Source organism: Neopsephotus bourkii, unplaced genomic scaffold, assembly GCF_033783945.1.
Source record: "Neopsephotus bourkii isolate Nb327-2 ecotype Australia unplaced genomic scaffold, CSIRO-AGI_Nbou_v1 NB_1189, whole genome shotgun sequence".
Classification (NCBI taxonomy): Eukaryota; Metazoa; Chordata; class Aves; order Psittaciformes; family Psittacidae; genus Neopsephotus; species Neopsephotus bourkii.
Genome location: NW_026901674.1, coordinates 2126909 through 2187856, shown reverse-complemented (window position 1 = coordinate 2187856; position 60948 = coordinate 2126909). Strand labels below are relative to the sequence as shown.

The following is a 60948-nucleotide window of genomic DNA, read 5'->3' as shown; positions in this document are numbered from 1 at the left end:
GGTACTTCAGATTGCCTTTCCCGTAATTCCTGAAGTGGAGAAGAGAGTTCAACACCCCCCTTTATCCCCTCGCGCTGGCAAGAGTATGTTACCAGTCTTCCTACCACTCTTAAATCGGGTTTGTGGTGCTAAACAACCAACTTTAACAGCAGCTTTGGTGCTAAACACGCACTTTAACAGCTCCGCGCAGCAACGGGCAGGGTCCCTTTGCCCCTAAAGGACGAGGCGGCGGGAGGAGATGGTGGATTATAGCCGGGGCTGGAGCCGCTAACGGGGGGTACGGGGGTGTTAAGGCCTGGAGGGGGGTGCTCTGGCCGGGGGGGGCCGTACCCACCGCCGCCGCTCCGCCCCACGGGCCGCGCCGCCCCTCTCGCCGCCGCTTAAAGCCGCCGTCCCGGGGCGCCGCGCTCACCGCCCCTCGCCGCCCGCCGCCGTCCCGCCGCGATGCCGCTGCGGGGCTGGAGCCTGCTGCTGCCGCCGCTGCTGCTGCTGCTGCTGGCGGGGCCGCTGCCCCCCGCCGCCGCCGCGCCGCCGGCCGCCTGCCCCGAGCGCTGCGATCGGTCTCGCTGCCCGCCGCTGCCCGCCTCCTGCCCCGGCGGAGCGGTGCTGGACGGCTGCGGCTGCTGCCGCGTCTGCGGCGCGGAGGAGGGCGAGCCCTGCGGCGGCGGTGGCGGCGGCCCGCCCTGCGGTGAGGGGCTCCAGTGCGTGGTGCCGCCCGGCGCCGGTGTCCCCGCCTCGGCCACCGTGCGCAAGCGGGCGGCGGCCGGGCGCTGCCTGTGCTCCAGCACCGAGCCCGTCTGCGGTAGCGATGCTGTTACCTACGCCAGCCAGTGCCAGCTGCGGGCCGCCAGCCGCCGCGCAGAGAGCCTTCGGCAGCCGCCCATCATCGCCATCCAGCGCGGAGCATGCGGGCAGGGTAAGGGCAGAGCGGGGGCTGAAGGGACGGGACACTGCGGTGGGGCTTCGGCCCCATCGTTCTCTGTTCCCTCCGCCCGGACTGGGGCTCCTGGCTGGACCAGGGAGGAGAGGGGCCAAGGAAAGGGCTGGCTCCAGCCTGGTGCTCCGGTTCAGTGAGAAAGTAGAGCGGGAATGCAGCGCTGGGCTTCGTCTGCCAAGTGTCAGGGAAAAAGGAAAACAGCCCTATATCCAACTTTAAACATCTCCGCCCGGCCCCGTCCCTCCGCCTGCAGAAGGGATGCTGCCGGGCTGGAACATGAGGGAAGCTGGTTGCAAACCCGCAGAAGCCGGTGCGGGACTACAAGAAATGTGGAAGAAATTCCTAATTGCGGTCCCGCCCGGGCGCTGTGTCCCGGAGAAATGCCGTGGGAAGTAAAGCCGGGAGTGCCACCGCTCTGAAAAGCGGATCAATGATCAGATGTCGGCAGAGCAGGATCTTTTTAGCGGATGCTCTTGGTTATTATTACTGATAAGGTAGCTAAAGAGGGGGATGCTTGTAGCTGAACAACTTGCTATGCTGACCCTGGGGTGGGCTTTTAGTTTTGTCTTTGGAGGATCGAGAAGTGACAACCCACCTGGTAGGATTTATGTGACAGCATTCCTATTATTTAGTTGTTATTTTAGCCGAATTGGATGTAACTGAGAGCCGCGGGATGGACGCGGGTTGTTTGTAAACTGCATCAGGACACGTTGCTGGGTTATGAAACTGGCTGTGCAGATGCAGCTGATGGAGTCTCCCAGTGAAGTGTTCAGGCTTGTAGAGATGAGGAGTGCAGGATGTGACACGTGAAGGCAAAACCTTCCTCTGGGATCAACAGGGGATGATCTTTACAAGATGCAATCCATAATCAAGGCTGGCTTAAACCGTATAAACTGTGGCTGCACACTGCCTCCAAGCCACTCAGTTCAGGGGGTAATATGTGAAAATTAGCATGAATTCCACCTTTATTTATTGATTTACTTCTGGTAAGTTAATGCTGTTCCACTGAGGGTTGATTCTTTGGGGTAGGTTGTACCATTTCTGCATTTCTTTCTTTAAAAACAAGTCATTTCCCAGGTTTATCCATCATCTCCCCCAGCAGAAGAATATTCTGATGTATAGTGACTATACATTCAGCTTGCTGATCCTCCAGTACAGATTAAACTTAGAGCTCTGGTATTGATACAATTGATTTCTTGTACCACTGGTTTCCCCCTCGGTTTGAAAGCTGCGTTGTGCTCCATGGAACAGCGCTGGCATTTACTGACACTGGAGACAATTCAAGCTTTCACGCTACAATTTCCTGATCTCCAGTATAATATAATGCCTTGTGAGTTTTATTCTCAATTCATGAAACCAATGTTGTTTTCTTGGTCTGTTCTGCTGAATGCTTGCAGAATTCAGGCTGTGTTGGAGCTGGAGGTAACACGGGCCTCTGAGTTGTATGGACAGTGTGCAGGCTGCACATAGACCTTGTATAGGAAAACAGCCTGGAGAAGAGAAGGCTCCTGAAGGGGAGACCTTAGAGCAGCTCCAGTGCCTAAAGGGGCTGCAGGAAACCTGGAGAGGGGCTTGGGACAAGGGCCTGTAGGGACAGGCCAAGGGGAATGGCTTGAACCTGCCCGAGGGGAGACTGAGCTGAGCTCTTAGGCAGAAGCTCTTCCCTGTGAGGGTGCTGAGGCGCTGGCACAGGGTGCCCAGAGAAGCTGTGGCTGCCCCATCCCTGGCAGTGTTCAAGGCCAGGTTGGACACAGGGGCTTGGAGCAAGCTGCTCTAGTGGAAGGTGTCCCTGCCCGTGGCAGGGGTTGGAACTGGATGAGCTTTAAGGTCCTTTCCACCCAAACCAGTGATTCTATGTTTTTTGCATAGGAATACATCCCCCTTACGCACACAGACCCAAAACAGCCTTCTCCTGCCTCTCCTGCATCCTCTCATAAACTTGACCAGCATTTGAAAAGATGCACTGAGAAACCCCAAGGTACCAGATCAGCCCAGCAGTGGACTTTAGTAGATGAAAACTGAGAAAGACAAAAAGTTTTACTTTATTTTATGCAATTTCCAGAATATTGAACTTGACCAGCTTCTAAAGCAATGTGAAACTTAGCAACAACAAAAGTGCTTTCCAAACACTTTCCCTCATCTCCCTGGACCACTGCGGTGTGTTCACCAAGTTATTTATATAGATATGTTCCTATGGAAGCATAGAAATACTTTAACAAAGATAACTCCATCTCTAGGTAACAAAAACACTCCTGAAAATGAACTCAGAATGAAAGGCAAAATTAACAACTGTAAGGAGCCACACACAAGGCGATGGCTTTTCAAACAGTGGTTCAGTGCACCCCAGGGAATGGCGCTTTACAGCCTCTCTATTTCTTTTTGCTCTAAGTTCTTTATATATGAAAAAAGCTTTGCTTGCAGGAACGTTTGCTGTGGTCTAGGAATAAACACGTGCTGCTGGTCAGCTTCTCCAGCACCTTCCTTTTGCACCTAGTGATATAGAAAATGAGCATCACTCCAGCCAGAGGTGCAATGGGACAGAACTGTTGTCTGGATGTACACATGGTGTGTATCTGCTGCAGTGGGTTTTTCATAGAACCCTATAATGGTTTGTGTTGGAAAGGACCTTAAAGCTCATCCAGTTCCAACCCCTGCCACAGACAGGGACCCCTTCCACTAGAGCAGCTTGCTCCAAGCCCCTGTGTCCAACCTGGCCTTGAACACTGCCAGGGATGGGGCAGCCACAGCTTCTCTGGGCACCCTGTGCCAGCGCCTCAACACCCTCATACTAAGGAATGGCAATCATGGGTCTTAAAATAAGCCAAGACAAATTTCACAAGCCTCAGCCCTAAGCACTGCTGAGGGGATGGGTGCAGTTGGGGGGCACCGAGGTGCTGAGCAGGTCTCCTGCACTGTGGGGATGTGCTGTGGGGTGCGGGATCAGCCTGCAGCTTGCTCTGAGAGCAAAGTACAGAATGGGCAAACCAGGCTCCATATGCAGAAGCTCCACCCATGCATGGGGATCCTCCATCCCTGGTGGTGTTCAGGGACGGGCTGGACAGAGGCTTGGGTGCCATGGTTTAGTGTGAGGTGTCCCTGCCCATGGCAGGGGGTTGGAACTGGATGATCTTAAGGTCCTTTCCAACCCTAACTATTCTGTGATGCTAAGCTCCTGTGCCAGCACGGAGAGATGGGAAAGCATCAGTTAAATCAGGACATGCTTCAATTGAATTAGTATGGAATGGGAGGAGAGCTGAAGCGTGTTCCCCTCTGCTGAAGTCAGATGAGGCAAGTGATGGGCAGGGTGGCCAACAGACCTCTTCCATTAGTGCTGCAGCTTTCACAAATCTCCTTCACTTTCCATGAAGGACATGAGAGATGTCGGTAGAAGGCATTCAGATCTGCAGCACGGTGTGTGTTGGTGCATGGAAAGGAGGTGAATGTCCTCTGAGCATAAACCACATCAGTGTAAAGCCCATCCCACACGCAGGAGTGAGGTCAGTGCAACGAGACCTCAATATTCACTGTGCTGAGGCTCAGCGTGATGGGAGGATGTTTTCTTTTTCTTCTGCAAATACGGTTTTGTTGCTCTTAATTCCCTCCTGCTGACCAAGGGATGAAGGCTTGGGATGTTCAACGCACAACTTAAACCAGTGCTCCTTCCCCTCCTCACTTCTCCCAGCAAACGCTGGCAGGCGTTTTAGGACAGTGTGCCCTTCTCTGCATGCTGTGCTCTTCACACTGTAAAACACAAACTGACCTGGATCTGTCCTTTGACCAGGCGAAGGAGGAGGAAGTTCCTCGTGGTTACTCTCAGTTCCTAACTTTCTTCTGCCCCTTTCTTTTGAACCAGGTTTTTATGGTTTCCTATTTTTATTGGGTTTCCTATGTCTGATGTGGTCTCCCAGTACCCTCAGCAGCCCTCAGCGTGTTCGCATCTGCCACAGGCGCTTCTTGCTTCCCTGCTGCATGCGTGCTCACACCATGATGTCCTCTCTGCTTTAGATTAAACGGTTCATTACTGCTTCCTTTGGGGGAAGATGGAGGTGAGTTTAGGGGTAACTCCATTCTAGAAAGGTGTGTATCGCTGACAGGCACAAACCTTACTATTTCCCTTCCCATTACATTATCATTTTATAGTTCCAGAGATAGGGGGGAGGAGAAAAATGCCATAATTCAAACTCAGTTTCTTGCGAAGTGGCTGCCTTTCTATTTTGAAATGCACCCAAACTTCATCCAAGTGACTGCGTGTCATTATTTGATAGAAGAGAAGGACCTCCCCAGTCAATAAATCATTTGTCATTAATGAAGCCCTTTACAACTAGCATAAGAATGCGATCCATGCAGCAGAGGATGGGAAAGAGCAGTAGATGGACCTGCCTGAATTCCTTGGCTGGCACGCAGGCAGGGCTAACGGGCTGGCAGTGCTAAGCTGTGCAGGAATGACTAATCAGGGCAGGAAGAGAAACTCAGCTGAGAAACCTGGGAAGGCCAGGAACAAAGCCAGGTATTTATCGGGAGGAAAGCTGATATTGTTGTTATGAACTCGGCTCTCAGCTGCTTCCCAAATGATAACGACGGGCCTATGATGGTTAGCGCTGTGGAAATACGGTGGGAGAGCACTGCAGGTGGCTTGGCACGTGTGGAGTCTATTGGAAACAACCTGGGAGGAGCGGGTGGTGAGGAACTGATGCACAAATGAGTGTTTCAAGTCTTCTTTAGCTGCCTTCACCTCCCTCGGATGTTGTGTTTGGGTGGTCTGAAAGTCATTCCCTTTGGATTTTCCTCAGTCTCTTTTGGAGCAGCAGGAGGAGGGGAGGGAAGGAAGAGACAGCTGAAGGCAATGGAAATAAATAGCAACATATTTCCAGAAGAGAACCAATTCCCAAGTGTGGGATTAAAAAGCTTTTCCAAAGCCAACTATCCAGCTCTGAGAGGAGGGAGCTGTAAGAAGTGGTTTGTCTGAAGCAGCTCACCTTTTCCCCTCTCCACATCTAGGTTTCCTTCCCGGGGAGCCAGCAGTCATTCCGTAGTCTTTAGACTTCAAACAGTCAGGTCAGTAAATACAGATTTGGAACAAGGAGAGATTCGATCCTTTCATCTTCTGGGCTTTGAAATGTAAAGGGTACCTGTGGACTGGACAAGGGATACTTAAAGCCGTGAGTAAGCAGCAGGAGCCTTATTAAGCAGAGTTCAGATGTGATGGAGCAGTTAAAGGAAAGGTTTTGCCATCCAAGAAATGGGAGAAGCTGGAAAATATTTTTCAGACGTGGATTTGTGTGTGCTTGGAGCGGAGGAAAGCAGCTTTGGAAATAGAAATGGGGTGCTGGGGAGCTTAACTTTTGTTGCAAACAGGGTCATTCCTCACTCCCATAAACTGCTGGGGCCTCTAGGATGCCGGGCTGGACTTGGCAGTAAGTCAGTCCTACAGCATTTGTAACTGGGCCCATGTGAGTATCTAGTATTATTCTGGAGGCTGTATTCAGGATGTAGAAAGAAAGACAGACTTTATTTTGCCTTCTGGATACAGGTCCTTGTGATTCCCAGATGGGTTCAGAGAGAATACAACTGAAAAATAAATCTCAACTGCCCTATATTGAAAGGCAGTAAAAGAATTCATTGGTCTTGTACTAACTGATGATGCTGACCTCCTACCTGTAGGTACAGGAGACTTGTATCTTCAACTTGTAAGACAGGACACAGGCAACTGGTTATTTTATTTCAAGGTTTAATGAATTGAGAAGATCTTGGCTGCCACATTTTAGTGACTGGAGATGAATTGGGCGACTCGATAGGTTGGAATTTCTGGGTTAATATCAGATACGCTGGTGCCCTGATAAGACAAAGCACGAGGCTGGAAGCCAGCTGGGTTGCGCAATGCATTGTGAGTGATCTGCCAGGAGCTTGTTGCTGGAGACAAGAATGTGTGCATGAGCATGGACACGCATTGCAACAGAACTTGTGTGTGTGTGATGTGTGAGGAGATCCGTTAGCTTTTATTGCACAGTAACTGCAGCCTGGCGCCAGGACGGTAGCTGGTCCTGTTGGTGCAAGCGGTGGTGAGTTAATGGCACCAGTGCTAGGGCAGTGGCATTGCTATGCTACTTTCTGTTCCTAGTTAACCAAACGGTGTTCTTACATCTGTCATTTTCCCCCATCAGATTCTATCAGGGTTTCTCAGTCGTTCCATTTCCCTGCCTGTTTTTGATGAGGTGGGAAAGAGGGACAAGCAGTGCATGCTCCTATATCCAGATTTGCTGATGAAGATGTCCTGCCCCATCCCTGGCAGTGCTCAAAGCCAGGTTGGATGGGGCTTGGAGCAACCTGCTCTAGTGGAAGGTGTCCCTGCCTGTGGCAGAGGGTTGCAACTTTAAGGTCTTTTCCAATACAAACCATTCTATGGCTCTATGAAATATGAGTGAGGCAGAGCTGCAGTGATTATAATTCAAAATCACTTTTGTGTTTCTCATAGCAATTGGATTTGTATGTATTTTTATTGACAAACGAGTGATGGATATAACAATGCATACTGCATGTAGTAACCATGCATGGAAGTTATCCAAGTGGCCTCAAATCTGAAGTAGTTTCTTCAGCAGAGCATTAGCAGAAGCTCACAATATTTTATCCGGCGGCCGATGTCGTTACCCCACGTTACAGATAGTGAATCTAGGGCAGAGGAAGATAAAGAGCTTTGCTCAAGGTCAGCCAGTTAAGCCAGTAGCAGAGCTGAGAGCAAACTGAGCCGTGGAGGCCCTGCTCGTTTCTCTGTCCCTTGCCAGCATTGCTGCTCCATTTTCCATGACTTTTCTTTTCCATTACTCTATTTCTTGAACTTGCAGCCTGCAGTTTTGGCTCTGTCTGCAAACAGCATCGATGATCTGTCAATCCGCATCTGCGGAAAGTCATTCTGGAGAGGGAAAGAAGTGGGAGGACCTGAGCACTGATGAGGAAGAGAAACCCAAACAACTCTCTCCCCTCCCACCATCCCTCCCTCAAAATAAACACAACCCCCCCAGTAATCTCATACTTCAACCTTTGTGGTGGGAAAGGGATGATTCATACCTTTTTCCAGGGCAACGTATGCGCTGTTTGGCATTGTCTGCCCATTGTGTATCAGAGGTCTGCATGTAGACCTCTATCTATAGAGGCTAAGCCTTGTTTTCATTTGTATCCAGCCAGTAAAAGTGGGCAAGCAGAAACCACTTACAAATAAAAGACAACAAATACTCAGATCTGTAAAATAAAGCAGAATGGATGTGTGGATAAAAAAAGCACTATGTAAATGTTTATAGGGAGCTGTGAATATAGCAATTAGAACTCTAAATAGGATAGAAATATGCATATTTGAGAGGGTGAAATAGAAACCTGCACTTCTTATAACCTTTCAGGAGAAACTATACATGCAGGGGAGCAGGGCCCTGTGATAGTGGCTGTGTCACCAGTGGCAGTGCCGCCCCCTTTCTGTAGCTCTCAAAATAGGATGGCAGAAGTGCTGTCTGCATTCCTCCAGGTTCGTTTCCCCACCACTTACTGATTTCTAATGTCTGCATTAAATCTGCACTGTCTTAAGAGTGGTTCTTTAGGGCAGATGTAGAAAATACCTCCAGATGCAGAGCGATTTGTTCAATATGTAGATATTGAGGGGTTTGTGAGGTGGTTACAGTGGGTTTATGTATTGTACAATTGTGAAGCCCTAGACTAGGAGGGCTGTGTATGTTTTACTACTGTTTTGAGGGGTTTAGATAGATTTGATCCTTCTGTGTATTATCACTGGTCACTGCCACAGCAGTGGTGAAATCAGTGCCTTCTCCAGCTGCAGAGGAGCAGCATCTTCAGAGGCTTTTTTTAGCCTTGCATCTGAAGAGGCTTTTTTTAGGTTTCTTCTTAGAGAAAAAGAATGTTTAAAAAGCATGCAAACAAGAACTTGTTTTTATTCCCTGGTGCCTGCATAGCAGGGTTCCTGGAAGTTGAAACTAAATCTCTCTTAAGCAGGGATTTCTTCTAAAGATGCAGCGGGAAAGTTTCTCACATACTTAAAATGAGACCTTAATGGTTTTATAACGTTAAGAGGAGTTTTCAAGATCAGGCAGCTGCTGGATACAAGTAGGATATAGGAATCACCACGTTGTTGTTACTTAATAGGCATTTGGAGGTTGTTTTGCTGGTTCCCTGCCTGTGATGAGTGGAGCTGGGAGGCAGCGCAGGGTGATGACCCGACTTGGAAGGGACGTAAACTGAGCAGGGCTGGAAAAAGGAGAGGAGAAATTATTCCTGACTCATCTGTTGTATTTTCAGCCTTCAGCAGAGCAGAGAGTACGACGTTTGCTCTAACGGCTTTAACCTGTTGACTGAAATCCTCTTTTCATCTGTCTGCAGGAAATCAGGCAGACTCTTTTCCACAACTACCTGACTTACATTTCTTAGTGTTTCCAGTTTAGACAGGACTACTGGTAACGATGGTTTGGAGCTCAGCACTCTTTACCCGTGTCCTGAATTGCTCTTCACCCTTTTCTTTTGGTCCCTGAGCATCCTCCTGCATCCTGCCTTCCCCCCTCATGCTCCAGACAGACCAGTCTGCTGGCGTGGCCATTCGTAGCCATGCATCTCTGTCACAGGGCTGCTGGCTCGCAATTAATTTGTCATCTCCTCCGATGAGCCCGGGCTCAGCATTGCATTAATATGGCAATGGTGCTGCGGGAACAGCGTGTTCCACCTCGCAGGGCTGCGTTCCTCCGGCCCCGGGCTCCAGGGCTGGCTGTTTATGCACGGGTTGGTTTCCTCCCACCTCACCGCTGGTGTTTACAGAAGGAATGGCAGTTTCCTGTTGTGTTAGATGGAGCTGTCGCTCCACTCTGGATTCCTGCCCTCCCTGCTTATGCTTGAATTGCTTTTGAGCCTCATCAGCTTGCAAGTCTGTTGCGTTCTCTCACTACTGCTGTAATGGTGAGACTTTATTTGCAGGGCAGCCGATGCACTTGGTTTGTAGAAGCATTTCTGGCATTTCTGAGAGGCTTTATGGACATATTTTTTTCCCTGTGAGGTTCTGCAGGGGTTGCTGAAGCCCGAGACTATTCCTGTGAGATGGAATAGGGATTATGCTCATTTTAAAGATAAATCTAAGTATTCTAATTTCTTTGCACAAGTTGCATAGAGAGTGAGTAACAGTTTACACCGAGATGCACATGTCCTGAGTGTGCCTCCTTCTGCAGAGCATTTTGACTATTTGACTTCTATCTAGCAATTCAGTATCACAGTATCACAGTATGTTAGAGATTGGAAGGGACCTCAAAAGATCACCTAGTCCAATCCCCCTGCCGGAGCAGGAACACCTAGATAAGGTTACACAGGAACGTGTCCAGGTGGGTCTTGAATGTCTCCAGAGAAGGAGATTCCACAACCTCCCTGGGCAGCCTGTTCCAGTGTTCCGTCACCCTCACTGAGAAGAAGTTTCTTCTCAGGTTTAAGTGGAACCTTAGTGGTTTGAGTTGCAGCAGAAGATGCTGTGTATCTGATTCATTTACTGCTTATTCTGCTTTATAGACAAGAAGTGAGAAAAGTTCCTGTATGGCTAAAAGTTAAAGTTTCAATCTGAAGTTACATAGGAACGTGCTGCAAGAAAGCTGCAGGCACACTGCCCCTGACCGATTTCAGGGGCAAGAAAACCTTGAATTACATTGGGTCTGGATATCGAAGGGATCTGTTTCATACCGAGAATGAAGCTGGATCAAAGAGGCTGCATCAAAGTTCTCTGAAGGCTCTGTGCCTTACAATTTACTTATCTTCAGATCCTTCTTTTTGGTTGTTTCTTTGTTTTATAAATGCAGAAGAGCTGTATATGCATTGTGCTGTTCATGTAGCCTGGTCATTCTTGTTACAATTGTCTGCTTTTGCCTATTCATACATTTGCTTCTTCCATAACTTACCCTCTTAAATGCTGATCAGGGTAAGCATTAATTTGTGGCTAGGATGGGAATAGAGTGCACACTGAGACCAAGCGATCCTGTGCATCACAGCAGCCTCTGCACCACCAGCAAGAGCATCCAGCAGCTGGTGGGCTTTGCCTACACCTTCACACCCTATTCCCTCAAAATGAGTAAAATCAGCTTTTGTTCTTGAGAAGATCAACTAAAACGTGCAATTTATTCTCCTTCATTTTTGTGCTCAAACATGCTATGTGAGTGAGCACACACTGGTCTGAAAACTGTTTTGGGTCACCATCAGTTTGAGAGCTGTGCTGTTCTACCAGCTCCATGCAGATTCCTGGTTCTGTTTAACTTGGCAGCTTGTTTCTGTTTGTTTAAAATCAATGACTAAAATTAATGGTTTCAGGCTTTGGGATTAGCAGGGAAAATGCTGATTTCAAAGCCTGTTGCTTGCAAGATCTTTGTTGCATGTGACCTGGTTAAAAGTCATCAAGAAAGAGCTGAGCATCTAAATATGATGATGAAGAAAATGGACTTTACTTTCCCTTTCCAAGTTTACCTATGTGCCAGAAAGTGATTTTACTTCAAATCCTCACTTTAATCTGGCAGTGGTTCTTGCTGCAGGAAGTGTTTTAAGTGAATACCAGGTTTGGGCACTTTACTATTGGGAAGAATAAAATGCTTGGAATCTCCCCTTTATTTAGTGCTAAGAAAATATTTTTGCTTTGGGGAATGTCATAGTAATATGGATTTTCTCCTAAGAAATCTGTGAAGCATCTTGAGTTTCTCCTTGGATTATACAGGGAAAAAATGATTTAATACTGCGATTATTAGCAAGGTGCTGTGGTATAGACCTCTCAAAAGTCTCTCCATCACTCCAAAAGTTGCTCTATGATACGTAGAAGGTTGTTTCTTACTTTCTTGGTGTTTTCATTACATAATATCCTTTTTTTGGTGTATTACACAATTTCTCCTTGAATAGGAGGGGGAATATTTAGGCTTGCAGCTTAATTCTTTAAAAACAGTAGGTTCTGGAAATGTTCTGTGATTCCCATACATCACTTTTTCCTTGTGTCTCTCCAGGGGAGCTTGCTGATACCACCATTTTGAGGGTGAACTAAGCACTTTTGCTGGAGTTTTTGTTTCCATAGCAGCGTCAGAGGTTTAACGTTTTCCTATAGGACATGGATGGGAGTTTGTGCAAACCCCAGCGGTTGGAGTTTTATTTGGGAAGGTGGAAGTTCTCCAAGTAAAACTTTGCAGTCTTGCGGTTTGTGTTCCTAGTCACTGGTTCTGTCAGACCAGAGGTTTCGTGAGTACTTAAACCCTTCTGGCTTCAGTCTGCAGAGAATCCCAAGCCCAAGATGTTCTTTCAGGCCTGGGGATGTGTACATGAATATAACGTTAGGCAAACAGCGAGTACAGGAGGAAGGAATCATCTGCTTTGGACAAGGGCCTGTAGGGACAGGCCAAGGGGAATGGCTTGAACCTGCCCGAGGGGAGACTGAGCTGAGCTCTTAGGCAGAAGCTCTTCCCTGTGAGGGTGCTGAGGCGCTGGCACAGGGTGCCCAGAGAAGCTGTGGCTGCCCCATCCCTGGCAGTGTTCAAGGCCAGGTTGGACACAGGGGCTTGGAGCAAGCTGCTCTAGTGGAAGGGGTCCCTGCCCGTGGCAGGGGTTGGAACTGGATGAGCTTTAAGGTCCCTTCCAACACAAACCAGTCTGGGGTTCTACAATTTTCAGCTATCTGAGCAGCTTAGTTAGCCCATAAACATTAGCAGGTTGTGGTGCCTCCACTTGTACTCTGTGTTACTGGGCAAGGATTCCATAGACACACTTCTGATCATTGTAGAGTTAATGGGAAGAGATAGATTAACCATAGATCCCTGGCCTCAAGCCCTGTTTTCCTTCATTGATGTTAGCAGACCATGCGAGTCCTCCTGGAAGGACAGGGCCATTGCACTTTTCATAATGATGAACCTGGAGAAGGTGTTGCACCCTCACTGCAATTTGCATAATAATTTGCATAGAACTCTTTAGCAGTTATAAGCTTACAAATAGTGATAGTTGCTGTTGCCTATGATTAATGTTCTATGGGAAGTTGAGGGGGATGAAAGTTTCTTGCTGCTTGTAAAGAAATGGAAAGCTTGATTTCAGACTGAATCCGAGCTTTTTGACTTAGGACACGATGGTATCTGCTGTGGTCACACCAAGGGAGGGAGAGACTTGCTGGTGATTGCTGGGGTGTGCCTGTTTTCCCCCCTCTCTGTATCGAAGATAAAAAGACCCATTGAATAAGATAATTGTGTTGGTTTTAGCTTCAGACACTGGAAAGGAGACATGGGAATGCTGGGAATGTCTTAGCACTGGGTGCAGTTGGGAAACCGAGGAGACTGGGCAGTGACCCAAGCTGGTCCAGATGGATGGGAGCAGAACTACTTCAAGAGGGGGAAAATACATGAAAACTAGATGGGGAAAAAATCCATTTCTGACCGAGAAGCTCATGAGAGGTGGACCTACACTGAGGGAATACCTTCCAGAGCAGCACAACTGAAGGGGCGAGGTTACTTTCATGAGATTCCTATCTCCAAAGCATCTTTCCAGTCTAGCTGAAAATATTACCAAAAGCAGCATGTCTGAGCCCTAAGCATTAAAGCATCACTTTGAGTAATGACCTAATCAGAGCCCAGATCTTAATTTGCTTTTTGGCTCTTCTTCATGAAACCAAATTATTTGAGCTGTTTACAGCTGGCTGTGCTTTTTACCATGGCTTGGTATTCCTGTCTTGCCTCCTAGCAGTTTGTTTACTGATATTAGCCCTATTCATGCCAGCTGGCAGAGATTTTCCTTTTCATTCAAGGTCTGACAGCCAGCACACCTTTGAAGTCCTTGCGGAATTAGTTGCCTTGGGAATTTTTCATGCTGTAACCTATTTAGGGGGGGGTTTAAAGTCTGTTCTTGGTCATTAACTGAATTCACAACACCCATCTTTATAATGTTATTAACAAAGGTTTCTTAACCATGCTCATGGGCATTTAGGGCATTGTGCAGTAGTTCAATAAAAAGCAGTACAAAACACAATCACAGCATATAAATAGAAATAGGAACAGTCTGTAAAGATGTGAACATCAGAGCTGGAGGGCATTTAGGAACTAGAGCTTTATTTAAACCCACCTCTCAAGGATTTAAATGCAAAAAAACAAACAGAAACCGCCATAAAAAACTCCAGCCTTAAACACAACCCCCCAAATATAATGAAAAGACTTTACTAGGAACTCAGCTTCCAAAGGGTGGAAAGGAAAAGGGCCAGAAAAGTGGGGAGACGTTATTCTCCTTAGTTGAACACTGGTTATACCAAAGAAGCAGTTTGGAACTGAGAAAACTGCATTTTTGGGATCAGTTTTGGTATGGAATTAAAGAGCTGGCCACATGCTTGTGGAGTACCTGTTAGTCAGGATGGATGTTGTTAGATGTACGTATGAGAATATACAGGCAGTGGGGATTAAATAGTCAAACCCATATCAGCAATCGAACCTTAAAGCTACAGCTTTTCTGTTGCTTAATAGTCAAGCACAGTCCACTAAATCACTGTAGAGTCCCCAGCTCTTTAAACCTGAAAACTTGGAGGGTGTTACATGGTATTCATTCCACTCTTCAAACTCTATTGTCCAAAAGACCCTGAACTATGAGTATGGCTGGAAAACGTGTTTTAGGAAAGCAGAAGTTCTGAATTTCACTGCTGTCTTCTACAGTGGCTGGTGATGGCTGGAAACTACCGTATGGTGGTTGAGGGATGAACATCTGCTCAGATCTGGTTTGTATTATTGGTGATTTTATGGCATTTTACGCTTCCGTGTAGTAACCTGTGCCTACTGGTGGTTCAGATCTAAGATAGTGGTTGCTTGTAGTAAAGTGCTCCTCTCAGCTCCCAAATACATAGCTCAGTAATCCCAAAGAGCAAGTAGCTAAGGTGAACATTAAGTATATATGTAATGGGAAAATGGCATGCCTGCACTCATGACCATTCTGGTCTTGAGTCTTTTTTGCCCCATGATACTTAGTGATAGAAGAACTCAGCATATTAATACCTTTACTATAGCCTTCAGGTTTAATGCTGTCACATGAGGGTAAAGACCAGTTGCTAGGAATGTTTTGTGTGTTAGCATTCATCAATGAATTCATCTGAATGGTACTTTGACTTCTGTTTATTTGCTGAAAAAAAGGTATGTTTTCCATTTAAATGGGCAGTTGTTCAAGAGCTGTTGCAAAACGGTGTTACACAATGCAAGAATTCCTGATACATAAGCAACAGGCAGGCGTGGCGAGCTGTTGTAAGCTTTTTTAGGTCAGTATGCCATGAATCAGGATTTATTATCTAACTCTTTTCAGAGTATGAAATTTTGACCTTTTCACTGTGTGGCTTAGTTTGGGACTGCACAAGGAGAAGGGGGTTATACATGAAGCACCGGTGCCTCTGAAATCTTGGTGTTTGGAGCTTCCATTTCCAAGTGAAGGCAGCTCTCAGAGCTGAAGTGTTAGTAGTTTCACCACGTACAGCTTAGGCATCCTTTCTCTTCTTGAATAGCTACATGTAAAAAAAGATTGAAGGCATTAAAAAAAGCTGTGTGTTTTCTTGCAGTTCCCTCATCCATGGGAGCTCTCTTTTCCAAGGTCAGGATGTGACCTTTGGATGCCTACAGCTGAGGAGAAAATTGAGGTGAAATCATTTCATAAGAGGAGATCAAAAAGCATATTGATGGATACAGTAGTGCCCTGTGGCGTTTTATCCCAGCATTGTGTTAATCCAATCTGATAATCTGTTAAAGCTCCTGTTCAATGGAAGTGATTAATTCCAAACTGCAGTTCTCATTCTACTACCAGTTTTCCAAAACACTCATGTGGTAGTTGTCAGCTTTATAGTGATGATGCAGGTACATTTAATACTGAATGTTGCTAATAAAGGGAACATAAATCCTTTAGTAAATCGATATTTTTCAGTCAGCAAGTCCTTATGCCTTTTGTGGATAAAAGGGCAACAGCTTGTGTGTAAATCAGAGAAAGCATAGAATGCTTTTGAAGAAGACAGTAGGTGAGGACACAAGATCCCTGATTGACGTTCCTGCTTTATAAAGCAGATTAACATCTCTGAACTCTGATCTGAAACTGAATAGCAGATTATGTGGTTACTGCCGTGGCTGCTGTTCATGACTGATCCCATTTGAAAGCCCTTGAGATGCTTCATAGGGTATAAACGGGGAAACAATATGTTCTTTGAGCGATCAGTGTTTGGGTTGAGCATCCACCCCTCTCATGAGGGCAATGCCAAGTCACCTGAAACCAGTGTCTGGTTAGTGTTACAAGCAGCAATGTTTTGTTCCCAAATCAGCCCTCTGAAACTGCTGCCGTGGGTTTTTGCCTCTAGTATGTACTTGAAAATGTGCAGTTTTCCACTCTGGTTTTCAGCTAATGAAGGTCATTCAAGTATCGGGATGACTTTTAGGATAGTCCTGTGTATCTACAATACTGCAGATAAACCGTCCTGTTACACCATCACTTAGAGCCATCCACAAGCTGCTTACTGCTTTAATCTCTGGGTGGATTTAGAAGCCAAATGGCCAGGGTGGATGGGAGCAGCACAGCACATTCATACTCATCTGAAAGTCAATTACAGATTTGCTTGTGCTTTTATAATGCGAGATGGATGCATCAGATAAAACGGTGAAAACAAAGGGTGTTCCTTGCCTCTAGGGAAATACAGAATAACTCTTTGGGGTGTTTCAGTTGGTTAGTTGCTCTCCATTTACAAATAAAATTGTTTTGCCCCCAAACTGCTTGAGAAAGTGAAGCTGTGTCAGAGTTGCAAGTTTTTTCCCAGAGATTTAATGGATTTTTAGGCATCTGATGATGCAGGCGGGTTTTCTGTCATCCACAATAGGAGTTTGGTATCCCCTTGCTTTTGCAAAATCCCCCTGACCTCTCTGGAATACTCAGTGACCATGAGCTTTTGTGTTACAGCACTGCCCAGGAATGCAGAGCTTTGTGGTCCCATTGTTTTTGTGTGCCTATCTGATTGTAGCCTTGAGGGTGGTTCAGTAACTTCAAAGTAGGTGGGATTGGCTCTTCTATGGAGTTGATGGACCACAGGTGATTATCAGTGGAAAGGATGCCTTGGGTATGGTTGTGTAGAGCATGTGTAATGTGCATGTATGTTTGGGTACCAGGCAGAGGCTGGTGATTCAAGCCACAGGGGGACACCAGTGGGAAGGCAGCGCAAGCCTCATACCCAGGTTACACTTGAGCCCCAGGAGCTGCTGTAGGTTTACATGGGGTTAGAACTTTGTTGTCCTCTGCATTCAGAAGCCAGTAAGAATGAGTATTTTGGCAGGGGAACAGAGCCCATTTGTTTAGCTTGTATGGTCTTCTCAGATTAAACAGCCCATCCAGAAAAGAGGTGAGAGCAGAAAAGGGGACATCTGAGTACAAAATCTCGTTCACAAAGGAAGAGCAGCACGGACGTGGACTAAATACTGCACTCCTCCAGTGTCCCATATCCAAGGCCAGGCTGGACAGAGCTTGGAGCAACTTGCTCTAATAGGGGGTGTCCCTGTCCATGGCGGGGGTTGGAACTGGATGAGCTTTAAGGTCCCTTCCAACACAAACCAGTCTGGGGTTCTATGATGCACGGGAGCCACTAACAGTGCAGTGTGCTGAACCAGGGTCTGCAACTACAGCCTCATAGCCCAGTTATGTGCACATGAAACAAGAAGGTTTCATAGATCCCTTTGTCCTAATGATAAAGCACACAGCTTCTTCTTGTGCAAAGAGGCAGAAGGGAAATCTGTGGGCAAGGGTTATACTGCAGATGACTTTTAAGGAGGAAAAAGATACTGACTTGGAGCTTTTTTTAATTCAGGTGTTTTGCAATGACCCTTCCCTTGTCGCTTGGAGTGCTCATGACGTGTCTTCTGTTTCTATTTCAGGCCAAGAACACCCTAATAGCCTGCGGCACAAATACAACTTTATTGCAGATGTGGTGGAGAAGATAGCTCCTGCTGTGGTTCACATTGAATTGTTTCGCAAGTAAACAAGATGCCCCGTTCTGACATTTGTGTTCTTGAAAACAACTGCCAGCATGCCAGAAATGTTGATTGATGCTGTGTACTAGCAAAGAGGGGGTTTGGGGATGATAAATATTTGTCATGCTTAAGAATTAAAGATAACTTAAGAGTCCTGCCAGTACAAAAATTAGTTCAGCTAATGCATGCACGTTATCTTCTTAATGATAGCAAGTAACAGCAGATACCCTAAGGCATTAAAAACCACCAAACTCTTTTGGGCTGTGTGTTTTTTAGTGATTTGTGATCTTTCAGGTTTTGCAGCGATAAACATTTGTTTCCCATGTCTTTTAGACTTCCTTATTCAAAGAGGGAGATTCCTGTTGCCAGCGGTTCAGGGTTCATCGTCTCGGAAGACGGGCTGATAGTGACAAACGCCCACGTCGTCACCAACAAAAACCGGGTGAAGGTGGAGCTGAAGAACGGTGAAACTTATGAAGCTAAAATTAAAGATGTTGATGAAAAAGCTGACATTGCACTAATTAAAATAGATTCTCAGGTGAGTTGTTAAGGCGAGACTCATTGCATTCCTCTTCATTTAGTATCCTCTGTTCCAAAACTTGCTATTTTTCATGTTCGAAGGAAAGGCTGGTAGTTCAGTGGTCTGGGTTATAGAGAATATCTGAGCTAGGTGGAGACATGTTTTTAAACACCACGTCTGTGGTTGGCAGTGGTTAATTTTATCACCTCTCGGTATAGTGCAAGCAAGTATGTAGTGCTTCTGCATGTATCCTCAAAATAAAAACCAGCAGCATAATTTGCTGGCTGCTTTACACCACCTATTTGCTAATATAACTTTCCCTTTGGTAAGAAATGGGTGTGTTCCCTTGTTTCTGATAGAGGGACGTGCCTTGTGCTTCTATACTGAAGTCACAAATTGCTTTTAGAGGATGCGTTTGTCCCTCTGAAGGGCTGTACCACACTGATGTAGATAGTAAAATGGAAAATATCTTAGGAAGAGTCTTGGACATGCAGATTGAAGCCATTGGAAAGATGCTCTTAGACTGTAGGTGGTTTTCTGAACAATCTCCCATCTGTAGTCTACCCCCATCTCAAGCATACAGTTGTCAGCATTATTCTGCCTGCTGCAACAGCAGAAGAGCTGTCATGCAGTTCTGCACATTCGACAGCATAGTGGAAGTGGAATACTGTGTTGAAATACTGTGTGATGCAGATGCAATTAGACGCATGTGATTACTTGGGGTGCTGCTCATATTGATTTCCCTTGTTTGGACTGTTAGTTAATTTAATGGGAAAGAACGGTTCATTTGAAACACATGACTCAAAAATGTGTAGATCTTGCAGTGTTGTTTTAGTTCAGGCCTATTCCCCAGCGAGGTCAAAAGTGTTTGTGCCAGAGTTCATGACTAAATCAGACGTCGAATGCAGAACTCTTGGATCACCCAAGATATGAAGCGCTCCTCCTGCTCTCTTGCCACCTTTGTCATTTAAAAGCACTTTCGTCTTGTTTAAAAGCTTCTTAACAGCAACATGGCAGAAAACCTTCACAATACCCAGAGTAGTTTTTGCCATGCTGTGTTTTCCTGTTTTCCTGAGGTGTAAACTATTTACGCATCTATCAATCACTTATTTTCTCATTTTTATATTAAAATAAGCAAAAGTAGATCTGCAGTAACAAAGGGATGAGAACTGGCAGCATTGGGAGGGGTTGAAGGGCAGCTGGAAAAGTGATTCTAACATTGGAAGCACAACATGGTAGGGAAAGTAGAAATGGTGGTGAGAAGACTTCAAGCAATAGGAGGGTGAGTTTCAGAGAAGAGAGAAGCTGGTGAGTCAAAGAGAGAAGATGTTGAACTGATGTGACAGATTATTTTGAGGCCTTATGAAGAGAGCAGACAGAAAGTTTTATGTTATTTGAAACCCTAAAGAAATGGCTCCAAAAGTTCCCTGGTAAACTGCTTACGGGAAGGGAGAACCTGGAAAACTGGCAGCAGCTTGGAAAGAAGGGAATGCAGCCAGATGAGCTGCCTGTAGTGGAAACCACTGTTAAACAGGGCTGGGATTGGTGTTTCTTGTTAGGACTTGCAAGATGGCAGATGCTCTGCTTTTTAAAGTGCCTGCTGTGTAATTAAGTTGTAGTCATCTTCTCCCATCGGTTGAATTTTGAATGTAGTTGTGACCCTGTTTTGCCAGCAGCACATCAGCATTGCAACCTATTTCATTTATATACATTTGCAAGATCTTTAAGGTAGGAAACGTTAGAGGTATCTAGAGCCAAATCTGCTACAGTTTTCTTTTTGGGGAGGGACTGACCTGTTAATATTCAGTTGTCTATGAGAAAAAGGGCTGGTTTTAATGCAGCTTTGGAAAGTGTCTCAGTGCCTGGAGGCTGAGCTCCCAGCCTTCCTCTCCTAATGCTAGCTTAGTGCATCCATCTGGGTACAGGAGATGAAATATCATGTCTCTGCTCTAAATTAGGTAGAATATGGATATAAACTTGGGTCTGACGTACCCTTGCTAAATGTCTTGTCAGTTGTAGAACCTTGTTTGTTCTTCCCCCATGGCCTTTGCCTATTGCATTTCAGGATAATTCTGAGAAGACATGGGGAATACTTCTTGTATTTCTTGTTTTTTCCTGGGATGGGAGACCAGTTTTCCAGCTGGCTTTAGTGATGTGGCATTGGGAAATCCCAATCCAAGGTGAGGCCTGAACCACCTCTATGTACAGGACGGATGATGCTTTCTTTACTCTTGGAGAATTAGAAACACAACGTTTTTGAGTTAAAGAATTAGAAACACAACATTTTAAGTGTTCACAAAAAGTTAAAGTGGAAACCTGGCTCAGAAGCTGATTTTCAGACTGAACTTTGATGGAATGTTTGTCTGTATCCATTCCAGTTCAGTGTTTGAGCCTTCCTTTTTGTACTGAAATGCCTTCTATCATTCAGATGGATAAAGTGTCTCTTTAACATCACATAGGTGATAATTGGTTGAAGTTGAAATGTATTTGATGACTGAAGAAGTCAATGTGATGGTACAAATAACCCTTTAAATGTCTGGATATGACGTGGGAACTATCCTTAAGAATTTTTCTGAAGTTAGAGGTGAAATTGTTCCTTTTGCATGAATTATTTAAAGGTGACATCAAAGATGCAGAACTTTGGGGAGGGGGGTTGTGTTTCTGTGTGGCATGCTAAGGCAGGATCTGAAGGGTAAAGAATGCCTTTGTGGTTAGGAACAGAACTGGGCTTGAAGCATGAGTTTAGGCTGTGAGCTGGTATTCCTAAAACTGCTAAGTTTTTTTCAGCAGCCTGCATATTGTGTTTCGTTTACAGTGTGAACAACTGGCGAAAGACATTACTAGAACTAATTTGGCTTTGCTGAGTGCAGTAGGATATGAAAGAGGATGGTAAAATGTGGGCACCAGTGAGGATGAACTGTCTCCCTGTTCACGGTAAAGGTGAAATTCTTTACCATGAAAAAACATTTTGCAGTCAATGAGGAACAGAAATTTTGGGATTGTTATTCTAATCCTAAAACGTGCTAATTTTTGCAGTCTATAAAAGAAGGCAGCTGTGTTTCTTGTGTCTGTCATAGCACACAGCAGTTTGTGAAAGTGGGAAGTAAGGCTGGAGTTAAGTGCGGTAAATGCAGATGCGATATAACCATCCTTCCAACTGCAGACAGCTTGGAGGAGACAGCAGTACTAGAAAGAAACAGTGCAGCTGCAGACAGCTTGGATATGAACATGCAAAACTTATAAATCTTGCTAGGAAAACTGGGGCTTTGGCAGCATAGGCAGAGGCTGGTGAAATAACCCATCCTGTGCGACACACGTGATGCTGCAGTGAGCGTGAAACCCATCAGGAACATTGCACAACACTCCCAAGAAGCAGATGCTCTTGAGCTGGCAGAGCTGGATTGTGAAATTCGTCTCAGCACAAATAACTACCTTGTTAAATGAGGATGTGTGGTACAGCTGCTGAGAACAGTAGACACCAGGAGGAGGAAAGGAAGTTTTAGGGTGGTTTAGTGGACAATGTCAGGATTAACAGAGGGCAGAATTAAGAGAGAGCCCTGTGCCCTCACTGAGATCAAAGCTGGAAGCCAAAATGAGTGGGAGGTAAAGATGGCTTTTGCCTGGAGACCCTGTTCACCTCTGGAAATTGGACTCTGCCTGCAGAATTGGTCTCTGTGGCAAGTGCCTATGGTTTGGCAGTGACAGTGCAGAAGTGGGGAGCACCATAAATGCCTTCATTTTGGGGTGTATTGCCTTCCTAAGTGCTTAAAAACAGCCATGAGACACTTGCTACCAACTGCTATAGCATGTACACCAGGGGAGACATGGCAGGGTCTGAAGATTTTTGTTCCTCAATGTGACCAGTCGCTGCCTTCTGTATCCCAGGCAGGATTTGGCCTCTACGTGGTACAGCAGTAGTGAGTTTGTGAACGATCTCTAACCTGTGGTAGTGTCTCAGCCCTTTTGCTTAAGGCTTTTCCTCCATCTTACTAACAACCACTTAGTTTGACGCTTAAATCAACAAGACTTTCTGCCCTCATTCCTTCAGTGGTTTCATGAGGCAATGCAGCGTCTGTATCTTTGTGGTCTGAGGGGATTTGCTTTCTGTGTGTGTACAAGCTGGAGGAAGCAGCAAAGCAAACTTCCCTGTTTGTGTATCAATATTTTAATAGCCCACACTTTGAAAGAACAAACTCCTTGAGCACCAGATGTCCGTGGCTTTTCTAAAATGCTATTTCACTTTGAAATCTGTCGCTGGATGTTACATTGCTTCCTCTCGAGAGCCTGAGGAAGCCCACATATTGCTTCCAGAAGTCTTCAGGACCCATAGAAGTGAAATAGCTCATAGGAAGCTTGGATGTTAACTCATATGAGTTTAAGCAGTGATTTCCTGCCATCTTCAGCTCCTAGTAGCCCTTGCTGCAGGGACGATGCACGGGTCCAGCTTCCCGCAGCAAAACTCACATACCTCTGGGGTGGGTCTGCCAGCAGCAGGGTGCTTTATTCCATTTTATATAGGGGAGAGCAGCAATATCTTGGCAGGTGGCTGAAATCCTGGTGACACAGCAAAACACGCTTCATCCTCCGTCCTATTTTTTTCTGCAGGCTTCCCATGCTCCATATTTAGATAAGGAGACTCAGTTTTGTTTTTCTAACTATAGATGAAATACTTTTGGAGGCTTGTAATGCATTCAGCTCGGGCTTTTCATTTTCTTTGGCCTTTTGTCAAGCAGTTTTAAGATTGTGGGTGATACTCCCCATTTTTATATATGCTCATGGGCCTGTGTTTTGATTGTGCCATGACATTGAATAGTTTCATTAATGAGAACAGAAGTGCGGTTCCCAGAGAAGCCCTGTGTTTTGCCAGAGTCCCTTACAGCTGCATTAGTATACTCTACAGGCATCCGTTTCTCTTCCACCTAAAAATAAAAAGCACGAGGGAGCTCTGTTGCTGTGTAACACAAATCAAGCTCGGGACATTTGTCTCCTCTCCATCGGCTGCTTGAACTGCAAACTGCTTCCTGCAGATTCGTGCTCTTCCTTCCACAAACGAAGGAGATTACAGAGCAGAGAAGGGATTTGCTCACGTTCAGTGCCAACATGGAGACAGAGTCGCTTATTTCGTGGATATAGAAATTCCAAGTGAAACAACCCCTGGTTATGGCCGTCTGTCTCTTGGGTTTTATTTCTCTGTGGCACTGACCCTGCCTGGTGGTAGTCATGTGCTGCCTCTTCTTTTAGTTTCAGAGCTCATTTGTCCCGGCTCTGCTTCTTTTACCTGGCTCAGCCTGTATTGCTAATATACCTCAGGGGAACATCTGGCTCCTGGCTGATGATGCTGTTGTTCTATCCTTGTTCTAATCTCCTGTACCACAATAGCTGAGTCTTATTGTTGAATGGAGCCGTTTCTTGTGGTGCTGTGCAGCTCTCCATTTTCGTGGGAGTGATGTTTATGCAGGGCTGGAGTCAAATCCGTATATAAAAATGTCTGAAGCCCTTTGGGATGAGAAAGGCTTAAAATATTAACACTAATTAATGGCTCCTTCTCTGGCTGGGTGTAAACAGTGAGTCATGTGCCACTTATGGTTTTGCATGTTTGGTCCTATTTCTGTGTCCCTGCAGAATGCCTGCTTGCAGATTTGTTTTATTGAGTAAACACAGATCCCAGCAGAGCCCCGAGGCTGCATCAAATGAAAAACGGAGGGCTAGGAAGGATGTTATGTGTTGCCCAAGGTCATGCAGTGAGTCACTGGGAAAGCTGGGTTGAGGTGCTGGGTGTTTCTGGCTGCCTGTTTGCTGTGCTGCAAGGCATGCTCATTTGCCTGGGATTTTAATTAACTGCTGTGGCAAATCTATAGTTAACCCAAGAGAATCACGAGTTGTAAGGGTAGCTGTGTCATCCTGATGAGCTGTGAGAACTGAAGAGTGCCCGTTTATTAAGCATGGTTATTAAGAGCCCTAAATCCCAAGCACTTAAACTTGGTTTACAAGGGTTGCCTCAACATCCTCGACAACAGCTTGACAGTGGAAGGGTGTGAGGGCACAGAGTGTGCATCTGATGTGATTCTGGTTACAACACTGCTCTAAATGCTTGCCTCGCATTTCCAGCACTCCTCCTGTGGCCTGCAGGACATACATCACACTTGATCGCTTGGTGCCTGGGGTTTCGCTTACGTTTATATTGCTTTCACTACAAAACCACCTCCCCAATGTAAATAAAGGGGGGTTTTGATAGTGAAAAGTTTAAATCTGAGCATGGCAATGTTATTTCTAAGGGTTTTTTTAGAAAGAAACCCCCCAAATGTAAAGCCACTACAATGCATATATTTATTATAACTAATTCTTCATAGCCTTTACTTGCGGAGGCACTGATAAGAGTTTATTAACATGCAGCGCTGTTAGTGTGCTCTGCACCACAGAGCAAAATCAGAAGGAATAGAGAGTACGTTTTCCATAGCTATGTTTCAAAATATGTACAGAACAAGGCAATGTTTGCAGTGATGTTTTGTTCCTAGCAAAGGAAAGGTTAGCCAGCCTCTTTCCAGAAGGCACATTGAATCACACGGATGACCCACAGCCAATCCATGCAGCGCTACACTTTGAAGCCTCGCTAGTATAGGCACAGGCTTGAAAACGCAGCACAATCAAAAGTAATTGTATTAGTCAGAGATTGTTCATGTATTTTCTTTCTGCTGCCAGATGCAGTTTTGGCTTCGTGACTGTTAGTGTAGCTCAAGAACGGCATAAAAAGTCTTTAACTTTGTACATAACCGGTCTTCTTTTTTCTATTAATTAAAAAAATAAGATTTCTGGTTTCTTTTACTTGCCCATGTTTCATTTGCTGATAAATGTCCTCTTTCTCTGTAAAGTATCCCTTTTCAGTGCACTGGGCTACAAGCAAAAGACAGTTTTGTAGTGTGTGTTGGAGGGGTTTTTGTTATAAGGAAAATCAGTGCCAAAAAGAGATGCTGCTCTCGACCAACAACATCTTGAAAACACGTGCTACGTAAGCCTAAGAGCATCTGGTGAGCGAAGGAAGGGCCAGGGTGCTCCCTCAATCCAAACAATACCCATATGGGGCTGTTTGTGTTGCATATACTGCGTGCTTCCCAGCACAGCTAATCGGAGCTGCCTGTTTCCCGCTGTACTGAAGAGGTCCCTTGGAGTCAGGGCTGTGGTCCGAGATGATGAACCACTCCGCAGTGATGCCTTGGGATGTTGCTGCTGCAAATAAGATGGGGAAACTGGGTAATGCTGCTGAATCCTCCCCAGAGTTAAACCACAGCCTTTTGGGTTTATCTAAGGCTATGGCACCAACAGGGGCCATGGGTAATCATTATTTAATATCAGGGCATTGCTGGTTGTGAAAACTTTCCTCTGAAAGAGCATTAGAAAGGGAAATGTTTTTCTCTTTACTCTGCTGCCTGTTCTGTTGCTCCTCCAACTGATTCTGTTTAACAAGCACTTGGCTTAATTATTTTCTTGCTGTCTGGAGACTGAAAGATAAGTTTCCATAGAGCATCTTGTCCTGTCTGGGGTTTGGCAATGAGTTTTATTGAAACGATCTGTTCATCTAAGTAAAATTTTGCTGGTGCAATTGTGGCGAAATTGAATAAAGGATACACAGGACCAGGCTTGTTAAATATTAAAAGCAGAACTTCTGTATTTGCAGCAGCATATGGCCGATGCCATTAGTTTTTACTTTCTACTTTGCAGGTATTGTTTATCTATCTGTCTCCTAGGATATTTGAAATAGAGTTGTAGGTGAAAAATACAAAATTATGGGTATTTGGGTTAGTTTATATTAGTGGATTTTTGTACCTAAGGGTCATTTATCAACACAGGCTTTCAAAACTGCTAGTGACAAAAGCCAGCTAAAGAGCTACTTCTTGGTTTCCTATTTAAACATACAATATTCTCCCTTTTTGCCCAAATTCAGTAATGACTCAGCTTCTGTTAACTGCTGAAATTAAATTATAACTTGGCAATCTATGCAAATAATCAGGGCATACCACATGCTGCCTTGTTTCTTTTCTGCGTGCGTCTGCACTATATAGCTTTATGATCCATCAAGTATAGGTACATAAATCTGTGTGCCTTGGAACATGTATGGGATGAATAAAGCACCTTTACAAGTTTTCCAGGAGGAATGGATTACAAGGCATTAAGCCAATTTGTGCCTCCGCTTTAGGTACAGAGCTCAAGAAATACCTCAAAGGTACTCTGGTTTTTAATATAGTAACTCCTTGAAAATTGGTTTAAGTTAATCTCTAGGTATTGACTCCCCTGCATCTAGAACCACTGTTCTATTGTGAAAGTTTATACCAAAGCCTTTTTCTTTTTGTGGCTGGGTTTGTTGAGCAAACGAAGGAATTTTCTAAGTGGGGGATGTGTGAAGGAAAGCTCGATAAAGGTTAGGTTTGCTAAGCAAAACATGCATCCCTTCAGACTTCTGATTTTGCATTCAGTAACCTTCTAATCCTCCAAATCCTTAACCTGAAACCTGAATTTGTACATGTAGAGGTCCATTGATGCTAATAGAAATAGTCTAGTGACATGATTAAGTATAGAATGGTTTATATAGTGGTTTGTGTTGGAAGGGACCTTAACGTTCACCCAGTTCCAACCCCTGCCATGGGCAGGGACCCCTTCCACTAGAGCAGTTTGCTCCAAGCCCCTGAGTCCAACCTGGCCTTGAACATTGCCAGGGATGGGGCAGCCACAGCTTCTCTGGGCACCCTGTGCCAGCACCTCAGCACCCTCACTGTAAATATGTAGTTAAATACCTGGGGAGGGTCAGGATCATTGGCAGATTAAAAAATGTGTTGCATCACTGAAAGGGTAAAGACTTTAAAAATGCAAAGGAAAGGAGGAATGCTGCTCAATGTTTTACACACAGGTGGTAAAGAAAGGCAAAGTATTTATTTCAAGTATGATCTGTTTCAGAACACCCTTCTCTATTTACTTGGTGAGTAGGAGGCCTTAAGAGCTTCCCAGCTGTTTTCTTATTGCTGCAGGGGGAGTTACTGGTCCAGCTGGAATCATCTGTTATCCAGCCAGTTCAGTTCCTGTGCAGATACAACACATCTTGTCGCAACCACATGCGGTTCCCTTGATCCATTGCATTGAGTGAGGTTGTGTGGATCCAACCTTCCCTTCCTTCTTGATGCTGGATTTTAAGAATGCTTTGTGCCATAATGGGAATGTCTTCAGTAACATGATATTTAATATGATTAGAGATAAGATCTTGAAAGTAAAGTATATTGGTATTCCTTACTGTCAGAATAGAAAAATCCCATAAAGTCTTTAAATCAGTGTATGTAGGAGGCAATATAATTGTTTAGAAGAGATACTGTATTGAAAACAAAGTAAGATGAAACATTAACTGGTGTCTTATGAGAATATAAAATGCTTTTAACTACACATATACATGTTTGATACACTTGAAAGCCTGTTGCTTTCATGACTGTAGTGCTCACTCTCAATATTACTTTTATTTCAGCAGCTGTTGGCTAATCATTTCAAGAAGCTGTTGGAAAGAGCTCATTCATAGTGTCCTCAAATGCTTGCTTTGAACAGCAGGGAGGAACTATTCCTTTGGTGTGTTAACTGGTTTTGATTTAATGGGTACCTGTTGTGGAAAAAGTACCGCAGCGCAAAGAGCCCACTCATTGGAGGAGAAACTTGTTGAGATGTTTCTGTCCCAAGCCACATGAAATATTCAAAGAAGGCAGAACAAGCAAAGTCTCCAAGAGATAAAAGCCTCTCTCTTTTTCTCTGCCCCGTTGATGCATTCATGCTTCCGTAGTTTGTTCTCGCTGTGTAGTAGTGTCTTAACATATGAATTTTTCTTGTTTCTTCTTTTGCTACTCTCACTTTAATTTGATGTTTATTTGTAGGGTAAATTGCCAGTTCTTCTGCTCGGTCAATCTGCAGACTTGAGGCCAGGCGAATTTGTGGTGGCGATTGGAAGTCCGTTTTCCCTGCAGAACACAGTGACAACAGGGATTGTCAGTACTACGCAACGTGGAGGGAAGGAGCTGGGGCTCCGCAACTCCGATATGGACTACATTCAGACAGATGCCATTATCAACGTGCGTCCTGCTTTGAGCCTTATCCCCTCCAGCTCTTATATTTCTTGAGCAGTTTGAAAATCTCAGCAGTGATACAGTTCTTAAGAGCAGTGAGGGTAGCTGGCCTTCCTTTCATCCTTGTAAATACGGACATCTGCACTCCAGCAGCACTTGATGGTTGTTTGAAAACCCCCAAGGAACCACACTAAGTACAATATCTGCCTTCACTTCAAAATTCTTACAAGGCAGGATGCATTTTCCCTGGCAAATAAGTGTCTTTTCAAAATCCATCGTGTTTGCTAAAACAGAAGCCAAGCTTAGTTTAAGGATGCAAGCTTGTTTCTGCATTCAGGCAAAACAATGGGTTTTGTACTTCTGCTGTTGGCCTTGTAAGAAATCTTCTCTAACAGCTCCCAGAGCTGTCCTAAAATCTTCTGAAGTTGCTAGTGTGGTACTGTTAAAACAAAAGAAAAACCTTGGCTTTCTTAACTTTGGCAGGAGAAGAAGGACTAAGCATTTGCAAAGCTCAGCTAAAAGGGGTGATGTTAAGTGTAGTTAGTGGGTTTGGATGTTGGACTCTTCTGTTGCACAGATTTAATAGACAAGGAAAAAAATGCTACAGAAACATTTCAGAAATCTCTTTAGTGTTTTGCTTGCCATAAGTGAAGAGGTAGATACTAAAACATGTTCTTGCATTGTGTTTATTTTCAGTATGGGAACTCCGGAGGACCCCTAGTAAATCTGGTAAGAGTTTCTTTATGTTTGCTGAGTATCAAGCTTATTACTTTTTAGTTTAAAAACAAAACTAAGAACCCCACTCAAACCAACAAACAAACAAAGCCCCACACCAGAATCGTGATTCAGAGCTTTATATCTGGCTGACTACACAAAGTTCACATGGCTCTTACTAATCACTGCTCTGTGTTCATGTTGGCGAGTCCCGAAATGTGCTTGGATTACAATATTTAAGGTCTTTGCAGTTTGCATAGTTTTGAGCAAGTGTAATGCCCAACTTTTTTTTGCCACATGCCTTGCAAAAAGTTAGAAGCACATTTTAAAATGGAGGTGTTTGCCCTCACTGTGTACCATGCAACTGACAGTACTGGGGGGTTTTTATACTGCAACTCAGCATAATGTTTCAAAACCCCCTTTATTTTGAATCACACTGAGGGGGTTGTATTTATCAGGATATTAGGGTTTATTTACTGCTGTTGTACAACATAGTTAGCACTGACCTCCAGCAACTGTGGATAAGCCCCAGAGAGAACAACTGAAGCAAGTTACAAAACCTAACCGCTGTGTGAAGTCTCTCAGATGAAGCACATGGGGTCAAAGGGAGGCAAGGCAGTGGTCCTCGATGAGGGACAGCACAAACTGGAAGGAGGTAGCCACAGTTTCTGCCTTGGAGATTTGGCATCTTTTTCTCCCCAACTCAAAGTACAGTTTCAGCACTAGTAACCTCTTAAAGAACTGCAGTTGGATAGCTTTTATCTGGGGTATACGAGGGAGGGAAGCCGCTGAGATTTCAAAAGAGTTTGAATCAGCAGCTGAGAGCAGAATGTTTGATCTGAAACTCTCTCTTGGAGCCACAGTACCGGGAAAAGCTTTTGATTTTGGTGAACTGTCATTTATATTATTATGCAATATCTGCTCAGAACTGCTTGGTGCTGTGCTTCGTGAGGTGCCTGCTGAAATAAACAGACAAAAATTGGCTGAGAATATGCCGCTTGTCTGCTGGAAGCAGGAGAGCTGCCCAGCTCTGGTCCCTCTTCTGCTAGAAGATGAATATCCCCATCAGCTTTAAATATTGTGGAATAGTTTTTTATCAATACGCTCAAAAAATTAGATTTAAAGAAGTCATTTAGCAACTTGAAAACCCAGCTACAGAGTGTGTTGCGTGTCTGTGGTTGTTTGGGAGAAAACACCCATTTCTCTTTGAGCTGTTTCACGTTTGCTAATAGCAGTTTCTTCGTTCTCCAGGATGGTGAAGTTATTGGAATTAACACGTTAAAAGTTACAGCAGGGATCTCGTTTGCTATCCCATCGGATAAAATCAAAAAGTTCCTAACTGAATCCCATGACAGACAAGCTAAAGGTACTGTACTTCACTGCTCTGAAAGAGTTGTGAAGTACATTTCTGAATGTACTTCAAAAGACTAAGTAAGTACTTCAAAAGTACGAGTAGTTGACAAAAACCCATTTTTCCTTTCTGTAGGAAAAGCTATAACCAAAAAGAAATACATTGGCATACGAATGATGTCTCTAACTCCTAGGTAAGTAAAGGTGGTGGTTCCTCACCTTCCCGAAGTGCATGCATTTGGATCAAGCTCTTGGATGTGCAGAAACAAGGAGGTTTGAACCAGCAGCGTGTGCCCCTGTATGTGCTGGTGACAACTCACAGCCAGTTTTTGCTCTTTTTCATCTGCTACATGGTGGAACTCTCCTGTAGACTCTTGTACTGAGCCAGCTTTTAAGCAACACCTTGGCTTTTTCTTTCCCTTAACGCTTCAGAAGAGACTAGGTAGTGATTGTTGGTGTGTCCTGGGGCTCTGTTACTGTTGTATGTTTTCAAGAATCGCAGCAGCTATGTACATATTTCCGGTACTATAAAATCATGTTCATTAAATTATTCACTTAATACAAAATGAAGCTTTTGTGTGGACTTCCTTACTCATTCCCAAACCAGAAAAGACTCATGAGTAGGTGTTAGTACATCCTGTAGAAATAACCAGAAGTTTTCCCATGGGCAGAATCACAGGTATAACAAAGCATTGAAACCTGAAGGGGGTTTTTAGATGTTCAGGATCTGGTAATTCCAAAGACGAAGTTTTGAAATGTTTTACTTATGATCCTCTGTATGTATTGAAACAATTTCAATTACTAGAAATAGGCATTAAAAACTGTATGTGTGCAAAAAAAAAAGTGTAATAATTCTTTGAAACACTTGTAAGGGTTAAAATGAATTGGGAAGTGTCACATCAACATGTGTAAAATACCTCAGCTAGTGAATGTTAAGTGACTTAACTAAGCAAAAATGCCTGCTTATTTTTTTTCCTATCTTGTCAAAATGTTTTTGTTGCTGTTTCTTCATTTTCCAGCAAAGCTAGAGAGCTGAAGGATCGCCATAAAGACTTTCCTGATGTTGTCTCTGGGGCCTATGTTATTGAAGTAATTCCAGAAACACCAGCTGAAGCGTAAGTTGAAGTCTTTTTTTCTGAAAACCACTGCCACTGACTTAAGGGGGTCATGATAGGGAATGTTCTCTGCTTAACTGGCTATCTTCATCATGCTAAATTAACACAGTTGTGACCATCTGATTGCTATTAGCTTGTCTGTTGGAAATCAGTTTGTGGTTTTAGGCCGGTCCCTGATGGGCAATATTGGGAACATATCAGGAGCTCTGTCAGCGTTCCCAACCAAAAGGGCAAGGATTCAGTGGGCGTGGAAACTTCGTCCTCATTTTTTCTCAGTGACTGCATCCAAGACATCTGTTGTACCGATGCCAGTGCTGAATAAAGACGTTTGCTTGTGCATGCTCCCCGCGGCCCTGCTGCTCCCTCGTGCAGGAGGGTGAGGGAGAAGCTTTGTGACCACCTAGTGAAGATGTGTCCAATTCAGCCCAAGCACTTCAGTGCTGGACAAACTCAGCATCTCTCCTGGCTTTCCCCCATCAGGGATGAAATCCTCTCTTAGGCTGGAGATGCTGTTCTATGTGAGAGCTTTTTCAGGAGCCGTGTTACTGGGAAGAGCTTTTGGTTTTGGGTGACTGATCTTTTTCTTCATGTTACTCAGTGTTTGCTTAGAAGCTCACATGCTGGTTGGTACCACACTTCATGAGATGCCTGGCTGATGTACAGGAGACATTATAACAGTCTTCTAATACCTAAAGGAAGCTGACAAGAAATCTGGAGAGGGACTTTTTATAAGAGCAGGTGGTCATAGGACAAGGGGTGATGGGTTCAAACTTAGACAGGGAGATTTAGGTTAGATATAAGGAAGAAGTTCTTCCCTGTGAGGGTGCTGAGGCGCTGGCACAGGGTGCCCAGAGAAGCTGTGGCTGCCCCATCCCTGGCAGTGTTCAAGGGCAGGTTGGACACAGGGGCTTGGAGCAAGCTGCTTTAGTGGAAGGTGTCCCTGCCCGTGGCAGGGGTTGGAACTGGGTGAGCTTTAAGGTCCCTTCCAACCCAAACCATTCTATGATTCTATGTGGTCTGTGGTCACCAGCAGTGGTAGTCTGGCTCCTGCTGGAGACACTTTCAAAGTTTGCTTGATATGAAACCGCTGAATAATCCTAGGTAGGAAATGGGAAAATTTGTTCATTTTCTGAAACTGCAGGTCATTTAAGACGAGAGTAAATCTTCATGGCAGCAAAGGCCTATGTAGCACCAAAGGCATGTAGGCAGAAAGCTACTTGGAGCAGGCATGTGTTATCTCTTAGAGAGACTATAAGGAGTAGATGATCTTAAAGTTCTTTCCAATCCTACCTATTCTACAGTTCTATGGTTGGATGATGTCTCCTTATTGTAGTTTGGATGTCACTGTAAGATATGTAGCTTTAGCTAATGTGGTCTCTGAATTATTGCTGTGCTTTGTAGATGATCCCTCTTGTCAGCAGTGTTCATGCAGAATACTGGCGTATGTCTGTAATGTGACATTAAACTGCAGTTCGTGTAGAAATAATGTGGCTGCTCCAGCATGGGACTGAACTGACTGCCCTGGCAAGAAGGTCCAATCTGAAGCTGCAGAGAAATTGTTATAGGAATGCAAATAACAACAGAGAGTGGGAGAAGGATATTAGAGAGGTAGAAGAAATGTGAGGCACTGCAGCCTCGTAACTTGGGAGGCAAACTCAAATCAGAATGCAATTAAAACGCAGCCCATGTTTGCTCTGTCTCCCCCACTCCTAGTCCTTTTGCCAATGGGTTTGCCATTTGCCCTCCAATGCCTATTGTGTAGACATGCTGGTAGGGGACCAGAACAGTTCTGCAGTGCCCTGTCCTGGGTATGAATTGGATATAGAGACTGCATGAGAGACTGAGATAATCTGGAATGGTTTCTCCAATGAACATGTTTTAAGCCATGTCTTCAGTAGGCAACCGGATTTGTTGCAAACATTGGCCAAAGCATCCTGCTTGCAGGAGACACTCATGTAAGGCGTCTTCTGTGGGCGGAAGAGGCTGATGACTGCTCTGTGGTTTTGTGAAGAAGGATTATATTGAAAGGTTGAATCATGTCTGATCTGGTTACTTGGTTAATATTTCCACAACTTGGAGCCAGATCATTGTGCAAGATTGGGCAAGACACTGTGGTTGATGGTATTCCTCACCATCCTGATTCTTGGTACCAGCAGCAATCTCAGCCAGCTCAGGGAGAGAGACAGCCCTGGACAGAGGAGCCTTGCGGTGCTGGCTCCAGTTCTGGCCTATCTGATGTCCCCAACATAGAAGGGCATCGAGCTGTTGGATTCACAGGAGGGCTATGAGGATGATCAAGGGCTGAAGCACCTCCCTTCTGAAGCCAGGCTGAGAAAATTGGGGCTGCTCAGCCTGGAGAAGAGAAGGCTGCGTGGAGACCTCATAGCAGCTTCCAGTGTTTAAAGGGGCTGACAAAGATTTGGAGAGGGTCTCTTCATCGGGGACTGTAGTGATAGGGTAAGAGGTAATGGGTTCAAACTTGAACAGAGGGGATTTAGGTTACATCTTAGGCAGAAGTTCTTCCTGTGAGGGTGCTGGCACAGGGTGCCCAGAGAAGCTGTAGCCACAGGTTCTGCCCCATCCCTGGCAGTGTTCAAGGCCAGGTTGGACACAGGGGCTTGGAGCAAGCTGCTCTAGTGGAAGGTGTCCCTGCCTGTGGCAGGGGTTGGAACTGGATGAGCTTTAAGGTCCCTTCCAACCCAAACCATTCTGTGATTATATGTCTTGCTTTAAGTTGGAGAAGGTTTTAGTTTTCATATGCTGCTGAGATCAAGAGAAAGGATTCTGAGGGCTATGGACAAGGAAGAGGAAGGACACACATGCTTTTTGGTGACGGGGTTAGATTGCTGTGTGTGTTTTTCTGCTCAGGTTTTACTGGCAAATCACCTGATCTTTGTGTTTTGGTTAGGTATGGAGAACAGTATGGATCTGGGACTAGAATTCCTCATGTGTTAACACATAGTGCCACTCAGATTGTATACATGAATAAGCCTGGGAAATTTCCCCTCTAACATGAGTGCCTGGTCACAATTATTTTACGAAGGAAATACGCCTCCATCCTGTACCAAATCAGCATCTAGGTTCCTTATTGCAGAATTATTGCGCTATTTGCAATAGTGAATTCCCTTAAAGACAGTGAAATATGGGATTCACCAAACTTGTACCTCCATCCGATTTCTGAGGTTTCTGTATCGTGTTGTAATCACCACCACTTCATAAATTCCAATTGCTTTTTGCATGCCTGCTGCGTCCCTGTGCAACTGCCTTTGGGTGGCAAATAGGAAAAACACAGCAATCTTGGGTTTTAAGCACTGTTGTAATGACAATGAGATGGCAATTAGAATAACACACTGCTGCTTTGTGTTTTCAGTGGTGGCCTGAAGGACAACGATGTGATTATAAGCATCAATGGACAGTCGATAAGTTCAGCCAGTGATGTCAGTGACATTATTAAAAAGGACAGTACGCTGAACATGGTCGTACGCAGGGGCAACGAAGATGTTATGTTAACAGTAGTTCCCGAAGAAATCGATCCCTAACCAGAAACATGAGCTGGATTTCATGTTTTCTTTTTAACAGCATTGGACTGCTTATATTCTCTCTGTGCTGGTACAGGAAACATTAGACTTCTGACCAACATTCTGCTTCTTCAGTGGATTAGTATTGGCCAACAGAGTAACTTCTAATAGGTGTAAGGTGCAAAATCAGTGTAATTTCACGTACTCCAGACGATAATGTTTTCCTTCTGTATTATGTATGCAATGTATTCTTTGCTGGCTGTTACATTCCCCGCTTAACAGATCGACGTTTGCTTCCCTGTGTTGAATAGATTTACCGTTACTTCCGCTCAGATTTAAACAAAACCCACGCACACAATGTGTGGTGTGGTATTCAGGTATTTATCAGGTTAGCTGTGTTTTAACTGGAAATGCCATTCTAAAGGAGTAGTTGGTTGAAAAAGAAACACAAATGGGGGGGGGGGGGAAGAACTTTATTTTATAAACACGAAGAAATCCCAACTGAAATAACTTCTTGAGGATCCCATGCAGGACTTTAATACTATGATATTTTCTTAGTGTTATTAAAAGAATTCAACAGAACCTTTTGTGAGTGATTCGTTTTCCTTCTCATTGGGGAGTGTTTTTCTTTGAACAGCACATCTGCCTGGAAAAGAATGTCCTGATGGTCTCCTTGTTATCATCATAAACCAAAACACTTGTTTTTCACTATGTGCTTGTATTTGTGCTCTTGTGCATCTGCTTTTCCTACCATGGCTGGCTCGAATTTGTCATGTTAGCTATTGCTGATTGCCTGTCTTCCAGATGCTAATACATTTTCCTTGTTGTTTTCATTACTACTTCACCAGTGCCTAAAATCTGTTTCTCCTCAATAGAAATCATCATATTGTAGATCACAGATCCAGTACCACTCTAGTTCAGGTATTAGGACATTTGTAAGCAGTGTAGATCTGGCCTTAAGCTCTTTCAAACAGGCTGTTTAATACACAGTCTCTTGCGTGCTTATGTGTGTATAGTGGGACCTGGTTTTGGCTAAGATATTGAGCATTTTTCTAACAGAGAGACTAATCTTTATACGTGTATTTATGGATGCCCTTGAAGCTTGGCTAGTGAATGGGATTGTCTCACTGTGAAGGAGAACAATCAACTAAATTTAATTACAGTGTAATTACTTGTTTGGTAAACAATAGGCTGCACAGCCTTTCCTTGCCTCTGTTGAAATATCTATCTCAGACAATAAATCCAAGGGCTACAGACAAGTTCTGGTGACTGTCATTCCTAAATGTGCTGCTCTTCTGGAAACAGCTTCTTAGTAGAACTCTTCCACTGGGTAGCTGGCACTTCACGGTTTACAAAGAAAGGGCTGCATTCCACATAATTACAGCAAGAATTCCTCTAGACCTGGATCCCTGACAGTGCTCCTTCTCCCTTCAGCTGTATTTCAGTTCTGTTTCAGCCAGCTTACCCCAACCTAGGAGCTCTTTGTCCCCAGGCACCAGCGCCTGCCCTTACTCGCCTGGATCACTACAAACTTACCCAGCCATACAGTGTATTGACACTTGACATGACTGAACACCTCATTACTGATTTACTTGTTCCGCTGCTGTGGTAAATCACACACATCTGGGAATCTGCCAAGGTGACACAGTGCCAAGCACTGGAGGTCTGCAGTACTGTTGAGCATGAAAGATGCAAAGTAGAAATGATCTTGCCGAGGTGCTTTGTAGCGTATTTACACTGCAGGTTCATCTTGCTGATGTTGATGCATGTTTGAGCTTCCTGTTGAAGCAGGATTATGTTCTGCAGCCCTGTGTAGTGCACAGTGAGGTGACATACAGCTCTCAGCAAAAGTGAATTGAAATCACCTTCTTCGCTACTGCACCTAACCCACGTAGCAAAAATCAAGCATTCCCAAAGCCAGAAAATTGTGTTTAAAACAGAAGTCATTATTCATCTGCCTTTTTATTTCAAAACAATTGTTTCATAATTTGCAAAGAGAGTTGATTCGCTTTGTTCTTTGTTGTTGTGGTCTCTTAATATGCAAACCCATTAACTTTTCTCCTTTGTTTCTAGCTAGCTACTTTGGGCTTACTGATGATGGCCTTGCAGTGACAGCTAGCACAGCACATCTTTATGCCTCTGATTTATGTAGAAGCTACTGTGAAGCATAAATACCTCAGGACAATAGCTCAGGATTTGCGTGTGCAGTAGGAGCATGACTTCTGTAAATGGTTTTTTCTGCACCATTGGGATTAGTGAAATATGTGACCAGCTTTCTAGCCCGTAGCTCCATCTAGTGGGATGTGAGATGCTCTCTTATTGCACCCATTTTCCATCATCTGTTTAAAAGTGTTTTTTCTGATTTATGTTTTATTTATAATTAATTTCCTTGCATCAGCTATCCATAACCCCATGTATATCCTGAAGAATGTTTAGCATTAACTCTTCTAATATCCAGCCACTTTTATAGCTACCCGTGTTGGAACTAGATGATCATAAGGTCCTTTCCAACCCTATTATATGAGTCTGTGTTGCAATCAAAACTGTCTCTGAATTATTTCTTTAAGCATTTAAAACAAGATTAGTGATAAGCAGAGAAACAGAAGCAAAGTTTGTCATTAATATAATGAATTTGGATTCGTATTTTTAATGTATTATCGAGTTACAGATCTGGACTGGGTTTTGTTCTTTGCTACTTCAGTTCTTTCCAAAGTGCAATTGAAAATACTTTGTACAGAAAAGCTTTGGCACAGTTCATATAAATATCAGTTTCCTGGAAATTTTAGCAAGTGTTGGACGTTAAATCAGGGAAACTGGACATTCTGGCTTGATTGCCAGTATTTTGGAATGTCTGAAATGGAAACTGGAGTCGCTGCGTGTGTGATGCCGAGTAGATGGCTACGTGTGGCTACACTCAGAGGTAGTTTTGCAAAGCCAGTTCATTTATTCCATGAAGGAAATGTCTCAAGCTGTAAAACAAATGATCATGACTAACAATTGTCTGGTCTCTGTGGCTTATGTGCCAAGCAGTAAGGTCCTCTGGTTTCAATAGCAGAGGACTTTTTTCTTTCCTTCCCTCCCCATAACCCTTTTCTATTTGTGTTAAGGAAGCTGAGGATGTTTGAAAACTACACCTTTCCAAATTACAGTGAGACACACATTGAGCAGGGCATTAGATTATGTACATGTTCTTCTTGTAGAGCAGAAAAGTACTGTGGAGGTGATTAAATCTGCAGTAGCAAATGTCCAGGGGAATAGTGGTGATCAAGAAGTTAGTAGCCACCAACCCAGAGCAGTGAATGGGGAGTGCCACTGAGTATGTATTTGCATGCAATGGTAGGTTGTCACTGCCATTCTTACAGTAAGAATAAATACATAAATATTCATTTGAAGTTCTGGGAATCTCCTTGATTGAGTTATTGTAGAGATAATTCCCACTGTCCCTAGATTCCTTTATTATTTCCCACTGTTTCTTCCACCTAGAAAGCACAGGTTCTGAGCAATCTGGTCTAGTGGAAGGTCTTTGCAGGGGGGCTGGACTAGATGACCTTTGAAGGTCCCTTCCACCCCACATTATTCTATGATTCTATGCTCCTTTACTCTGTTTTCCCCCCTTCCCCTTGCTCCAAGTCCCTCCCCATTATTGCCTGTCAATGAGAGCAAACCAAAATTACACGCAGAGCTGATGTTAAGTCACACTGTGAAGTTCAGTGTCAGCGAGCTGTTGTGAGGCTTTCTTCACACACCAAGAGGCAGAATTGTCTCAGAGATAGGAAAGAGCCAGGCAAAGAAGAGATAGCTGAAGCTCTGCCTCATCTTGCTCTACCCTTGACTTTAGGATGAAAACCTGAGCTTGGCAACCTCCCATCCAGCATCTGATGAAGTTACCTGGAGGTAATGGGATCAGTAGTGTCACTCAAAACATGAAGGCCATTCTCCTTCTTGACTGTATAGAAATGCATAGCAGAAAGCTTTGCTGATATCTGCATTCTTATTGTGTGTACTCTCTACATCTATACCTCCTGTGCTGTGTGTCCAGTTGTGATGCTCAGATGCCTGATGCGCACCCCATATATTTTGTTCCCTGCAACCCCCAAACTCCATCCCTTCTGCAAGAGTCAGGGCTAGACCCACTGGTCTTCAGGATTTCATCCAGTTTAGCCTCTTTGTACTGTTACTCTGTGAATATGCAGTAACTTCATTTGTTAAGTGGTTTGTTTAGTAGTCATGGTACTGCAGTACTTGTCCCCATAAACTCCCTAAGGAAGTGGATGATAATTAGGAATTGATTAGGGAGAAAATGAGTCAAAGCTAAAGATAGGAGTCAAATGTACTGCATTTGGTAAGGAATTAACATTAGTAGCTTGGAAGTACTGCATAACGTGCTGGACAGGAAAATGAAATCTTTCTTTCTGTCCATTCCCTTTTTGTTCTGTGCTTATGCAGAGAGCACAGTGATTTTCAGGAAGTTTGCACTGTCAATGTCCGAGGGACAGTCTCAGTGGACTGTGCTATAGCTGTGCACTGCTGCTGGAATGTGATCTGTCAGGGGTGTGAGAAGAAATAGATTTTCTATTCAAAGGCTCATGTACAAACACATGGAACTACTCTCCCTGAATAATTAAAGCTGTTTGTCCATCTTACTATACAGGCAGCCTGCTCTCCCTTCTTTTCCTCCATTCCATTCCTGTCATCATTTTAACTCACATTCACTGTTTTTCTTCTTAGAGTTATACCTTTAACTGCTGTTAATCCAAACAGGCTGATCATAGCACTGAATCTCTTCCTGCACTTTGCAGTGCTATGTGCTCCCATGCTTTCATTTGAAGCACCATAGCGTGCAGAGCTTAAGCACCATTGCTTTGGACGAATTCATCCCATCATCTTTGGAACTCCAAGGCAATCTAACCTTGCCAACTCACATCTTTTACAGGTTATGACTCTCTTGCAGCACTTTTTCTGTATCATCCTGCTTGCTGCTCTTGAGTTCCTAGGGCAGATGGCACATAGGGGGTTGCCACATTTCATAGACTTACAGGATCCCAGACTGATTTGTGTTGGAAGAGACCTTAAAGCTCATCCAGCTCCAACCCCTGCCACGGGCAGGGACCCCTTCCACTGGAACAGCTTGCTCCAAGCCCCTGTGTCCAACCTGGCCTTGAGCACTTCCAGGGATGGGGCAGCCACAGCTTCTCTGGGCACCCTGTGCCAGCGCCTCAGCACCCTCACAGGGAAGAGCTTCTGCCTAAGAGCTCAGCTCAGTCTCCCCTCTGGCAGGTTCAAGCCATTCCCTGGCTTTTATTTCTTTGTTCTGTTCACTTGTTATGGCTGCTCCCAGTGAAAGCACAGCCTTCCTTCCCCTTCAAAATGAAGCTAATGGTGCACATTACCACTCTGCAGAGGAACTTATGGCTGTGAGATGTTATTGACTGATAAAGCTGTGATTTAGGCTGTGTCTGCCCTCTTTCCCAGAGCCCCCTAAAGCTGAGAGAAGAGCAGCAGCGCACGGGGCTGAAATCGGAATTGCCAAGAGCCTCTGGTCAGGTAAGTCCACGAGGGGGCGAATTGAAGCTAAAAACTCAGCACCATCCTCTCTGGAACCTGCGCACACCCTGTCCGGAGTCAACCACTAGAGCACTGTCTGCTGGTGCTGCGTATGGCGGTGGTGAGTGGGGTAACCTCGCAGGAGGACGGGGATGCAGGGGGGGAAGCAGGTGTCCATGGAAGCCTGAACTTAGCGTCTGCTCAGAAAGAACAGCTGAAAGTTGTCCTCGTAACAGAGCTGATCCCAGTTTTCCAAGAAACTGGGCAGATCTGGCAATGAAAGAGTAGATTTCTTTTGTCTGCATCAGGGCTAAGTTCATGTGTCTGGCAAGGAAGCAGATTCTACAGTCTGGGCTGGAAAACTGGAGGGTTTCAGGGTGCTATGGCTGGTTTAAAAGCCACTACAGCTTTGCTCTTCAGGAAAAACCCCAAACCTGCAAGTCAACCAGAAACAGGCAAATAAAACACTAAAGAATCTCTCATTGTCACTCTGGTGCAAAACAAACCTGTAATAAAACACACCTCTAACTGACTGGAGAATAAGAGTACATTTCCCCACACATGAATCAGAAAGCGCAGCCAGAGACAGCATCTTACTTGAGAAGAAGGGTGCTACAGGTGCCAAGGGAGGCTGAGAGGTGAAGTGCATTTGAATTGCTGAGTGCAGCTGTGGCAGCACAATCACAGTGTTGCTCATCCCCCTGATGAGATGGGGCTTGTGAAAGTCAGGCACAGGGTTAGCAGTCATCTGTGGCTGAGGGAGTGCACCCCTCATCGTTATCATCAGTAAAACATGGTCAGAGAATGTTACGTTTACTGCTCAACTCTACATAACTCCCATATTAAATTACATACAATATAGTAAGATACATATATATTAAATAAAAATAAATTATAATATAATATTATTACAATAAATATACTACCCATATTACTGAAATAACATGTTTTCTACTAGGAGAGTTAACTTTATTGGAAGTCTGTCTTGGGTACTTCTACAGGCTGTCTGTGCTGATTGAACTGGTCTTTTGTAGCTCTGACTCCCTCTTTTCTCAGCTGTTTCACTCACAAATTAGGGCAACACATAAAATCCCATATTAGAAAGCCTTTATACACAACAGGCTTTCCATTGCAGATGTACCATGCACTTGTTGGCCATCAGGTGAACCAAAGATTGAACAAGGCAGTATGTACTTTCTTATCTGTGACACACAAGACTTGCTTAAACAGAGAACAAAGTGGTAGAAGTTTTGTTGCTAAAATGGAAAGGATTTATTCTAGTTATCTCAATCTAGATGTCATGATATCCAGATGTTAATGTAGGGAAATCTTTATGTAACTCCCATATAACAGTCAAATAACTAATACTTATTTTATGTAATTGTAAATCTTGTTAATTAGAATCAACCATTAATTTTTATGTTCAAATATGCTGATTTCCTGTGCAAACCCTTTAGGTCAAAGTTGCATCCCCATGCTAATATTATGTTAACTATGTTATAATATATAACTACTACTAAAACTTGACACTTGCACTCATTACAGGAAAGCAATTCCAGCACCCTACCAAACATTTACACTTATCAGAATGATGAACCTTTTGAACAAGAATGAAGTCTTTTGGATGAGACTTCTGGATATCAGGATGCCTACATTAAAACTTGGTTTATGGAAATACATTTCTTAAGCCTGTTTTCTTTGCCTGCATTTCTCCCAGGCAACAAGAACTCAGAAGGGCTAATAGTCTTTCTAAAATGAGCTGATGTCCAAGTCAAGCTTATATAGGTTCTTCTATGGGAGTGGGCATTGCTCACAAAGGCAACGAGATGTACAGTCTGGGGTGGGCTTTGCAGGAGTCAGACTGACTTCATTTTATAAAACCACATCATATTATGACTTTCATTTTTTTCCTTTTTATGTTTATTCTATGGGAGATCTTGAAGGGAAACTTGGAGAAGGTGCCCCATTGTTGTGGGTGTCACTGGAAGTGAAGTGGTTCAGCATGATGCTGGCCAGATGGCTGGTTCAGTGAGTGGGGTGGCACCACCCTTGAGCTCTCCTGGGACTCAGTCCTATTGGAAGGGTCAGGCAGGGCTTGATGTTGGTAAGGAACATGGTTTTCTGGGAGGATTTTGCCTCTTAAGTTTTGCTTGGTGCCCTGTTATTGTGATATGCTGTCAGCATTGTTTCTATGTAATAGTGTAGTTCCATAGAATGGTACAGTACGGCTGTAGTTCTCACCACCGCTGTCCTGCAGGGAATCTGGTTGGGAGCTGCTTTAGGGCATTTTCTGTTTCTGAATCAGACCCTTGCCAAAGCAAGGGAAATTGTGCTTTCAGGAGGGTCTGCTTCAGCAAAGAAATACAGTCAATTTATTTAAAACAATAGCCACAGAAAATTCTTTCCAGACACTGCAGTGACTCTCAAGAACAAGGAAATGGCACAGAAACCTAAGGCAAAGTGCCTTAATCTGATCCCGTATCTCCAATAGAAGGTCAGTGCAGGAGCAAAGAGGGCTGGGGCTGCCTCTGTGGAGAGCATCAGTGTCAGGCTGCAGCTGTGGCCAGTGGCTGGAGCCTGCATTTAGATGTTTCTAGTCATCCCTAACTTTGGTAAGCACTTGGGCTTGGAGGGCTTCCAGGGTACAGCCTTAAATGTCTGAATTTCTGGCATTTGGGGTTGGAAGTCAGTATTGACTGAGAATATTGCCCTGAGTACTCACTAGGTTGGAGGGCACTTGGCAAATACCATGTGATATTTTGGCAGACACATTACAACAACGAAGAAGGGCAAGGGTGGTGAGGCGCTGGCAGAGGGTGCCCAGAGAAGCTGTGGCTGCCCCATCCCTGGCAGTGTTCAAGGCCAGGTTGGACACAGGGGCTTGGAGCAAGCTGCTCTAGTGGAAGGTGTCCCTGCCCTTGGCAGGGGTTGGAGCTGGATGAGCTTTAAGGTCTCTTCCAATGCAAACCAGTCTAGGATTCGATGAAATCAATTTGTGTTCGTGCTGTGTGGGAACTGCAAGCCATCCTGTTCCTACTATATGGGTAATTAAAGAAGAAGAAGAATTGCTGATAGTGCAGCTGGGTCTTGAATAAGTCAGGGAGTATTTGGGTGCAAGGTTGGGATGGGAAGCAGCCTGGGGAGTGATTGTTGATAGAATGGAATTTATAGTGACTGAAAACAGTCACTGGGAATGATGTAGTTGCTGTTTGCCTTCATGGCTCAGACCCATATCTGTATGCCATATATTGCCGTGCTTGAGTGATCAAAGTAGAACTAGTTGTGAAAGCAGTGAGTGTGTGTGTGCACGTTTAGCCTCTTTCTTTACAGATGCTGCAGTGCTGGTCAAACAGTTGTTCACTTCAGAAAGCATATTTTTGTGGGGTTTTTTTATTTCTTTAAATGTATTCATGGACACAGTCTCTCTCCTTTCTAATAGAAATGTCCTTGGCTTTGACATTTCCTCTGGCTATGGGCGTATTTATTTTGCCAGGATGGCAGAAATGTTTGATGCAATTACAACTGATACTGGGAAAAGGAGGCACAACTGCAACATGACCAGCCCAGATAAATTCATGGAACTCTAAATTCAAAGCTACATGGAATGGATTGTTTAGGAAGTTGACCAAACCATATAGGCGAAAGTATGTGTTAATAATACAGAGCACTGTTAGTTTCTTACCCACAGCATAAACAATGTGGGAGGAGTGTCAATATTTGTTTAAAAGCAGTGTTAAACTTTATTTAATGACAAAACACTTTGTCATTTTCAGGGGAAAAGCAATTCATGGCAGGTTGTGAACTTTAGCACCAGCTTTGGGTTTGGAGTGCTTGGTTGAAGGAAAACATAAGCTGTGATATCTGTCAAACTCTTCTGGTTATCCTGAAGTTTATGGTAACTTTTTAACTTTGCAGTGGGATTTTATGGGATTGTGGTTTAATGGCTCATTCTACTAATTATTGTCCTTTCTGTGTTCAGCAAACAATAAGATTGTTTCAGATCCACCCTCCTTCTGCAAGCCACTGCTTGCCTTTTTCAACTTGCTGTTTTGTTGGTATTAGATCAAGTCTGTTCAACAGGCATAAGGCAGAATTCAAGGGAGAACTTGGATGGATGGATGGATGGATGGATGGATGGATGGATGGATGGATGGATGATGGATGCTGAACTGCCCTTCCTACCTCTTGCTGGCATCAGTTGCCACCAACCTTGGACACACTTAAATTTTGTTACTGGGACTCAAACACTTAGCACATGCCCCAAAGGTCTGAAATAGTGGGTAACATCAGTGAGTGACTTCTCTGCTGCTGGTAGGTTGCAATCAAGTGAAGTCTTTCATCAGTTCTGTTCTAGCCATGCATGGGCTCTCAAAAGTCTATAGTGAACAGAGCCAGTTCTTCACTGTTCCAAGCAAACAGAGCTTAGGAAGACTTTTACAATGAGGGTGGTAAAACACGGGCACAGGCTGCCCAGAGAGGTGGTGGATGTCCCATTCCTATAGACATTTGAGGCCAGGCTGGATGTCGTTCTGAAGATGACAGAGCAGCAGTGACAAACTGCTACAGACTGATCAGAGTGCCCCATCCCCCTTATTCCCCCTTGCACTGCTCAGGGAGGCGGAGCTAGCAAGAGCTGGGAATGAAGGAATGAAGTTAAGCCTGGGAAAAAAGGGAGAGTGTTATTTTGATTTATCTTTGTTTCTCACTGTCCAAGTTTATTTTAATTGGCAATAGATCAGATTATTTTTCTCCAAGTTGAATCTGTTTTCCCTGTTTGACAAGAAGTGATTTTCCTGTCCTTATCATGACCCATGAGCTTTTTCACCTTATATTCTCCCCCTGCTCTGTTGAGGAGGAGGAATGAGAGAGGGGCTGGGTGGGTGTCTTACAGCCAGCCAAGGTCAATCCACCACACTTTTATTCTTATCCAAGGTCAGAGATGGGCTCCAGGCAGTGAATGCCAGTTCTCAAATGGTATAGCCATGCTGTGGTGCTTCCAATTGCAACTTCCTGGAGGACCTGGGTTAACCAGTGACCCTAATCTTTGGAGCTGTCACACATGTTCTTCTTTTCCATTCAGATTTTAAGTGCTTTTTTTTGAGTTTTCAATGTTTTTAGTCTGATTTTGCTTTTCTTTTGTCCCTCCAGGTATGCAACAGCTGCCCCAAACTGTTTGCTAAGCCACATCACTTACTTCCTCCAAATAACCACTTCCTCTATCTGCTAGCAAGACCATGAGAAGACTGCCCATGTTTACAGAATCAATGAACTATTTGCACATATAACAAACTAATCCTTTCTTTTTCCCCATTCCCTCTATGGTGTTTGTGCTTCCTTTCTCCTTTTGATCTTCTTTTGACTCCCTTCTGCTGTTGTGTTTGGGTGCTGGCTGTTCTGGGCCAGGACAGTTGTGCTGCATGGTCCATGAGACACAAGAAACCTGTCTCCAAGTTCCTGAGAAGCAATATGTTTACCAATCAGTAACGAATCCAAATCCATGTAAAGCTAGCAGCAGGAACAAGCGGTATGTCAAATTGTTGTCTACTGGAAGTCTTTTGCACAGTTTGTCTAGGAAAAGGATGCAGAATTCTTAGAATAACGAAGCCTCTTGGCCAAACTTGAAGATAACCCTGCTCTAAACTGGGGGTTGGACCAGATGGCCTCCAGAGGCCCCTTCCAAGCTAAATGTTTCTGCAAATCTGCAGGTTTATATCCTGTTCAAACATTGCTAAGTTTAACAGTGCTGTGCAAATGCGGGTTCTTGCATCCACTAAACCCCAACCATGACCTGAGATAGTTTCTCTTTGTAAAAATCCACTGTAGGGTCCCATGATTTACCTGTTATCTGAAATACGTTGTAAATACAAGTGGAAGGAGGAGGACTGTGTCAAGGGACCTGTAACGTTATGAAGAGCTTCAGAAATGGAGAATTTGGGATGGATTTTCCCTTATTTTCTGTTCTTCCCTCTATGGCCAAGCTTGCATTCCTCGTTCTCTGAGGTTTGTGCAGTTTAACAACGATCAGTGTATGACCACTGACTCTGCTGGAGTTTGTGACAAAAGCCAAAAGATTACTTTGGTGGTTTGGGAGTTACAGTAGATGACTTGTAGAACTTAAACATACTGTCAGAATCTTGTTACCCTGGTGAAGAGGTAGCACATTGAAGGATGCACAGAGGACCAAAAAAGATGGCTGTACTTACCTTCTACTGCACGTTTTTGCAACATCTATTAGGGCAGAGATACTCCTAAAGCAGTCTAGGGGAATTCAGGGCAACTCAGCAGGACAGGCCAAGGGGAATGGCTTGAACCTGCCAGAGGAGACTGAGATGAGCTCTTAGGCAGAAGCTCTTCCCTGTGAGGGTGCTGAGGCGCTGGCACAGGGTGCCCAGAGAAGCTGTGGCTGCCCCATCCCTGGCAGTGCTCAAGGCCAGGTTGGACACAGGGGCTTGGAGCAAGCTGCTCTAGTGGAAGGTGTCCCTGCCTGTGGCAGGGGTTGGAGCTGGATGAGCTGTAAGGTCCTTTCCAACCCAAACAATTCTGTGATTCTATGACAGTAAGTTATGTGTGATATTTTTCTCAGTCCCTGAAATGGCACCTTCACAACAAGGACTGGGGACATGATGGTTATCTCCAAGGATGCCCTCCCAGCAGCTGATTGCTATGTCTCCTTGAGGGACTCCAGGCCAGTCAGAAGGGTCTCCATAAGCCCCTCGATTGTTTCTGACCATGTTCTTATCCATCCACATGTGCAGTTGCAGAAATAAAGGCTCTGCTACACAGACTACATGTCTGAGCACCTTTGGCTCAGATACCTCTCAAACCCAAGAAAGGGACATGTTATATTAGTGGTAGCATCAGAACTTCATGGCTGAAAGAGCGACAGGATGGAAAAACAGTAGCAAGCACTCTGAACTTTACCTTCCCCGAGGAAGGATGTCAGGTGGTGTCTTCTTGTAGAATCAGGAAGCTATAAATGTTGGGTAATAAATCAAACACAGTCGTGGAATTTAGGGAAGTAAGAGCAGTGAGGGAGCATGTTTGGTATTGACTTACTGAAGGGACAGATTGAGCTGCTGAGCTACACCCTTCAGCGTCTCTGCCTATAAATTGTTGTGCCCTCCTGTATGAGCAGCTCCAAGAAGATGGCTGCTATCATGATCTTCTCTTGGATGGTAATGATATGCCTTCAAATTCAGGTGGATGCAGGTAAAGAGTCTCACTTCTGATCACCTTCATGGCTATATTTTACATCAAGCTAATATTGAGATTTAAGGGTAAAAGAGGATTTCCCAGCACAGCTTATCTCTGTCAAAAACCATGAGCTAGTCAAACCCACGAGCTAAGCCAATCAAGCATTATAGCCATTAATTCAAAATCTTTTCTTGAAACTGCTTAATGCATTTAAATTATTGTTCTCACTATTTTTTTGTGAAGCGCCTGGTAAAGGGAATTCAAATCAATGTAGTGTAAAGCCAATGATCTAATATTCTGATTCTTTGTGTTGGCATAATGGATGTAAAGACTAATCTCTATTTTCTGGATGAAATGCATGCCTATGTTGAAGTGTGAAGTGCTCTTTGAACCATGTCTTTTGTATTTAATGATGTTGTTAGGGCTAACACATTGGTGTTTAACAAAAGAGTGCCTTAGATTAAACAAAGTATGGCACATATCCCTGTTCCCTTTATTATTGTCATTATTAGAATGTAATAGGAATTACTGTAATTTTATATTATTCTATTTTCCCATAGTCTAATTCCTAGCCAGGGAATGGATAAAGATTAAAAGTATTTGCCATTGCTGTCGTCTTTCCATCCGTTCCTATTTCAGATGTAAAGTTCTGAAATGAACTTCACTTGGACTAATGAACCAAATCAAATGACTAAAAGAAACAACTATTCAGGGCTTTTTCCAGGCTCAGGTTTTTGATGGTCTTGTTATTTACTCCCCCCATAAACATTTCATGTGCAATTAGTGATATTGAAAACTACGGTGGAATGTTAATATTGAGCTGGAAGATACTGTTTAGCCCTTTCGTTTCCATCTAATTAATCTGGATTTAAAGCCTTGCGTGCATGAGGAGCAGTGTGGTGGGATGTGTCAGAAAGTGGTCAGAAAACTGCCTTTTCTGAAGGACAGTCCCCCAGTTAAAGTGGACTTGTACCATAGAATCCCGGCCTGGTTTGGGCTGGAATGGACCTTAAAGCTCACCCAGTTCCAACCCCTGCCACAGGCAGGGACCCCTTCCACTGGAGCAGCTTGCTCCAAGCCCCTGTGTCCAACCTGGGCTTGAACACTGCCAGGGATGGGGCAGCCACAGCTTCTCTGGGCACCCTGTGCCAGCGCCTCAGCACCCTCACAGGGAAGAGCTTCTGCCTAAGAGCTCATCTCAGTCTCCCCTCTTAACAGTGCATGCTCCCTGCCAAAGGACACCTACATCCTTCTGAAATACAGTGTTCAATATCCTGCTTCAACAAGGGCCTGGAATTGTCTGAATGTAGCTGAGCTGGAATGAGGCAATTCCTTAAAACCCTTTGCATAATCCTGTGATGACATTTGGAGAGTTATCAGCCCTGGTGCAGAAAGCTAATGGTGGTCTACACACGGTCCTTCTGCCAGGGTTTGAATAACCCCACAAAGCCTTATCTCAGAAAACCTAAATCTCTAGGGTTTAGATGAGATCGCCTTTCTTGGCCTGCCAGAACCCTGTCCCATGGGACAGCTTCAATCTGTTGGTGCCACCTGGAGGGCTCTCCATCAAGTGTCCTGTGCAGGACACTTAGCAGGGAAAACCCTTCTTTGACCCGGAGTCTGTGTCACCAGCTGTGGTCAGCAGCATGGTATGGAGGAAATAAGCGGTGTTGGAAGGTGAGGGGAACAAGAGTAGCCTACATGTGGTGGGAATGTGAGCAAAACCTGTCACAGGTAGCTTTTGGAGACCCCCTGTCTGCAGCTGTGTAGAATGAAGGAAGACAATGGGATGTGCAGATCCTGTCACTGGCTTTGCTCTGACCATCTCCCCAGATAGCTTTCTGTCATCTTCATCTCTGTTAAGAGCTTTGGGTAACTGTTGTTCTTGGTATGGAAAAAGGGAGGAGGAGGCAGCTGTTCACAGCCTATTCACATGTAAGAAGTAAAGCCATCAATTTCTGATCAGATCAGGTAAAACCATCAAGATACACTGCTCAAAGCAAACAGAGAGGGACTCTTCTCACTTCAAGGGCACCTGAACCTCTCTGGGTCAGCTGCAGGTTTTGGTGCGTTCACAAGGATCTTTGATGATTAATAGAGGAGAAAAGCTGCTGAGGTTTACTAAAATAGAAAGAAACCTGGATCTGAAGTTTGTCAGCTGCAAATTGCTATGAGCTGAGACAGCGTTTGAGGAAGTTTCCAATCATATTTGCCTTATTGACTTCCCCATATGGCATCATGTGTGGTTTTTATTCTTCTCCAGCAGAAACCACAAGCGCAGCACCACCAACAATCCCAACAACACTTGAGACCACTACTTGTAAGTAGAATTTATCATGTTTTTACTTTATATGATAGTGATAGCTTTATATTGTTGCTATTATATTCATTCTTGGGAAGAAATCCATATGATTAAAAAGCTCATGTTTTTCTTCATACTGGTACTGATGTGAATACAAAATTATTTGGGAGTTGGGATTTCAGGGGTGGCTTTGCCTGCATCCTTGCTAGAAAGAAAATTATCTTCTGTTGCTTATGCCCTTCACTGGGGACTTAACTTGACTCACTGGGGAAAAGGTAAAGCACATTGATGGTTCCCAAAGGATTTGTCCTAATTTCCTTGTTCTCTATGTGGTTTTCCTCTGCTTCTTTTCCTCCACAGATGCAGTCATAGTTGACGGTGAGTCTGTCTGCCAGGGCCTTCATCATGACCCCAGGCATGGGGATGTACACCCCTACTGCTGAGCCAGCCTCCCTGTCACCCACTATGACCCCCTGAGAAGGTGCTGCTGGCTCTGAGCTGTGCTGTTGGGTGTTGGGGGGCAGCCATGCCCAGGGAGGATGTGGGAGCCTCCTGTCCAACCAATATCACTGCCTGGAACCAGAGCACTGCTGTCCTGACCAAGGGTTTTCTGTCTCCCAAAGAGGTGTTCCTGCAGCTGACTGATGGGCCCAACAGATGTGCAGGCAACGTGGAAGTCTTCTACCTTGAAAGCTGGGGTGAAGTGTGTGGGTACCTGTGGGACATGGAAGAAGCCAAGGTGGTGTGCAGGCAGCTTGGCTGTGGCTCACCTCTTAGTGTGATGGTGTATTTCCCTTCCTACTTGTACCAGTACCTGATGACGGAGGTGGATTGTGAAGGCTCTGAAGACTATCTGTGGCACTGCCCTTTCAGGGAATCCTACTCTGTTACCATGGGGCAGCTTCTGTCATGTGGGTTTATGCTTTTTGATGGCTAAAGAAAACCCATCTGGAGTTCATGTGAGGCTGAGCAAAGTCTGGCCAGATCTTACTCCGTGCTCTGCAGGGTGACAGTGGGTCATGGGTCCATGTTCCTACACAGGGGCATGCGTTTTAGACAGAGCACCATACCTGTGCTTGCAGACTGTGCCTGGGAGATCTGGGATTCAGGTAACAGCTCACACTGTGAGCAGGATGCGAGGGGTGGGGTGGTTTTGAGCCAGGCCGCTCTCCCCACCGGTCCCTCTGTAGCTCTCCATGAGTAAATAGCATGTGCTATAGCAGGGTCTGTTGTGACAGGATAAGTGGTGAGGGGTTTAAACTAAAAGAGGGAGATTCAGGCTGGATGTGAGGAAAAATTTCTTGCACTGAGAGCAGCAAAACACTGGCACAGGTCGCCCAGAAAGGTGGTGGATGCTCCATCCCTGGAGACATTCAAGGCCAGGCTGGATGTGGTTCTGGGCAACCTGACCTAGTTGAAGCTGTCCCTGCTCTTTGCAGGGGGTTGGACTGGATGAGCTTTAAAGGTCCCTTCCAACCCAAACTATTGCATGATTCTACGTGCTCTGAGGGGAACCAAGGGGCCTGAGTGCCTCACACCCTCTGGTTTTCTCCTTCCAGACTCAGGACTAACAGTGCCTCCAACAACAGGTAACCAGAAATTTTTGCCTACATACATCTTCTCCTTTGGGTACTCTGCCTCTGGGATGCTCTATCTCTGTCAGAGCACAAGACCCCAATGTGAGCTGCACTTGCAGACCTTGGGTAAAGTCCACGATGCTCAAGGAGATGTGGCATCACTTTGTTGTTTCTGAATGGCACTGGGGGGGTAGTTACTATATGCTGTCCATGGAGTTTGCCTGTGTGGTGGTTTGTATCCCAGTGCCTTATGACCATCAGCTACTGCATGGGTTAGACTACAGATTGTTTCTCTTCTCTGCTAGCCTTGTCGTTCTTTGCAGCCTCATCCTTTCAATAGACTTAACTTTCTGCTCAAACTGCAAATGTCTGTGCTGCTAACAAGCTGTTCTTGCTGGAGCTTGGGCATGGGAGTCTCTGTTGTTGTGTTTCGGGGTTGTCTTCCTTTACTTTGAATGGGATTTCATGAGGAGCATTTATTTTCCTCTAGCATCAACAGCTACGGTGATCCTGGCAACAATGACCACAAGTTGTAAGTTGAATTTTCCCCCCTTTACATGCTATGTTTAATGCAGGCATGAAATGTGACTTTCTAACTTTGTCACCCTCCTCTCCTTGGGATGTCCTTTGGAGGTTCCTGTTGAGATCTATTTGTATGTGAACTGTGGGGCTTGGGTTTCATTGTCCTGGGGTTCCCCTTGGAGAGGGGTGATTCCCAGCAGGATGTTCTTTTGGGGCAAAATGATGCTCACTTCCCTGCTGATGTCCCTCTGCAGTACAGGGTAATGCTAGCTCGACTCCCCATGTGTTGGGGACCACATTTAGATCCGGAGGGGTTAAGGGGTCTGATTATCTCCCGCCTCAGGTGTCCTATTGGTTGGCCAAGCCCAACTGATGGGGGTTACTGATCATGATGAGCACAAGCTGTGCTCTGGGCTGGGGGGACACAGGGATGAAGCTTTGGGGTGCAGCTGGGAGATATGGTCTCTTTGCAAAGGGCCATGTCCTTCTCTGATGGCTACTGGAGATGGGATTTCAAGAGCTCTCTGCCCATCCCCAGGCTCTGCTCCTCTCCACATGGCCTGGCTCCTGCGGTGGCTTCCTTCAGGAACTGTCCAGCTTAATCCAGAGCCCGAACTACCCCGACTCCTACTGTGCAGTTCCTTGACAACTACTCATATTCTGCTAGTGCAGGCACTGAAGATCAGAATTATAAAAGCTATTCAGTGTGTGTTTAGCATCTCCTGATCTGCATTCAGATGATATATGAACCTCATACAAAGACCACTGAGCTGGTAGAAGTCACTGCCTCTAAGTTTTAGACTTACAGATTCTGCATAGGCACATTCCAAAAACAACCTTAAATAAAGTGCACATCTATTTTTCTTCTGATTTTTTTTCTCTGCAGAATATAATTCTTGTGGTGGCTTGCTTTCTTCTCCATCTGGTACATTAGAGTCCATTTTACCCCAGAAATTATCCCAACAATGCCAACTGTGTTTGGGTAATAGAAGCAAAGAACAATTTCCGTGTCACACTCTCATTTAGAGATGTTCAGTAAGTAAAAATCTATTATTTGGGAAGATGAATGTATGGGACTGACACCTTGGATTTAGTAAGCGCAGAGCTGCTTGATTTAAAGGGATTTTTTCAAAGGTTTTAGTTCATCTGAGGTGAAAAATGTATTCCTTTTTGTTTATTTGGTCAACAGTGTGTCTGGCATCTAATGAGACAGAAACTGAGGGCTGTAATTTCTGTTCCAAAGATTTGATAGTCATAGTAGATAGTAAAAAGTACTCTTTTGCTGCAAACTCTTAATTTGGGTTAAAAAGATTTAAAAATATATATAATAATGAAAAAGAATTATATAACTAAATACCCACATTTCCTCCTCAGGATGGAAGGGGGCAGATGCCTGTCTGACTACGTGGAAGTCTACGATGGGGCACTCAATACTTCTCCTCTCCTTGGGAAATTTTGTTCTGGGTCTTTTCGCACATACACATCTTCCTCGAACATCCTGACTGTCCAATTTCACAGTAACTCTCGATACACATACAGAGGGTTTCAGGCTGACTATTATTCCACTCCAGCAGATCAGAGCACTAGTAAGTTCATGTTTAAAGCTTCTCAACTCTTTGCTAATTCACCAAGCGTTAACCTCGTTGTACGACTTCAATAAATTACCCATTCTGTATTACTTTAAGCTAGAACTGGAACATTTCATAGAGATGCAAATGTATGATTTGGATTCTGAACTCCTTCTGCAATATCAGCTGCTTCTGCAAAAGATATTGTTTATTTAACCTTTTTTTGGTCTCTTCAGTGAGCTTGTAACATATTTTCCTTGCTATCTCCTAGCACTGCTGTGTTTGCCAGACTACATGCGTGTAGCTGTGAGCAGATATTACCTTCAGTTACACGGCTACTCTGCTTGGAATCTCACCTTGAAGGACCCCTATTGCAAACCCAACATCACATCAAACTGTTATATTTGATACCATACGCTCGCTGTGGCACAGTGAGAGAGGTGAGGCTTCAAACGTTCCAACGAAGTGTGCAAATATGATGTGTGTAAAAATTCAAACCAAAGAATACACTCTGCAAACTGGCACAAATTGAAAGCTATGCTGGGCTCTGCAGGGGCTGGAAGTGTCCTGGTGATTATGGGTTGCCTCTCCTGAGGGATAAGGTTTATTATATGCCTGTTACTGCTGCCAGAGCATTCACTTATAGCCTGTTACTGATCAACTAAGGAATAAAGTGTGGAAAGAAGCAAATACTTTGTATTTTCAAGGTCCCAAGCTGTGTGTGGTGGTTAAAAAGGTCTCAAAGTTTTTACTAAATATGACCAATAGTGTTTTAAACTAGATTTCATCTTAAATGATGACTGCTGGACTTGAACCTTCAGGCATTTAATGTTCAAAGCATTGTGCAGGTTGTATTTTATTCAGTTATGTCTGCCTCTAATGTGAGTAGTTTTCTAGGCCCACATTGTAGCACTGAATATTAAAGGTAGATAAGTGATTCTTATCTTGAGAAATTGTGAGTTTCAGACTTATCTACAGCAGACTTTCTGGGAAATAATGCATTTACTGTGCCCATTGCTGTAAAGATACAGCGAAGTTTAGAATTCATAATAGGAAACCTGATGATATGAATTAATTTAGCATTTTATCTTATGCCAAACAGGGAAACAACGATACAATAACCTATTCCAACGTTATTAGAGGATCCTCTTCTGGTGCTGTAATTGCAAGGAATAAAGATCATCATCTGCACGTAAACTGCAACATGCTCCAGAGCACATGGGCCTGAACGATGTATGTTGTGGAGGACGATTTTGAAGTCAGTGAAACTCAGTATGGCAGGTACGATGTAAACCTTACATTCTATCATTATGCATCCTTCTCACGGCCAGTGAATGACTTCCTATACTATGTTAACCTGGATCAGAATTTGTTCCTTGAAGCTTACCTGCACAGCTCTGATCCAAACCTGGTGTTATTTGTGGACACCTGTGTGGCATCTCCCACTCCCCACAATTTTACAACAGCGACCCATGATATAATCAGGAATGGGTAAGCTTTTACACATTACAGTTACAGATAAAACTGCCTTTGAATCCCTGTATCTCCTTTTTTTTTTAACAGAATAGTGTGGATACAGCATACATAAATGTCATTATTGCCATCAATGCTTCTAACTAATTCATGAACATGGACATTTGGGAAAGGGGACGGATTGACCCAAACTATAACACACACTCTCCAGTTTAGAATGACAAACAGGCTAAATGGCTACGACCAGTTCATTGTGGATTGTTATTATTGAAGAGGTAGTGGCAACATATCTCCGGTAAGGGTGACTTCAACAAATCATACAAACCCTACGTATCTAGACACATGACAGGCTGAGGGGAGGTAGCATGGCTCAGTGTTGCCAAAGAAGGGTATCTTGCTTTTTCCAATTGCAGGTTTCTGGACCATTTTCCTCATGTTTAACATCCCTTTGTAAGTTATGTGTTATACTGCATGTAAATGACTAATTTCAGTGTATATTCATGGCATTTTTCTTTTTTCTTTTAGGTGTGCTCGAGATTCTACTTATGCTACATATTATTCACCCTACAGATACATGGTCCAGTTTAAATTCAGTGCCTTCCAGTTTGTTCATCACAATCCACTGGTTTACCTGCAGTGTGAAGTAGCGGTGTGCAGGGCCTATGACTATTCCTCCAGATGCTACCAAGGCTGTGTTACTAGGTCTAAGAGAGAGGCAAGCTCTGGCCAAGAGTGTGATTGTAGTTGCTGGCCCAATACAGCTGAAGGAAGCTGGTGCTGAGGATAGCAATGAGCGTGATGTTAAATAAAACTGTTTCCTTTGAAAGATAGCATCTTTAAATGCCAATTTAATCCTGAAAGAAACTATGCTGCTGGATCAGCAGCAGCTCTAGAATGTGCTTACTGACTCATGCCTGTTAAACCCACTTCGCATCAGTTGTCTTCATTTCTATGTAACAAAACACAGTCTGTTCTGTTCAGCCTGGAGAAGAGAAGGCTGCATGGAGACCTCATAGCAGCCTTCCAGTGTCTGAAGGGGGCCTATAGGGATGCTGGGGAGGGACTCTTCATTAGGGACTGTAGTGATAGGACAAGGGGTAATGGGTTAAAACTTAAACAGGGGAAGTTTAGATTGGATATAAGGAGGAAATTCTTTCCTGTTAGGGTGGTGAGGCACTGGAATGGGTTGCCCAGGGAGGTTGTGAATGCTCCATCCCTGGCAGTGTTCAAGGCCAGGTTGGATGAGGCCTTGGGTGATATGGTTTAGAGCGAGGTGTCCCTGCCCATGGCAGGGGGGTTGGAACTGGATGATCTTAAGGTGCTTTCCAATCCTAACTATTCTATCAGCTTCCTCCTCTCAAGATGGATGTCATGAATCTGCTGGTGGAAAATACAGCCCTGGTTGTGTGGAACCCAGATGGCCAGGTCTTGCTCTGCACCAGACATGAGTTTGTTTCTCACTTTTTTAGATGCAAATTAAAAACAAGGGTCCTTCCTTTCCATAGGACAGATGTGAGTACATAACAAAATGTGTGATAGCCAGTAATGGAGCCCACCTGAAAGGTACTCTGGTAAAACTCTGTGATATATTTGTCCTTCAGGCAAAGCTAGCACTCTTGAAACTGCCCTGTAATGTTTTCTGTTCCTACTGCAGTCAGTGCTAGCTGGCAAAATATTTGAATGCAAGTGTTTCTGTTGTACTCTCCTAAACCTTCTTTTAAGCCCTGTTTTCTATCACTTCCTATTTTCAGACATAGAGATGACTTTTTTTTTGTGCATAAAAATTGCATGGAATAATGAAATGTTTCAATGGAGAATGCTTTATGGAGCTAAAAATAACTATACGATCCCACACAGCTGAAAGAGAAAGATTACTCTTCTGATTTCATATGGATCCTCATGCACAATGTCTGAAGATTTTGTGACTAGCTCTTTAGGGAGGTTCTTCTTGCTATGAGCTATATGAGCTATTTTCAATTATGGCTGATTTCCAATCTAAATGATGTAATTACAAAATCAGGAAGACAGTGTTCCTAGTGTGATATATCTGTTGATTCCTCAAAGTGGCTCTGGATTTGAACTCAAAATTTTGCTTTCTTGAAAAGCATCATCTGTAATAAAGAATTTTTCCAAGCAGTATGTCACCCATATATGTGGGTGTCCTGCCAGAACATAGGAATGCCACATGCCTGGGTTCTGGAAAAACCCAGGAAGATCTTATTTCTGGTCCAGATCAGACATCAGCCCTGTGTAACAGCTTCTGCCTATTACTTACTGCCTGAGCCAAGAATGTCTCTAAAATTCATATGAATCCTTATTACACAATTACAGTGATGGTATAATTGTTATAGCCTAGCCTAGCACTTCCCTGTCAGCCAAAAGCAATTCTGGAAAACAACTTTAAAGTTCCATGTTTACTTTTGGGGGTTTGGTCATGGTGGGTTTTGGTTTTTTGCCTTTTTTCTTTGCCAATAGATAGAGTCAAACAAAGCTAGTATACCTCTTTTTAGGCAACACCATAGCTCTGCTTTATATCAGGGGAAGGTGCCAATTTATCTGCTTGCATTTCTGCAGGAAAAGAAGACAACTAGCAGCAATGACAAGTGATGACAAGGGTGATAGTGCCTTCCTGAGTGCACAAACATCCTGGCAGTTGCAGGATGGCAAAAGGGCTGTTGCTGCAGGAATGTCTGGTTGGACATTTCATCCTTAGTACTGCATTCCATGTGATCAAGGCTGGCCCTGGACTGTGGCCAAGGCACATGGAAATGGACTTCAACGGATGCTCTCAGGCCAGCTCCACCTGAGTCAACAGATCTTTGGTACCTTTATTGCAACATTTATGACTGTCAGAAGAATGGGAAGGCAACTAAGGAGGACTACAAGGAAGTGGTGAGGTTATGCAGGGAGTAAATTAGGAGGCCAGAAGCCCAACTTAATCTGGCTACTGCCATAGAAGACAATGAAAAATGTTTCTATAAAAATATTAACTGCAAAAGGAGGGCTAAGAAGAATCTTCTTCACTTATTATGTGTGTGGGAAAACAGTGATAAAGGATGACGAGAAGGCTGATGTGCTCTAATGCTTTCTTTGCCTCAGCCTTTAATAGTAAGATCAGTTGTTTTCAGGGTACACAGCACCTTGTGCTGGAAGAGAGGACTGAGGATCAGAATGAAGCCCTATAATCTAAAGGAAAATAGCGACCAGCTACACCATTAAAATACACAGCACTCTATGGGGAGGATGGAATCCATGGAAAGGTTCCTCAAAAGTAGCTAGCTGAAGTGCTCACCAACCCATTTCCCACCATTTATCAGCAGTCCTGGCTCACTGGGGAGGTCTCAGTTTGACTGGAGGTTAGCAAGTGTGACACCCATCTACAAGAAGGGCTAGAAGGAGGATCCAGAGAACTACAGGTCTGTCAGTCTGATCTTGGTGGCATGGAAGGTGATGGAGCAGATCATCTTGAGTGACATCATGTGGCATGTACGGGACAACCAGGTGATCAGGCCCAGTCAACAAGGGTTGGTCCTACTTGACCAGGCAGGTCCTACTTGACTAACCTGATCTCCTTCTATGACAAGATGACCCACTTAGTGGATGAGGGAAAGGCTGTGGATGTTGTCTACCTGGACTTTAGTAAAGCCTTTGACACCTGGAGAAGCTGGCTGCTTCAAAAATAGTACAGGTGTACTTTTTGCTGGGTAAAAAAGACAGCTGCATGGTCAAGCTGAAAAGCGGTGATGAATGGAGACAAACCCAGGTGGAGAAAGCAAGACTAACCTTCGTAGGTGTAATTGGAGCTGTATATGTTGTAAACTGAGCTCTTGTTGCAATCTCTTGCTTTGGAGGATGTTCAAAACTTCCCAAGGAAAAAAACCCTAGATCAGACTTCAATGCCTTTTGTCTTCTTACTTTACCACTATGATAATATAGTTGTGTATAACCACAGGAAATCTTTCCATGGAATATTTCTGAAAAAGAAGAAGCTTAAAGGATAACAGATTGAGGACTGAGGTGTATGAAAGTTTAATGATTTGTAAGTACTTAAGGTTTAAGATCAAAGCATGTGGAGTAGTTAAAGAGCTATAATAAATTTATGTTATCATGAAACTACACCCTACGCAATTGCAGTAAAACCCCAAATGTCTCCATAGTTTTCCCTTCTATTAAATACTGTGAGTGAATATAAAAGATATGAACATATAGTGATGTTTATTTACATTGTCGTATTTGCACTAAGCTTTGAAGTTTTTCCCACCCTTCCTTGGTTATGTTCGGTGAGTCTCCTCCATCTCTATATCAAATCTCAGATTGTAGATCAAATCGTGTAATCATTGAAGTGCTCTTAGTAAATACATCTACTCTTGTGAGGTTTTTCCAATCATTCTTTCTTTAAGTGTTTTGCTGATTCTCATTTGGAAAGGCTTGTGTTTATTTGTCTATCAAGGTTTCTTGTCAGATCAGTAAAAGCTTATATTATTACTATTCTTAGCCCAGGTTCTTAGTTCAAAACCACCAATCTATCTACACTGTAGGGTGGCAGCTACAAAGGGGACAGTGGAATAAATCAATGGCTATTGTCTTTTTCTTTTTTAAAAGATGACTCGTGCATCCTTATGACAAGAGGAGATTCATTGTGTTATTGTATTCACGTGAACCAAGAAACACAAAAGCCAAAGGCAGTTGCAGCACAGTGAAATCCTCAGCAAGAAGATAAAAGTTGTAGAGGAGATGAGACATATCAGATTCTTATAACTTGCAAACACAATGCAGAATCTTTTTAGAGCATTTTAAGCAACTTTATAGATCCTCACTGTTGTTGGACCATAGCTGTTGAGCTTATAATCACTTGAATAAAACTGAACGTCAATGAAAGCCATAAGAAAATATTTTATATCACCTTACTTCAAGGCAACTCCACCACCTTTCACCCTTTTCTTTTTTCTTTCTATTCTTTTTTTTTAGACAAATAAGCCAATCCAAAATTCCTCTTATCTAACAAAGAATTGTTTGCAAGGTCTTAAGTGACTGGGTTAGGCAGCTCAGACTTGCCTAGCCTTTTCAACAGGCTGTGATCTCTTGGGTAGTCAATGTGGCCAGTGCCTGCCCATGCACTGTGCTACAGCCAACTTCTAGACTCCCTTCTCTATACTAATTCTCAGTGATTTATGTAATGGCAAATATAGCCTGGGGTCTATTGGGCAGATTTTCTCACTTTCTCAGACTTACTCAGAGAATGCTGTTGTGCTTTCACGTTAAAGAACAAAACCTACTCCTTGACACTGGTATGGTCAAACCCCTGTGCCAGGCTCTGTAGAAAGGCATAGCACAGCCTGGTTTGGCCTTTGGGAGTTTTTCAATGTGGAGGTTCAAGTATGTTGCGCTCAAATGCACCTTTGTTGGGAAATTTATGAACTAAGTACATCAGTTGAACGGTAAGTACTTCAGCAAATATCTTCTGAATGGAGTTTGGGAAGTGTATTGGAGGCCTGGTCTTGCAGAGGTTAAGGCAAACATTTAACTGCC

General features: G+C 44.1%; 2 protein-coding genes across 2 annotated transcripts; both read left to right on the top strand.

Annotated features, from left to right (window-relative positions):
• The first annotated feature begins 425 nt into the window (after nt 1–425).
• HTRA1 (HtrA serine peptidase 1) lies at nt 426–35821 on the top strand. The gene is made up of 9 exons (XM_061364148.1): nt 426–916; nt 17839–17938; nt 18268–18472; nt 28354–28548; nt 29239–29271; nt 30508–30622; nt 30743–30800; nt 31626–31721; nt 35092–35821. The coding sequence occupies exons 1-9, from the start codon at nt 445–447 to the stop codon at nt 35258–35260; spliced, it is 1443 nt and encodes a 480-aa protein (XP_061220132.1). The 5' UTR covers nt 426–444; the 3' UTR covers nt 35261–35821.
• A 14984-nt stretch (nt 35822–50805) lies between these two features.
• Nucleotides 50806–56228, top strand: LOC133218117 (deleted in malignant brain tumors 1 protein). The gene is given in 7 exon segments (XM_061364250.1): nt 50806–51190; nt 51839–51868; nt 54218–54334; nt 54337–54386; nt 55049–55437; nt 55945–56151; nt 56153–56228. Coding segments are annotated over 7 exon segments (1254 nt in total).
• Nucleotides 56229–60948: the final 4720 nt, after the last annotated feature.

What these genes read in the sequence shown, in the direction of transcription:
- HTRA1 (XM_061364148.1), top strand. Translation starts at nt 445, where the DNA reads ATGCCGCTGCGGGGCTGGAGCCTGCTGCTGCCGCCGCTGCTGCTGCTG. An exon ending in GCGCGGAGCATGCGGGCAGG is followed by an intron (nt 917 to 17,838) that starts GTAAGGGCAGAG and finishes TTTCTATTTCAG; the next exon opens with GCCAAGAACACCCTAATAGC. An exon ending in CACATTGAATTGTTTCGCAA is followed by an intron (nt 17,939 to 18,267) that starts GTAAACAAGATG and finishes CATGTCTTTTAG; the next exon opens with ACTTCCTTATTCAAAGAGGG.